General features: G+C 44.1%; 3 protein-coding genes across 11 annotated transcripts; 2 read left to right on the top strand and 1 right to left on the bottom strand.

The window, feature by feature from the left end:
- Window positions 1-722: 722 nt before the first annotated feature.
- LOC110537427 (glucose-6-phosphate exchanger SLC37A4) lies at window positions 723-19350 on the bottom strand. The gene is made up of 10 exons (XM_021623464.3): window positions 19256-19350; window positions 17564-18291; window positions 15453-15685; window positions 8466-8703; window positions 8124-8279; window positions 6677-6762; window positions 6483-6596; window positions 6264-6329; window positions 5131-5269; window positions 723-5007 (listed from the first exon to the last, which is right to left on the bottom strand). The coding sequence occupies exons 2-10, from the start codon at window positions 17709-17711 to the stop codon at window positions 4841-4843; spliced, it is 1347 nt and encodes a 448-aa protein (XP_021479139.2). The 5' UTR covers window positions 17712-18291; window positions 19256-19350; the 3' UTR covers window positions 723-4840.
- Window positions 19351-23757: 4407 nt separating this feature from the next.
- On the top strand, window positions 23758-46760 carry LOC110537426 (nuclear pore complex protein Nup98-Nup96). 8 transcript variants are annotated; one of them, XM_021623459.3, is made up of 33 exons: window positions 23758-24088; window positions 25346-25452; window positions 25622-25720; window positions 26386-26433; window positions 27006-27191; window positions 30021-30163; window positions 30418-30525; window positions 31093-31279; window positions 31366-31544; window positions 31646-31789; window positions 31885-32017; window positions 32113-32205; window positions 32389-32529; window positions 32742-33063; window positions 33304-33423; window positions 33511-33670; window positions 33813-34014; window positions 34106-34244; window positions 34485-34662; window positions 34747-34902; window positions 36745-36972; window positions 37083-37212; window positions 37507-37772; window positions 38056-38237; window positions 38382-38614; window positions 38794-39060; window positions 40984-41141; window positions 42674-42957; window positions 43107-43328; window positions 43700-43941; window positions 44036-44190; window positions 44503-44614; window positions 45270-46760. In XM_021623459.3, the coding sequence occupies exons 2-33, from the start codon at window positions 25374-25376 to the stop codon at window positions 45455-45457; spliced, it is 5484 nt and encodes a 1827-aa protein (XP_021479134.3). In that variant the 5' UTR covers window positions 23758-24088; window positions 25346-25373; the 3' UTR covers window positions 45458-46760. The 8 variants fall into 8 exon arrangements, with proteins under 8 accessions (XP_021479134.3, XP_021479132.3, XP_021479137.3 ...); XM_021623457.3 differs by having other exon boundaries at window positions 31882-32017; XM_090192249.1 differs by lacking the exon at window positions 23758-24088 and adding an exon at window positions 24382-24647.
- A 1078-nt stretch (window positions 46761-47838) lies between these two features.
- LOC110537425 (neuronal acetylcholine receptor subunit alpha-10) lies at window positions 47839-61434 on the top strand. 2 transcript variants are annotated; one of them, XM_021623456.3, is made up of 6 exons: window positions 47839-47984; window positions 56475-56620; window positions 56787-56941; window positions 58451-58697; window positions 59040-59325; window positions 60140-61434. In XM_021623456.3, the coding sequence occupies exons 1-6, from the start codon at window positions 47924-47926 to the stop codon at window positions 60985-60987; spliced, it is 1743 nt and encodes a 580-aa protein (XP_021479131.3). In that variant the 5' UTR covers window positions 47839-47923; the 3' UTR covers window positions 60988-61434. The 2 variants fall into 2 exon arrangements, with proteins under 2 accessions (XP_021479131.3, XP_090048374.1); XM_090192248.1 differs by lacking the exon at window positions 47839-47984 and having other exon boundaries at window positions 56480-56620; window positions 56787-56909; window positions 60140-61138.
- Window positions 61435-71093: the final 9659 nt, after the last annotated feature.

Genomic DNA, 71093 nt, shown 5'->3' with positions numbered 1-71093 from the left:
TTTTTCTTCATATCCAGCCATATCACATTGTAGAGATTTTTTGTTGTTGTATACACTGACCAACATCTACGAAGGTTTTTGTACTATGGGACTAATATATATACTGAAGAAAAATCTAAACGCAACATGTAAAGTGTTGGTCGTATGCTTCATGAGCTGAAATAAAATATCCCAGAAATGTTCCATACCCACAAAAAGCTTATTTCTATCAAATTTGGTGCACAAATGTTCTTGAGCATTTCTCCTTTGCCAATATAATCTATCCACCTGACAGGTGTGGCATATCAAGAAGCTGATTAAATAGCATCATTACACAGGTGCAACAGACGCCTCACAAGTCCTCAACTGGCAGCCTCATTAAATAGTACCCTCAAAACACTAGTCTCAACGTCAACAGTAAAGATGCGACTCCAGAATGCTTGCCTTGCCTTCTATTAGGGCCAAAATTAATTTATTTAAATTGACTGATTTCCTTGTATGAACTGTAACTCAGGAAAAAAAATGAAATTGTTGCATTTATATTTTTGCCCAGTACATATTTTTTTTCATTTAGTCCCATAGTGCAGAACCAACAAATATGTGCAAAATGTGCCCAATTTGGTTACTTCTATTTCTGTGGTAAATGTAACCTACAAGGCACATTGGATTAGAAAACCAGTACGTTTTATGATTAATGGTCTGTCCATAACAGGCTTTAGGGTGAAATAAGAACAGGGTGACAATACATTCATAGCTCTTTATTAGTTTTCCTTAACATTTCAATAATTCCAGTTAGACAAATATGCCTGAGTGGCACAGAATAGTGAGATAAATATTTTTCAGTTAAAAACTGCTTGTGAAAAGGTCCAATGCAGCCATTTTTATCCCAATATCAAAAAATTTCTGGGTACAAGTACCTTTCTGTGATTATTTGTTTACCATTTTAAAACAAACAAAAATAGCTTCTTAGCAATGAGCAATTTCTCAAGTAAGAATTTAGCTAAGACTGTCTGGGAGGGAAAACTGTCAATTTAGCAGTTATTAGCCAAGATGTCTGTAACTCTTTCTTATTGGTCTATTATCTAATTTACCGCCTGGTGATAACACCAGGAAGGCCAAAACTCCATTCCACCAAAACAGGCTGAAATTTCAGGCTGTCTTTTCAAACAGCTCTTACACAAAAAAATGGCATTATTATAATTTCACAGTATTACTATGATTGGCCGAAATACCAATTATTGGTAAAAGATCAGAATAAGGCTGCCTGTGTAAACGCAACCATTGGGCGCAATGCTCAGCCCAGGCGTTGCTGATGCATGCCAGATCTTACAGAGCCTGAATAGGTATTTTAAGTATCAGCTAACCACATCATATGTTATAGCAATCTGTCAGTCAATGACAGTCGATGACGTGGAACGAAACCATTGCTTGATGCATGCAACGTCTGAGCAGGGGAATGTAACCAGTGGATGTGTTGACACAGACAGCCCAATTCTGATTTTTTATTTCACTAATTGGTATTTTGACCAATCAGATCAGCTATTTTGCCAATAATTGGGCAAAAGATCAGAATTAGGCTACCAGTGTATAAACGCAACATTTCATACTTTTGTGAGAATATCAGGATGATGCGAGCCTGGTGTTCCAGTCTGATTAGCCTCTTTGGCTGCATTTCCACAGGCAGCCCATTTCGGATATTTTTCCCCCCCAACTAATTGGTCTTTTGACCAATCAAATCAGCTATAAAACAATATCTGATCTATTTCAGAGACCAATTAGTGAAGAAATAAACATTAGAATTGAGCTGCCGGTGTAAATGCAAACATAGAAGAGTTGGCCACAGCTCATACAGTATGTGACCAGGCTCAGAAATCTAATTCTGATATTTTTTCACAAATCAGATCAGCTCTTCTACCAATAATTGGGGAAAATATCAGAATTGGTATACCTGTGTAAACCCAGGATCTGTGACCACATTGTCTAATAACAAAACATTTAGTGACAAAATAGTATCCTGTGACAAACACTTGGACTGTGTGCATACCTTAATCCTTTCAAGACTTCACATTATTAAAGGGATAGTTCGGGAATCGGGATTTTGGCAATCCGGAAATGTCCCAGGTTAGCCCTCAGAAAGGAAAAAGCTACTCCGAAGTTAAATTGCAGCTGATATTTCAATAAATCAAACGCTCTGGTACAATCAGATTTGCATGTTCAAACGGTGTTTATCCCCGAACCAAACTCGTTTGCTCCCACAGCTTCACCGCAGACCTTTAATGAGAATGTTGTATGTGATACCTAGCCTCTTCCCTCCCGAAGTGGCTAAGTGATATCTGCATTGTAACCACTGCATGAACAACTATGCCCACAGCTAGAAAGTGTTGCATCCGCAACAGCATAGGCTACAGAACTTGGGTGATTCTGAAATTACTATACAGTGGGGCAAAAAAGTATTTAGTCAGCCACCAATTGTGCAAGTATTTGGTCAATAACAAAAGTTTCTCATTACTTTGTTATATACCCTTTGTTGGCAATGACAGAGGTCAAACGTTTTCTGTAAGTCTTCACAAGGTTTTCACACACTGTTGCTGGTATTTTGGCCCATTCCTCCATGCAGATCTCCTTCTAGAGCAGTGATGTTTTGGGGCTGTTGCTGGGCAACACGGACTTTCAACTCCCTCCAAAGATTTTCTATGGGGTTGAGATCTGGAGACTGGCTAGGCCACTCCAGGACCTTGAAATGCTTCTTACGAAGCCACTCCTTCTTTACCCTGGGCGGTGTGTTTGGGATCATTGTCATGCTGAAAGACCCAGCCACATTTAATCTTCAATGCCCTTGCTGATGGAAGGAGGTTTTCACTCAAAATCTCACAACACATGGCCCCATTCATTCTTTCCTTTATACGGATCAGTCGTCCTGGTCCCTTTGCAGAAAAACAGCCCCAAAGCATGATGTTTCCACCCCCATGCTTCACAGTAGGTATGGTGTTCTTTGGATGCAACTCAGCATTCGTTGGTCCTCCAAACACAGTTTTTACCAAAAAGTTATATTTTGTTTTCATCTGACCATATGACATTCTCCCAATCTTCTTCTGGATCATCCAAATGCTCTTTAGCAAACTTCAGACGGGCCTGGACATGTACTGGCTTAAGCAGGGGGACACGTCTGGCACTGCAGGATTTGAGTCCCTGGCGGCGTAGTGTGTTACTGATGGTAGGCTTTGTTACTTTGGTCCCAGCTCTCTGCAGGTCATTCACTAGGTCCCCCCATGTGGTTCTGGGATTTTTGCTCACCGTTCTTGTGATAATTTTGACCCCACGGGGGTCAAAATTGCGTGGAGCCCCAGATTGAGGGAGATTATCAGTGGTCTTGTATGTCTTCCATTTCCTAATAATTGCTCCCACAGTTGATTTCTTCAAACCAAGCTGCTTACCTATTGCAGATTCAGTCTTCCCAGCCTGGTGCAGGTCTACAATTGTGTTTCTGTTGTCCTTTGACAGCTCTTTTGTCTTGGCCATAGTGGAGTTTGGAGTGTGACTATTTCAGGTTGTGGACAGGTGTCTTTTATACTGATAACAAGTTCAAACAGGTGCCATTAATACAGGTAACGAGTGGAGGACAGAGGAGCCTCTTAAAGAAGAAGTTACAGGTCTGTGAGAGCCAGAAATCTTGCTTGTTTGTAGATGACCAAATACTTATTTTCCACCATAATTTGCAAATAAATTCGTAAAAGAATCCTACAATGTGATTTTCTGGATTTTTTTTCTGGATTTTGTCTGTCAAAGTTGAAGTGTTCCTATGATGAAAATTACAGACCTCTCATATTTTTAAGTGGGAGAACTTGCACAATTGGTGGCTGACTAAATACTTTTTTGCCCCACTGTATGTTGAAAAATGTGTAGGGGAAATCAATTTCTGTGTAATAATAACAGTATTTGAAACAACAATAGAGAAAAAAAATTATAGTTAGCCTAAATATATTTCACCCCCATAGATTACACACTTTTTCACACAGCTACATCACCTTAAGTTAGCACTTTCCTTCAAACTGCACATAGATACATTAAAATGTTCATCTGACTCTGGGGATCCTGAACTATCCCTTTTAGGTTGATGCATTTAAATATTTTCATAGACAACTAGCTAAGATCTCTAAACTTTAAAAGTCCATTTAGTAAAGCCAGTATGTCATCAAAAATAGATGTCGTGTTTGTCGTAAAGTATCTATTTTCCTGACTGAACATTATTTTATAAATGAAGAATTAGTGAAAGGGAAATACTACTGTGATCGTCAAACATTACCGTTTTGTGCAAATTTCTATACATATATCTTTTTAATACTGGCTCATCAATGAAGCATTCGGGAACTTCAAGACATTTGGCATCCACTGAAGGCAATCAATGCAATGGACAGCAGATTCACTGTGTATCAACAACATGCTTCAAATAATATTAGTTATTATACCGACTAAATAAGTGGTAAGAGAACAGATTATTTGAAATTTAGGACTTAGGCCTACATGATATACTATACTTTTTGAAGTCATTACTGTGAGTGGATGCCGTAGGTGTAGATGCCATAGGTGCTTAGAACTGTACGGCTGGTGAGGAGTTTGATTCTGACGGTGCATTAAATGGCAAACTAAAGTGTAGCAAAGTATCCTTTTAGAAAACATGGTTGCTAACATCTAAAACGTCTCGAGGTGAGATCACTATGACACAGTGTTGTGTTTCCAAGGATAGGAGGCTAGTACTTTAGGGGCTATGTAATGTGCAGCCAGTCCAACAACCCTTGCTGTAGAATATTCACCCAGTCACACAGCAGGAACCTGTGCATAGCTCAGGAGATGCAGAGATCAATCAATCCATTTTCTGGGGGATGTGGCCCATTTTGGTGCGAATGTTACGGAACAGAAAGAAGATGACTGTCGTCACGGCAATGGTCACTTCAGCTACCCAGAAGGCCATGTCCCAGCTGTAGTACTTAGCGATGGTGCTGAAGGGGAGTCCCGCAAAGAAAGCCCCAACTGCAACCAATAAAAACACAGCTAGCTTACTGATATGAATGTCTCAGAGAATTGCAGAATTCCAGAACCATGCGTTGTGTTTTTGAGAATACAGATAAAAAGGAACCAATATAGGAGACTTACCATTGGCCATGAGAGCTACGATGGCATGGGAGGACCCACAATAGTTTGCTGGAGCACTTTCATTGGCTATCACACCAAACAATGCGATGGGTCCATAAGAGGAGAATCCGAACATAGCACCCAGGGAAAGTATCCAGATCTAGATGAGAGAATATGAAACAGAATATAAAACGTAATGAATGTTTTTTCATATACATCATTTCAAATTGGTCTACAACTCAGATAAATATATACTGAATAAAAATATAAAAAACGCAACATGCAACAATTTCAAAGATTTTACTGAGTTACAGTTCATATAAGGAAGTCAGTCAATTGAAATCAATTCATTAGGCGCTCATCTATGGATTTCACATGACTGGGCTGGGGTGTAGCCATGGGAGCCAGGCCCACCCACTTGGGAGCCAGGGCTAGCCAATCAGTTTATTCCCACAAAAGGGCTTTATCACAGACAGAAATACTCCTCAGTTTCATCAGCTGTCCGTGTTGCTGGTCTAAGACGATCCCGCAGGTAAAGAAGCTGGATGTGGAGGTCCTGGGCTGGCGTGGTTACACGTGGTCTGAAGTTGTGAGGCCGGTTGGATGTACTGCCAAATTCTCTAAAACAACGTTGTAGGTGGCTTATGGTAGAGAAATTAACATTAAATTATCTGGCAACAGTTCTGGTGGAACTGTCAGCATGCCAATTGCACACTCCCTCAAAACTGTGGCATTGTGTTGTGTGACAAAACTGCACATTTTAGAGTGGCCTTTTATTGCCCCCAACACAAGGTTCACCTGTGTAATTATCAAACTATTAGCTTCTTGATATGCCACACCTGTCAGGTGGATGGATTATCTTGGCAAAGGATAAATGTTCAGTAACAGGGATGTAAACAAATTTGTGCATTTTAGAAAAATAAGAGTTTTGTACATATGGAACACTTCTGGGATCTTTTATTTCAGCTCATGAAAAATGGGACCAACACTTTACATTTTTCGTTTATATTTTTGTTCAGTATAAATATTCCTGTTCTTGCAACCAATATACATTTTTCAACAGATAGTGTTGCCGATGACTCAGGACGTTATGTGATAGAGTATAAACAAAGTAAGCTACAAACACATTTGAGTAAATTCGTTATAATGGCTACCTCTTTCTCTGACAGGCCAATAAGGACAGAGAGAGGATGAAGGGCCACTACCCAGACGGGAGCTTCCTGTGGGAACAGTGATGTGACGAGAAAATATAAATGGCACAGATTATAGTTTTACATACATTATTCTTTAAACGAGGAGTAACAACTGAAAACTTGCAAAAACACCACCATGAAATGACTGGGATTTTAATGGGAATGTTGAATTTAATGTACCTTTAGGGCCTCAGCTGTGATAGTGACACGGAACAGGTATAGGGACAAAAACATGCCAGCCATCATGGAGAGGAGGAGGACATGGCGAGGGTTACCATGGGTACCCAAACCTTGCTGTGGGACAATAAGACAATAAAAACAATGCAGAGTGATGTAAACACTTATTTTGATGTGTGATTGGTGTTGTCACTCACCCTTGCAACAGCCCTGTCAGACAGGAAGCCAGCAGCGAGGCTGCCCACCAGACCTCCAACCTCCAAGGCACTCATGTAGGAACTGCCTTTGGATGACATATAGTACCAATCAAAAGTTTGGACACGCCTACTCATTCAAGGGTTTTTCTTTATTTTTACTATTTTCTACATTGTAGAATAATAGTGAAGACATCAAAACTATGAAATAACACATATGGAATCATGTAGTACCCCAAAAAACTGTTAAACAAATCTGAGATTCTTCAAAGTAGTCACCCTTTGTCTTGATGACAGCTTTGCACACTCTTGGCATTATCTCAACCAGATTCATGAGGTGGAATGGAAGTCACCTGGAATGAATTTCAATTAACAGGTGTGCCTTGTTAATATGTGGAATGTCTTTCCTTTTTAATGTGTCTGAGCCAATCAGTTGTGTTGTGACAATGTAGGAGTGGTATACAGAAGATAGCCCTATTTGGTAAAAGACCAAGTCCATATTATGGCAAGAACAGCTCAAATAAACAAAGAGAAACAATAGTCCATCACTACTTTAAGACATGAAGTTCAGTCTGCTACAGAGGATAACTTCATTAGAGTTACAAGCCTCAGAAATTGCAGCCAAAATAAATGCTTCACAAGGACATCAACAATTCAGAGGAGACTGTCTGAATCAGGCCATTGTTGAATTGCTTCAAAGAAAACACTACTAAAGGACACCAATAATAAGAAGAGACTTGCTTGGGCAAATAAACACAAGCAATGGACATTATACTGGTGGAAATCTGTTCTTTGGTCTGATGAGTCCAAATTTGAGACCACCGTGTCTTTGTGAGACGCAGAGTAGCATAGAGGAGGAGGTGTAATGGTGTGTGGGTGCTTCGCTGGTGAAGCGGTCAGTGATTTATTTTGAATTCAAGGCACACTGCAGCGATACGCCATCCCATCTGGTTTGCGCTTAGTGGGATTGTCATTTGTTTTTCAACCGGACAATGACCTAACACACCTCCAGTCTGTATAAGGGCTATTTGACCAAAGATAGTGATGGAGTGCTGCATCAGATGACCTGGCCTCCACAATCACCCGACCTCAACACAAATGAGTTGGACAGCAGAGTGAAGGAAAAGCATCCAACAAGTGCTCAGCATATGTGGGAACTACTTCAAGACTGTTGGAAAAGCATTCCAGGTGAAGCTGGTTGAGGAAAGGGTGGCTACTTTGAAGAGTCTCAAAAATATTTGATATGTTTAACACTTTTTTGGTTACTACATGATTCTATATATATTATTTCATAGTTTTGATGTCTTCACTATTATTCTACAATGTAGAAAATTGTAAAAATAAAGAAAAACCCTTGAATGAGTACGTGTGTCCAAACTTTTGACTGGTACGGTACATGATGTTAGGCAAATACCTAGATATACACTTGTAAATTGTGTGTGTGCGTTACCTATGAGGACAGTCTGGCCCTTATCCTGAATGAGATAGAGCTGGCCCCAGTCAGTGCATGCCGTCTTCACCCCGAACACTACCAGGTAGCCTAGGGACAGCACCCACAGGTATGGAGACAGCAGGAACTCACTCAGAGTACTGTCACAGTTGGCTACTGCAGGATAAAACAAAAAGAAAACATGTTTTTAATGATTATGCTCCAAGTCTGTTGGACAGAGTAACCAGAGCAATACATATGGATATAGCCAATCAAAATGTACACATGGATCTTAAAACACACAAAATCAACAAATGCAAAACAGTCCCTCTGTCCTGCGGTAACAGCTTTTTTTCTCCTCACCTCCTTTCTTGGCTGAGGCCTCAATGCTGGGCAGGCCCACGTCTTTGGGTTCGTTCTTTATGAACACCAGGCAGATGACAGAAAAGGATGCACAGATGATGCCTGACATGGACAGGATAGTCCTCCAGTCGTAGTACTGAAGCAATACCATAGCCAGGAGAGGACCCAATCCACCGGCCAGGTTCATGCTGCAGGACAGCACTGCCCACCATGTCCCAAACTGAGACGGCTCAAACCACTGAGAACAGAGAACAGATATGTTGATGGCATGAATATGTAAACTATAGAATGAGAACACTGAGAACAGTAAAATAGATCTGACATCTAGACATGTAGAAAGGCAAGTCAAAACATTTTCACTTTGATACTAAACTCAGACCACTGTGGATACTTATTTTATGGTTTTATCTGTCAATACTGTAAACAGTGTCATCAGTTAACAACCTCTGAAGCTGTGCCGAGTTGTCTAAAGTGATGTAATGTAGCTCAAGCCATAACGCCACTGAAATGGTGACCGCAGCAATTAACAGTAACATAATCAATTTGCCGGCTGACCACTTAATCCTGCCTGCAGGTTGCTTTAATACCATATTGATCCAGAGTGCTAAGCACAGAACCAGCAGTCCACCACTACCCCCTGCACTGTTCAAACAGTCCGGCTGAGGTGCTATCTGCATTGTTCTTATTCCATTTTTACAAATTCCCCCCACGTCCCTTCTACACTGGAGGGGAGCCTGCCACCTATTGGTCACCACACACCTCATTCAATGTAATTATTCAGATCACCACCACCTAAAAGGGGTGGAACTAGCCCTTTAAATGCCCCACCACGAGCTGTGTGCTCTCGTTCTCTGTGGCCGACGTTAGTAAGTCATTTAAGCGGGTTAACCCTTGCAAGGCTTCCGGCCCAGAAGGCATCCCAATCCACATCCTCAGTGCATGTGCAGACCAACTGGATGTTTACGAACATATTCAATATCTCCATATCCCAGTCTGTTGTACCCACTCGCTTCAGGATGTTCCTGTACCCAAGAAAGCAAAGGTAACAACTAAATATTGGTTGCCCACGTAGCACTCACTTGTGTCATCATGAAGTGCTTTTAGAGGCTAAGTTAAAGATCATATCACCACCTTACCCGACACCCTAGACCCACTACAATTCGCATACCGCCTCAACAGATCAATGGACAACGCAATCGCCATTGCACTGCACACTGCCCTATCAAACTTGCACAAGATAAATGAGAATGCTGTTCCTGTGAAGGGCTTGTAAGTAAGAGTTTCGCTATAAGGTCTACACTTGTTGTATTCGGCGCATGTGACAAATAAACTTCGATTTGATCTACTATAGCTCAGCTTCCAACACCATAGTGGCCTCCAAGCTCATTACTAAGCTTAGAGCCGTGGGTCTGAGACCCTCCCTGTGCAACTGGGTCCTGGACTTCCTGAAGTGGGCCTACCCCAAGTAGGCAACAACTCCACCATGCTGACCCTCAATACCGGACCCTACAGGGGTGCGTGCGCAGTCCTCTGCTGTACTCCCTGTTCACCAACGGTCTCCAACTCAATCATCAAGTTTGCTGACGACAACAGTGGTAGGCTTGATTACCAACAATGACGAGGCAGCCTACAGGGAGGAGGGGAGAGCCCTGGTGGAGCGGTGCCAGAAAAATAACCTCCCTCAATATCAACAAAACGAAGGAGCCGAGTGTGGATTACAGGCGACAGCAGAGAGAACACGCCCCTATCCACAGATGGGGCTGCAGTGGAGAGGGTCAATTCAAAAGCATCAAGTTCCTCGGCTTGCACATCACTGACAACCTGACATGGTCCCTTCACACAAAGTGTTGTGAAGGAGGCTGAAGAAATTTGGCTTGACCCCTAAGACTCTTATGAACTTTTACAGAAACACCATTGAGAGTATCCTGTTGGGCTGTATCACTGCCTGGTACGGCAATTGCGTCGTCCGCAACCGAAGGACTCTCCAGAAGGTGTTGCGGTCAGGCCAACTCATCACTGGGGGTACACTGACAAGTCCAGGACTTCTACAGCACCTGGTGTCACAGGAAGGCCAAGAAGATCATCAAGGACCTCAGCCAACCGAGCCACGGCCTATTCACCATTTACCATTTAGGAGGCGAGGACAGTAAAGGTGCCTCAGAGCTGGGACCGAGAGAATGATAAACAGCTTCAATCTCCAGGGCATCAGAATGTTAAACAGTCACCACTAGCCGGGCTCCGCCCAGTACCCTGCCTTGAACCTTAGTCAATGTTACTAGCAGGCTACCACCTTGTACTCTACCATGCACCTTTGACACTCCTGCCCTATGTACATAGTCATTGATCACTGGTCACCTTATTAATAATGTTTACATACTGTTTTACCCACTTTATATGTATATACTGTATTCTGGTCATGGCTCATTCTATATAACTACTACTGTAAACATTTCTATTTATACACACCATTATTTTTTACATACACTACCAGTCAAAAGTTTTAGAGCACCCACTCATTCAAGGGTTTCTCTCTTTTTACAATAATATTGAAGACATCAAAACTATGAAATAACACATATGTAATCATGTAGGAACCAAAAAAGTTAAACAAATAAAAATATATTTTATATTTGAGATTCTTCAAATAGCCACCCTTTGCGTTGATGACAGCTTTGCACACTCTTGGCATTCTCTCAACCAGCTTCATGAGGTAGTCACTTCGAATGCATTTCAATTAACAGGTGTGCCTTGTTAAAAGTTCATTTGTGGAATTTCTTTCCTTCTTAATGATTTTGAGCCAATCAGTTGTGTTATGACAAGGTAGGGGTGGTATACAGAAGATAGCCCTATTTGGTAAAAGACCAAGTCCATATTATGGCAAGAAGAGCTCAAATAAGCAAAGAGAAATGGCAGTCCATCATTACTTTAAGACATGAAAGTCAGTCAATGTGGAACATTTCAAGAACTTTTAAAGTTTCTTCAAGTGCGTGCAGTCGCAAAAACCATCAAGCGCTATGATGAAACTGGCTCTCATGAGGACCGCCACAGGAAAGGAAGACCCAGAGTTACCTCTGCAGAGGATAAGTTCATTAGAGTTATGAGCCTCAGAAATTGAAGCCCAAATAAATGCTTTACAGAGCTCAAGTAACAGACATCTCTACATCAACTGTTCAGACGAGACTGCGTGAATGGTCAAATTGCTACAAAGAAACCACAACTAAAGGACACCAATAATAAGAAGAGACTTGCTTGGGCCAAGAAACAAGAGCAATGGACATTAGACAGGTGGAAATCTGTCCTTTGGTCTGATGAGTCCAAATGTTAGATTTTTGGTTCTAACCGCCGTGTCTTTGTGAGACGCGGTGTGGGTGAACGGATGATCTCTGCATGTGTATTTCCTACCGTAAAGCATGGAGGAGGTGTTATGGTGGAGGGGTGCTTTGCTGGTGACACTGTCTGTGATTTATTTAAAATTCAAGGCACACTTAATCAGCATGGCTACCACAGCATTCTGCAGCGATATGCCATCCCATCCATCTGGTTTGCGCCTAGTGGGACTATCAGTTGTTTTTCAACAGGACAATGTGTAAGAGCTATTTGACCAAGAAGGAGAGTGATGGTGCTGCATCAGATGACCTGGACTCCACAATCACCCGAACTAAACCCAATTGAGATGGTTTGGGATGAGTTGGACAGCAGTGTGAAGGAAAAGCAGCCAACAAGTGTACAGCATATGTGGGAACTCCTTCAAGACTGTTGGAAAAGCATTCCAGAATGCTGTGGTACCCATGCTGGTAAAGTGTGCCTTTAATTCTAAATAAATCCCAGACAAGTTCACCAGCAAAGCACCCCCACAGCATCACATCTCCTCCTCCATGCTTCACAGTGGGAACCACACATGCAGAGATCATACATTCACCTACTCTGCGTCTCACCAAGACACGCCGGTTGGAACCAAAAATCTAAAATTTGGACTCATCAGACTAAAGGACAGATTTTCACCAGTCTAATGACCATTGTCCATGTTTCTTGGCATAAGCAGGTCTCTTCTTATTAGTGTCCTTTAGTAGTGGTTTCTTTGCATCAGTCTCATCTGAACAGTTGATGTTGAGATGCGTCTGTTACTTGAACTCTGAAATATTTATTTGGGCTGCAATTTCTGAGGCTGGTAACTCTAATGAACTTATCCTCTGCAGCAGAGGTGACTCTGGGTCTTCCTTTCATGAGAGCCAGTCTTTTACCAAATATGTCTATATTCTGTATACCACCCCTACCTCGTCACAACACAACTGATTGGCTCAAATGCAATAATAAGGAAAGAAATTCGAAAAATGTACTTTTAACAAGGCACACCTGTTCATTTAAATGCATTCCAGGTGACTACATCATGAAGCTGGTTGAGAGAATGCCAAGTGTGCAGCCTGTCATCAAGGTAATGGATGGCTACTATGAAGAATCTCAACTATAAAATAACACTTTTTAGGTTACAACATGATTCCATGTGTTATTTCATAGTTTTGATGTATTCACTATTATTCTACAATGTAAAAATAAAGAAAAACCCTTGAATGAGTATGTGTACAAACTTTTGACTGGTACTGTATATAAATCAAATATGTAAGTGCCTTTGAACAGGGTTTGGTAGTAGGTGCCAGGCGCACCAGTTTGAGTGTGTCAAGAATTGCAACACTGCTGGGTTTTTCACATTCATCAGTTTTCTGAGTATCAGAAATGGTCCACCACCCAAAGGACATACAGCCAACTTGACAACTGTGGGAAGCATTGTTGTCAACATGGGCCAGCATCCCTGTGGAACGCTTGAGACACTTTGTAGAGTCCATACCCAGACGAATTGAGGCTGTTCTGAGGGCAAAACGGGGGTGCAACTCAATATTAGGACCGTGCTCTTATTGTTTTGTGCAGACTGTCAGCTTTAATTTGAGGGTATTTTCCTCCATTTGGTATGTTTGGTATTTGGTCCCATATTCTAAAATGACACAATACATTATTTACCATTACTTTCTATTGGGCACAAAATAATCTGAAACAACCAAAACAAACAGCAAATGCATCCAAAAAGTATGTAGAGTCACAATATATAATCAATCATTGCGTGCTAGGAATATAGACCAAATACTAAACTTTGACTACTTTAATACACATAAGTACATTTGTCCCAATACTTTTGGATCCCTCTAAAATGGGTGGACTATGTACAAAAAGTACTGTAATTTCTAAACAGTTCACCCGATTTGGATGGAAATACCCTCAAATTAAAGCTGACGGTCTGCACTTCAACCTCAGTCAATGCGTCATTTAAAATCCAAATTGCTGGAGTACAGAGCCAAAACAAAAAAGTGTCACTGTCCCAATACTTTAGGAGCTCACTGGATTATAAATGTATTTACCTGCCTCATTGGGAGCTAATTTGATTGAGCCTGTGTTTATTTCCCAGAGTGCTAATATTGTATATAGATGCTAATGTATAGCTTTAAGTTCTTTCAGTTTGATGTAAGTATTGTATATGTAATATATTGTATTAACAATATATTCTTTCTGTATCATCCTAGTGTAACCATCTATATCACCATTTGTATCATCTTACTTGAAGCCTACAAAAGCCAACAAACCTGTTTTTGTAAAAAAAAGCTACACTCTCCTTGTGTTCTGATAGACACACCCATTGTTAACTCCCACCCATCCCGTGTCTCCTAGAGATGAACGTTCTTTTATTCCCCAATCATTGACAGCAGCTTCTTAGGACTCCTGTTGTCTGTTGTTTTTACCCCCTTTTTTCTCCCCAATTTCATGGTATCCAATTGTTAGTAGCTACTATCTTGTCTCATCGCTACAAATCCTGTACGGGCTCGGGAGAGACGAAGGTTGAAGGTCATGAGTCTTCCGATACACAACCCAACCAAGCCGCACTGCTTCTTAACACAGCGCGCATCCAACCCAGAAGCCAGCCGCACCAATGTGTCGGAGGAAACACCGTGCACCTGGCAACCTTGGTTAGCGTGCACTGTGCCCGGCCCGCCACAGGAGTCGCTGGTGCGCGATGAGACAAGGATATCCCTACCGGCCAATCCCTCCCTAACCCGGACGACGCTATGCCAATTGTGTGTCGCCCCACAGACCTCCCGGTCGCGGCCAGTTACGACAGAGCCTGGGCGCAAACCCAGTCTCTGGTGGCCCTTAACCACTGCGCCACCCAGGAGGCCCCCTGTTGTCTTAACTCATTGTGAATTTAATTGTATCAGGAAATAAAGGATTGACATGAATGGTTGAGGGTAAGGAATGGGGGAAAACACCAATACATTACATTTATATAAGCGGTATATTATTTTTATTTCTCTCACATGTTGAATTCATATAGCACTCAAATCTACTTCAGATATTGTACAAATAGACAACAGTATAATCTACACTGTAGTTCATTCAAATACATATGACAGAAAACAAGTGTGAAATGTAATAGGAAGGCAGTAGTATATGCTGATTGAGAACAGTATTGCTCAATCTCCATGAAATAGTAATTTCCTTGTGGCCCCTAACTCATGGACATGGCACCATGAGCACTCAGTGTTCCAAGATTACAGTTGGCATAAGCTGTTGTGACTTCATGCCAGAAATCACCATCTCTAGCCCAAAAGGTCACTGCTATGTCATGGCAAGGGTTCGAATTCCTGACCACACTTGGGGGAGGTGAGTGACAGGTACACTCTAAAGGCAAAGGGTGAAGCACATTCTCGTCACTATTCTTTTCGAAGGGATCTGTTTTTTGGGTGGGGTGTAAATATCTTCCCAAAATAATAGTGTGCATATTGTAAAGCCAAGTGTTAAAACACAGATGGCTGACGGCGCAAGCCTTCAGGTGTGAGAGTTTCCTTACTTCAGGGATTTCCTGAATGGTTTTCATTATGTATTGATTGTGAATTCACCTCAGTCTGTTACAGGAGCCTCTCCCTATAGGAGCAACAGTCTTACCTTGCGCAGCACCTTCCCACATGGTGGCCAGCCTAAGCCCTGGCCCAGACCGTTGACAAACCACAGAGCAGAAAACACAGTCACAGTGGAAGACCATGAGAAGATCACGTTGATGCCCCCCACCACCAAGAGGCCAATGGAGAAGAGCCAGCGAGCGCTGATCTGGTCGGACAATACACCACTGATGAACTTACTGATGGCATAGGCCATGGTCTGACTACTGGTGATCAGGCCTAAGAGGACAGGAGAGGAAAACACATTCTTAACAGGACATCAATCACAAGGGATATATATCTTAACATGGTTCTAAACCTTAGATAGAAGGCCCAAACTGATTTTCTTATGTGATTTTCTTATGTGGGTCAGTGAATTGACTAAATATAAATACAATGTCATCTCTATACAGAGTGTGCTTAATAAAAGTTGCTTCCAGTGACTGCTGCACATTCTCTCACATAATATTGAATGAATTGACACAGCATTTCATAGGATGCATGTCACAATAAAGATGAACTACAGTTGAAGTCCGAAGTTTACATACTTAGGTTGGTGTCATTAAAACTTGTTTTTCAACCACTCCACAAATTACTTGTTAACAAACTATAGTTTTGGCAAGTCGGTTAGGACATCTACTTTGTGCATGACACAAGTAATTTTTCCAACAATTGTTGACAGATTATTTCACTTATAACTCACTGTACAATATTTCCAGTGGGTCAGAAGTTTACATACACTAAGTTGACTGTGCCGTTAAACAGCTTGGAAAATTCCAGAAAATCATGTCATGGCTTTAGAAGCTTCTGATAGGCTAATTGACATAATTTGAGTCAATTGGAGGTGTACCTGTGGATGTATTTCAAGGCCTACCTTCAAACTCAGTGCCTCTTTGCTTGACATCATGAGAAAAACAAAATAAATCAGCCAAGACCTCAGAAAAAAAATTGAAGACCACAAGTCTGGTTCATCATTGGGAGCAATTTCCAAACGCCTGAAGGTACCACGTTCATCTGTACAAACAATAGTATGCAAGTATAAACACCATGGGACCACGCAGCCGTCATACCGCTCAGGAAGGAGACGCATTCTGAATCCTAGAGATGAACGTACCTGCGAAAAGTGCAAATCAATCCCAGAACAACAGCAAAGGACCTTGTGAAGATGCTGGAGGAAACAGTAAAAATGAGTCCTATACTGACATAACCTGAAAGGCCGCTCAGCAAGGAAGAAACCACTGCTCCAAAACCACCATAAGAAAGCCAGACTACGGTTTGCAACTACACATGGGGACAAAGATTGCACTTTTTGGAGAAATGTCCTCTGGTCTGATGAAATAAAAATAGAACCGTTTGGCCATAAATGACCATTGATATGTTTGGAGGAAAAAGGGGGAGGCTTGCAAGCCGAAGAACACCCATCCCAACCGTGAAGCACGGGGGTGGCAGCATCATGTTGTGAGGGTCATTGCTGCAGGAGGGACAGGTGCACTTCACAAAATAGATGGCATCATGAGGAAGAAAATGATGTGGCTATATTGAAGCAACATCTCAAGACATCAGTCAGGAAGTTAAAGCTTGGTCGCAAATGGATCTTCCAAATGGACAATGACCTCAAGCATACTTCCAAAGTTGTGGCAAAATGGCTTAAGGACAACAAAGTCAAGGTATTGGTGTGGCCATCACAAAGCCCTGACCTCAATCCTATAGAAAATAAATGGGCAGAACTGAAAAAGTGTGTGCGAGCCAGGAGGCCTACCAGCCTAATTCAGTTACACCAGCTCTGTCAGGTGGAATGGGCCAAAATTCACCCAACTTATTGTTTGGAAGCTTGTGGAAGGCTACCCGAAACATTTGACCCAAGTTAAACAATCTAAAGGCAATGCTACAAAACACTAATTGAGTCTATGTAAACTTCTGACCCACTGGGAATGTGATGAAAGAAATAAAAGCTTAAATAAATCACTAGTATTATTCTGACATTTCACATTCTTAAAATAAAGTGGTGATCCTAACTGACAGGGAATTTTTACTAGGATTAAATGTCAGGAATTGTGAAAAACTGAGGTGGCTGTAAACTTCCGACTTCAACCGTATATAGCATAAGACTGCTCTTACCCAAGTCATCCTTGTCCAGTTTAATCTCCTCCATCACAGAGGGCATGACAAAAGAGAAGGTCTTCCTGTTGAAGTAGTACAGGGAGTAGCCAGTAAACATGGAGAAGAAGATAACCATACGATAGTATCCATAACCAGTGGCCCCCATGATTCCAGAGGTAATCAGTCCAATCTCTTGGAGCAAAAATCTAAAGGTTGTAAACTGTTAATTTCCAAGGTAAAAAAATAAATACAAATAATTTAGATTTGCTCTCTCCAAATGATGCAAACCACCGTTTTAGTGAATGCTGGCTCTGAAATTATTTAGCGTTTGTAACAAAACCAATCACATTGCATGATGCCGTTTCCAGTGTATGGGGTTACTGGCCGACTTTCCTTTGGGTAGAGATACCACGCTCATGTTTACTGAGCAACAATTGAGACGTGGTACTGAGTTGATAACACTGATTCAATCTTGCCCAGGTGGATGGACATTACAGAAAAGCAGCTATCACCCTGTTAATCTCTGACATAGATGGTGTTTCTACTGTACTACACATTCAGGACTGTCCCTTCTCTTCCAGTCCACCTCTATGAACTTCCAGGCTATTATTTCTCCTGTATGTGGACGTTGCTGTCTGTTCTCTGTCCCAGCTGTCGTTCTTTCTGAGGGATGGGAATTCCACAGCAGGCCCGGGCTCTGTGGAGGTCCAGGTAGCATCAGAAGAAGGGACCCTCACACACAATGCCTAGAAACACAAACCAACACTTCAGAATACACATAGATCAATAATCAACAATTGATTAATCAATGAACAATTAACATTTTTGTTTCCACAATACAAAATCAGGCCAGCCAATGCATGATTCATAATGAAATTATGACTAAAGAAACAATGGCAGGAATAAAGCCAGTTTTCAAGACCCTCTCTGGTCAGCTAATCCCCAGTAGGCTACTGTATAATGTTGGGTGATTTAAAGTCTGGGGTGCCTCTTTAATCTCGTATCGGACAAACTCTTGAACTTTGACATTGATCACCACCACACATTGCCAAAGCATTTCATTGAATCACTCCAGCAATACAATCTAACTTAGATTTTGCGGTTGAGACCCAGTGATAGACTATTTAATGCTTTAAAACTCAATAAATTATCAAAGGCAGTGGAGGCTGCTGCAAGGATGCCTCATAATAATGGCTGGAATGGAGTAAATGGAATGGCATCAAACACATGGAAACCATGTGTTTAATGCATTTGATACCATTCCACCCCCTGATCCAACCCTTACCATGAGCCTGTCTGCCCCAATTAAGGTGCAACCAACTTCCTGCGGTCAAAGGAAAAATAATATTTGAAAATATAATTATTCTGGATAGTTTGCATGCAAAGAATAGTCGATTCTAAAATACTGAAGCAAACTCTATTTTCTGTTATTAATACACCAGGGTCAAGTTTGATATATTGTAGTAGCTAGGAAATAAACATAGAAAATAACTGAATACCAAAACAACACATCCTCAATCATAGTCTTGGAAAAGTGACTAGAGAGCACAGAAATTAACGTATCCACTCTCTCTAGCAAACGCCAACTTCAATGTAGGCCTACATGAGTTCTGACGTTATACTTCATTGAAACACTTTTGCATGACCTCCGTGGACAACATCTTGATAGTTACATTTTATCTACATAACAATTAAGGACATGTTTGGTACCTTGTTTCGACAGGATCCCTCTCGCTGCATAGGCAAACATACCCACTGAAACAGGAACTGCTGTCTTGCTCTGTGCTCTCATTGGGCAATTGAGCTGACATTCATGGAAGGAGGCGTTCCTACCGGATAGTTTTCTTCTGTACGTAGGTTCAAGGTTGAAGAAACGAACCGACTGCAAAATATAATCCATTGAGTTTGCACTGTCTGGCAGCACGCAGGGGCTGAGAAAAGGTTTACATTATATCCAAAAGAGCTACTACCAAAAACTCACATTTTATTAAACATTTTTTTCAGTTTATTAAACATGTCATGATGACATTCTGGAAGATGTATATTCTATAGTATTCCATGATATTTTATCGTATTCTGTTTTATTTCAATCATAAAATGAAACAACCATATTTTTAACATTATGCTTTACTCACAAAGGTTGGTGCATTTCAGCCAATCAATATACATTTGAATCATGATCTGAATATGACTGAGGACATCTAGTGGTCAAAGGACAACACATTGAAAGACGCGCTCCTGCTAATGTTGAATTTATCTTGTTGAAAAACAATATCCCACGTATAATAAATACAGTAATGTAGGCTTACACAAACTTAAGGTTAAAAATACATGTTCTTAGCAAAATAGTGTATTTTTAGACATAACTGCAAAGTTCAAGGAGTAGGCCATTCAAGGAGGTGGTATGATGGTGCCCTCTGATGTTATCGGCCTCCACACTCACTTGTGGGAACAAAAGAGAAGCAGGTGTTGCTATGTTATTCAGGAACGTGTCAAGACCTGACCCTCAGAGCCTTCCTTCTATTGACCCTGTTGACTCATCAGTTTATTTTATTTATTTATTTTACCTTTATTTAACCAGGTAGGCAAGTTGCGAACAAGTTCTCATTTACAATTGCGACCTGGCCAAGATAAAGCAAAGCAGTTCGACACATACAACGACACAGAGTTACACATGGAGTAAAACAAACATACAGTCAATAATACAGTATAAACAAGTCTATATACGATGTGAGCAAATGAGGTGAGATAAGGGAGGTAAAGGCAAAAAGGCCATGGTGGCAAAGTAAATACAATATAGCAAGTAAAACACTGGAATGGTAGATTTGCAATGGGAGAATGTGCAAAGTAGAAATAAAAATAATGGGGTGCAAAGGAGCAAAATAAATAAATAAATAAATACAGTAGGGAAAGAGGTAGTTGTTTGGGCTAAATCATAGGTGGGCTATGTACAGGTGCAGTAATCTGTGAGCTGCTCTGACAATTGGTGCTTAAAGCTAGTGAGGGAGATAAGTGTTTCCAGTTTCAGAGATTTTTGTAGTTCGTTCCAGTCATTGGCAGCAGAGAACTGGAAGGAGAGGCGGCCAAAGAAAGAATTGGTTTTGGGGGTGACTAGAGAGATATACCTGCTGGAGCGTGTGCTACAGGTGGGAGATGCAATGGTGACCAGCGAGCTGAGATAAGGGGGGACTTTACCTAGCAGGGTCTTGTAGATGACATGGAGCCAGTGGGTTTGGCGACGAGTATGAAGCGAGGGCCAGCCAACGAGAGCGTACAGATCGCAATGGTGGGTACTATATGGGGCTTTGGTGACAAAACGGATTGCACTGTGATAGACTGCATCCAATTTGTTGAGTAGGGTATTGGAGGCTATTTTGTAAATGACATCGCCAAAGTCGAGGATTGGTAGGATGGTCAGTTTTACAAGGGTATGTTTGGCAGCATGAGTGAAGGATGCTTTGTTGCGAAATAGGAAGCCAATTCTAGATTTAACTTTGGATTGGAGATGTTTGATATGGGTCTGGAAGGAGAGTTTACAGTCTAACCAGACACCTAAGTATTTGTAGTTGTCCACGTATTCTAAGTCAGAGCCGTCCAGAGTAGTAATGTTGGACAGGCGGGTAGGTACAGGTAGCGATCGGTTGAAGAGCATGCATTTAGTTTTACTTGTATCAGTAAGAAAGATTTGTTTCTCTTTTGGTCCATTCAACAACAGAGCGATACAAACCTTGTTTCAGCAGGATGTCGTATCTATTATACCTTATGTCATGCCTTATTGGAATGGATTTATTGATAATATCTGTTGGGGAAAAAGTTTGGATGTTGCTACACACATACCTACTTGTTAACAAAATTAAGGAAGTTTCCGTTAAAATTATTCATAAATATTATCCTGCCAACCACTATATGAAGAAGTTTAAGGAAAACATCAACTCAAATTGCTCCTTTTGTAATGACCACCCAGAAACAGTGTTGCATCTTTTTTGGCAGTGTATGCATGTAAGCAAACTGTGGCAAGACATCAGTAGGTTTATAATTGAACACATTTATGAAGATTTTACACTATTGTGGAGAGATGCACTGTTTGGATTCTTTACATACAATAGAAATAAGCTGAAACATTTTTATGTAATTCATTTCATTATTCTTTTGGCCAAATTTCATATACACAAATGTACATTTACAAACAGAAAACCACATTTTCGTACCCTACAAAAAGAAATTGAACTGTATTTTAAGACGGTTAAATGCTCTACTGACAAAAAAAAAGCTGTTCGAATTGTAAGTATATGTATGTCCCTTAAGGTCCTTGTGTAATTGTAATGTGATATTGTACCCCCTAGCTCGATTGTCCATTGTTTGTAATCTATGTATGCTTGTGTTCCCTCATGTGCTTTATGTATCGATTTGTTGTTAATAAAACATAAAAAAGGAACAAAAGAGAAGCAGTAGAGACGCCATGTCATCATGAGGATACCTGGACCACCTATTGAGATGTGCTTTTTGTAAATCAGGTGATAAATGGTAAACAACAGGTGTAGACTAACAGTGAAATGCTTACTTACAGGCACTTCCCAACAATGCAGAGAGAAAGAAAATAACAATGCAGAGATAAAGAAAATAGAGTAATAATAGAAAAGTAATAACACGTAACAATAAAAGTAATAATAAATAAACTATAATAACTAACAATAACATGGCTACAGGGTACCAGTCCTGAGTCAATGTGCAGGGGTATGAGGTAATTGAGTTAGATATGTACATATAACTAGGAATACAGTGACTAGGCAACAGGATAGATGATAAACAGTAGCAACAGTGTAAGTGATGAGTTAAAACAAAGTTAGTGCAAAAAGGGTCAAGACAGATAGTCCAGGTAGCTATTTGGTTAACTATTTAACTAACTATTTAGCAGTCTTATGGCTTGGGGGTAGAAGCTGTTCAGGGTCCTGTCGGTATTGCTTGCCGTGCAGTGTGCGGTAGCAGAGAGAACAGTCTATGACTTGTGTAGCTGGAAAATGTTTAGGACCTTCCTCTTACACCGCCTGGTATAGAAGTCCTGGATGGCAGGGAGCTCCTCCCCAGTGATGTACTGATCCGCAGGCACTATCCGCTATAGCGCCATGCGGTCGGATGCTTAAGACTCCAGCCATCCAAGTTATAGACGGTTCTCTCTGTTACCGCACGGCCAGCAGTACCGAAATGGGATTCCATGGCCGAGCAGCCACACATAAGCCTAAGATATCACCATGCACAATGCCAAGTGTTGGCTGGAGTGGTGTAAAGCTTGTCACCATTGGACTCTGGAGCAGTGGAAATACGTTCTCTGGAGTGATGAATCACGCTTCACCATCTGGCAGTCCGACGGACAAATCTTAGTTTGGCGGATACCAGGAGAACACTACCTGCCCGAATGGATAGTGCCAACTGTAACGTTTGGTGGAGAAGGAATAATGGGCTGGGGTTGTTTTTAATGGTTAGGGTTAGGGCTCTTAGTTCCAGTGAAGGGAAATCTTAACGCTACACCATACAATGACATACTAGACAAGTCTGCGCTTCCAACTTTGTGGAAACAGTTTGGAGAAGGCCCTTTCCTGTTTCAGCATGACAATGCACCTGTGCACAAAGCGAGGTCCATCCATAAATGTTTTGTTGAGATCGGTGTGAAAAAACTTGACTGGCATGCACAGAGCCCTGACCTAAACCACATCGAACTCCTTTGGAATGAATTGAAATGCTGACTGTGAGCCTAATCGCCCACAGTCTGACCTCACTAATGCCCTTGTGGCTGAATGCAAGCAAATCCCTGCAGCAATGTTCCAACATCTAGTAGAAAGCATTCCCAGAAGAGTTGAGGCTGTTATAGCAGTAAAGGGGGGACAAACTCCATATTAATGCTCATGATTTTGGAATTAAATGTTCGACTGGCAGGTGTCCACATACTCTTGGTCATATAGTGTACATCAAGTGCCTTCGGAAAGTATTCATACCCCTGACTTATTACACATGTTATGTTACAACCTGAATTCAAAATTGATTAAATAGATTTGTTTTCTCAGCCATATACACATAATATCCCATAATGACAAAGTGAAAACATGTGTTTTTAGAAATGTTTGCAAATGTATTGGAAGTGAAGAAATATCAGAAATATCTCATTTACATCAGTATTTACACACGAGCCAATACATGTTAGAATCACCTTTGGCAACGATTACATCTGTGAGTCTTTCTGGGTTAGTCTCTAAGAGCTTTGCACACCTAGATTGTACAATATTTGCCCATTATTATTTTCAAAATTATTCAAGTCTAGGACCGATAAAACGTTGGTGCGCGTCGACATATTCCGAATTTAGCCGCTGTGCGTCGTGACGCATTTTGGCCTCGTTACCGCAGTTTCCCTCCTCGTTGTGCAACGAAAAGCCGCAGTTTCGGAAAAAGAACATTACAATCTATTCCAGTTTAGAGACGTCGACCCAATTTACACCCATATTGTGACTGGATCACAAGACACGTATTGTATTGAACATAATCTTATTTACGGTGAGTTTTAACATTGTCCTTCCTTCCCTTTTTCAACTGGGTTACAAATCAAGCTAGTTAGCACAACATCACAACTAGCTAGCAATGAGTTCTTTAACAGCTAACGTTAGCTAGCAACTTTGGTCGGTTAAAGTTGTCAATATATCTAACTATATTGTTGACTTGAACAACCTAGATACATTTGTTGGATATCAAAGATTGTTATCATGTCAGAGTTGGCTAACAGGAGCTAGCTAATTAGTGAGTTAGCTAACTGTTAGCCACCGTCAACAGATTTGCGGTTCTGACTCACCAGCGACATTTGCGGATGTTTATAACTAACGTTAGCTAGCAGGTTAAACTGGTCATATCTGGTTTTATCTTGTGCGACGTTGGTGTGATCATTTTCTTAATGTTTTGAGGTGGGCAATTAACTGGATAAAGACCGTTTTAATATCAGTCTGTAAGTAGTGCGCTAGCAGCTAGTTAACTAACGACGTCTGCCAGGCCTTGGTTTAGCGTGATGAGAACACATTCTGGCGCCTATCTGGCTTTCTTTACTTAACAAGCCAACGGAGCGGTGAGCACTTTTTGTTAGCGAAATCTAGCTAAAGTAGTTAAACTGTTTCTACATGGACTCTTGGCCTTTGCTCTAAAAAAATATATATCAATGAACTGAGGGACTGGCAGGTAGTGAATGTGCGGACGGTGGTTAATTAACTAACGTTACAGTAGCTGAGTAAGCTAGCTCGCTAACTAGGTTCTCATGACAGGAATTATATTGGAACTAACGTTAGTCCTGTCTTCTGGAACTTCGCACCGCCAGAACTAATTAACTATACACTGCTTCTCTCAACTCCATTTCTCAACTAACTTTAATTCGTTTTTGTGTTACTATGTGTGTTATTATAACTGCCATATAGGCCAGGTTATGCTAAAACACAGCTTAACATCTAACAAAACATTTTACAGGCCAATCGGCTGTCTCATAGAAAACCTTAGCTTCTAATGGAAATCCCTTTGTAACGTCAACGTCATTCACGCACTGATATACATCTGGTACTGTGTTCAGCCAGAGCCATCTACTGCTCTCTCCTTGGCTACGGGAGTACCCATGCCCAAAAATCATACATAGCCAGCTGTATCGAGCTAGATCTGGTAACTTAGAACATTTATGTGATTACTATAATTGTATTCAGTTACTGTCAGGTATGTTTGTCAGTTATTTTTGTCTGCTGATATAAGCTGAAGTTTGTCATTTTGTGAAATTCTGAGCAGACGTATGCAGTCCTGCTAGCAGGAGAAGATGTTCAACAAGTCATTTGGTGCTCCTTTCGGGGGAGGGACCGGAGGATTTGGAACTTCATCCACGTTTGGACAACAAAGTAAGTAACAACAGTGTGCGCAAGTGTAATTTTAATGTATCCCTGACAAGTTGAGTACCTTTATGGTTTCCTGCTTGTCTCATCAATGTCTTCGCCTCAGCATTCACTCTCAAGTAAAGTTAAATTGTTCCGGATCATAAAAGGGGTGGTGTTGACCCTGTGTTTGCAGACACTGGCTTTGGTGCGACGACAGGTGGCTTCGGGGCCTCAGCATTTGGGGCGACCAACAACACTGGAGGACTCTTTGGTGCGACGCAGAATAAACCAGGTTTGCCACATCTCCCTGATCCTGACTATAACACATGTTAATAACTCAGTACCTGCCTAATCCTGTCAAATATCTGTTCTTCTAATTAACGTCCTGTAGTGCAGGGGCCATAGCTGCTTTCCTGAATACTTTTTTCACTATAATCTGCTGAGGCCCTATAGCAGTATGGTTTCTGCAACTATCTTCTGAGTTTAGGACCAGGCCAGTTCACCATTGCAGTGGTTTAGGGGTTAACTCTGCTGACGGTTCAGGACGACCATGTTCTCCATTTGAATGAATAGCCACATAAGAAAGGTGTCTGTGGCATACGGTCTTTTGTATAACTTTTGCATAACCTACAGATTACATTATGAAATTTCCCACTGGCATTTTAACCACAAAGCTTCAGGGGGATTTCCATGTGTCAATATGATAGTACTGATAAAGTATGACGTTGAACATGTTTAAGACTAGCTTTTGTACTGTGACGTATGCCTGAACAGTGAACCTGCATGATCACACTGCCACTCGCAGTAGACAGAGAGCTGACTAGGTGCTCTATACATTTATCTATTATTCAATATACAATGGTGAGTGTTTTTTGTGCCCACCGTGATGCTGCTACTGACATGTGGTGGTTGAATGTGTGTCTAACCCCACCCTGTAATGCTTTACTCTCTCAAAAGTGGTGACAGCCAATCCTCAACAAATCCACACTGGTGCAGGTAGAGGAGGTAAGCATGGGTTGACGCGCGCGCACACACACGGCCCGCTGTTAAACAGGCGGATGTGCACACACAAAAAGGCTGCGCACCCACAGTCCCTGTTATACTCTTGAAAGGGTTTTCCGTACATACAAAGTATATACAATATGTAGTATTTGGTTTAGAGCAAAGCCACAGTCTGCATTCTGCTCTTAAAGGGAGTGTGATCATGTAGACAGGTGGCACTGTGTATGGCCCTATTGTCTGTAATATATGTGAGAGTTCGTGGGTTATTTGTGCTGAGTGAGAGGAAAGAAAAGGTCGGACAAGGGGGATGAAGGCTGCAAGTTATTTGAGACAACCTCTCTTGTGATGAGTGAAATGATTAGGGGCTCCCATAAACTAGTTCAGATGGACCTAAAGGCCCATCTGGCTGGCTTAGTCAGATCATGGATGCACAACTCCAGTTCTAGAGGATCCTCAGTGAACATGAAACCAAACCATTAGCCAGGGTCCTACAAGAATTTGAGTTGAGCATTCCTACAGCTGGCCATAGGGACCTGTGTGTGAGCTGGTTTGAGGTGGTGTGTGTCCCTCCCCAGGTGGCCTGTTTGGTTCCAGTACGTTCAGCCAGCCCGTAACGTCGTCCACCGGTAGCGGCTTTGGGTTTGGCACGGCCAGCGGCACGTCCACTAGCCTGTTCGGCAGCACCAACACGGGCGGCGGTGGAGGACTCTTCTCCCAGCAGAGCAATGCTTTCGGAGCCGCCAAACCAGCCTCCTTTGGCAGTCAGTGTCTATTTTTACTGTCTAGCATTGAGGTTGTTCAAACAGGTTTACCATAGAATTAGTTGTACTATAATGCATTCCCATTCAAAAGAATGTTCCGTGACCAGTGGGACAGTGGTCATATTGGGTGTACTATGTAGTCCCAGTCGGTATTCACGTATTAATAAGGAATTCTCCTCGACCACACCCACAAATTGGGGGAAACCAACTTTCTTTCCTATTGAGCCTCATTGTAAAAAAACATTTGGTTTGTTATACAGAAATATCAAATGAGGAAAAGCTGCTGTCAGTGGTGGAAAAAGTACTCAATTGTCATACTTGAGTAAAAGTAAAGATAAACTTTTTTTAAAGAAAATTACTCAGGTAAAAGTGAGTCACTTAGTAAAATACTACTTGAGTAAAAGTATTGGGTTTTAAATATACTTAAGTATCAAAAGTAAATGGAATTGCTAAAATGTACTTTATCAAAAGTAAAAGTATAAACCATTTAAAAATATTTCCTTATATTTTGCAAACCAGGCTGCACAATTTTCTTATTGCGGATAGCCAGGGGCATATTCCATCACTCAGACATAATTGACAAATGAAGCATTTGTGTTTAGGGAATCTGCCAGATTAGAGGCAGTAGGGATGACCAGGGATGTTCTCTTGATAAGTATGTGAATTGGGCCATTTTCCTGTCAAAATGTAAAGAGTACTTATGGGTGTCAGGGTAAATGTATGGAGTAAAAAGTACATTTTCTTTAGGAATGTAGTGAAGTAAAAGTTGGCAAAAATATAAAGTCAGAACCCCCAAAAATGACTTTAGTACTTTAAAGTATTTTTTACTTAACCTTAACCTGGAACCCTGTTCTGCTAGCGGAACCCCTCGCCAACAGCCAATGACATTGCAGGGCGCCAAATACAAATCAACAGAAATAAACAAATCAAAAAGCGCGATCTGGTCCAGTCGGACGAAACGTTCAAAAAGTTATATTACAGGTCGAAGAAACTTGTCAAACTAAGTATAGAATCAATCTTTAGGATGTTTTTATCATAACATTTCAATAATGTTCCAACCGGAGAATTCCATTGTCTGTAGAAAAGCAATAGAACGAGAGCTACCTCAAGTGAAAGAACGAGGCTGTAGGCAGACCCCTTAGTCAAACAGCTCCCATCCGGCCCCTCACATGAGCAGCCTGAAACAACATTCTGAAGACGGTTGACATCTAGTGGCAGCCTTAGCAAGTACAAAATAACCCATATCCCACTGTGTATCGATAGGGGTGAGTTCAAAAACGACAAACCTCAGATGTCCCACTTCCTGTTTGGATTTCTTCTCAGGGTTTTGCCTGCCATATGAGTTCTGTTATACTCACATACATCATTCAGACAGTTTTAGAAACTTCAGAGTGTTTTCTATCCAATACTGATATTAATATGCATATATTAGCATCTGGGACTAAGTTGGAGGCAGTTCACTCTGGGCACGCTATTCATCCAAAAGTGAAAATGCTGCCCCCTATCCCAAACAAGTTACGCACTTTACACCACTGGCTACTGTGTTGTTCAATGTAGCCAGGCCAAAAATCCAGACCTGTAGTTCGCAATGCTCCCACATAGGGAAATGGAGCCTGCAAGAAGAGCCCTGTGGCTTCAGGCTATAGTGTGGGAGAGTGGAAAATGCGGGGACGCTGTGTTCAAGTAGGCTACACGTATTTCACCTTTATTTAACCAGGTAGTCTAGTTGAGAACAAGTTCTCATTTGCAACTACGACCAGGCCAAGATGAAGCATAGCAATTCGACACATACAACAACAGTTACACATGGAATAAACAAATTACAATCAATAAGACAGTAGAACAAAATAAAAAGTCTATGTGCAGTGATCTGTGAGCTGCTCGGACAGCTGGTGCTTAAAGCTAGTGAGGGAGATGTGTCTCCAGCTTCAGAGATGTTTGCAGTTCGGGGGTGACCAGTGAGATATACCTGCTGGAGCGCGTGCTACGGGTGGATGCCGCTATGGTGACCAGTGAGCTGAGATAAGGCGTAGCTATTTGTGGAAAATATTACATCACATGTAAGATATTTACTTGTTTAGTACAGTTCGATTTAACTCCACTCACTACTTGTAGCTGTATAGGCCGTTTGTGTTGTTGGTTGGGGCAGGCTTCATGTTCCGGTCGGTAGCGAGCTAGCGCTCAATTGGCTGCTAGCATCGTAATGAAAAGGGGCATGAGTGAAGCCTCACTATTGGTTTTTTTAACACTAGGGACCAAGCACTTTTGAAAAGTAATTTACTAAAACAAGCAGACACAATAAAATTGCATTTGAAAAAGGGCACGTTTTTGCTGTGAGTCCATGGGGTAACCGCAGGTTGTTTTCCCCGCTGGTGGGCAGGGTCGCGACGTTCTATCTAATACCGACTGGGTCTATGGAGTGTAAGCTTAGAATTCTGTGCCTTTCTCAGAGTTCCATACATGCAACAATGGCAAATAGAACTGGTTTAGAAAATGTATTATTTTGTGGTGGCACTCCTATGGCCACTCCAGTGCCTTCTATTTAGCCTGTAAAATTGTAGTAGATAGAGGGTTCTGGTCCGTTGTAGTAATTGTGTGACAGCTGGTGTTCAATGAAATACAATGAGATCATGATGTGTAATACCTTACATTTATTTTCTTTGAATATTTGTTTATCTTTTGATTAGATGCATTTGATGTTGTATATTGCTCATATTTCAGACAATTTTTAGATCACTCATGAGGGGCAGGAGTTATCTTGGTCAGGTCACATGGTCCTACATCATTATCGATGTCTGGCTAGATCGTTAAGATGTTTTTTTTGTCTAGCGTTTGGCACGAGCACGGCCAACACCGGGGGGCTGTTTGGGGCGACCAACTCCAACCCCTTCGGAGGGGCGTCTGCCTCCCTGTTCGGAGCTTCAGGGTTCACCCAGCAAGCCGCTCAGCCAGGCACCACTGTCAAGTTCAACGTGAGTTTGGCCTGACCTAGGCTAGCCCATTACACCTCGACCAAACTACTGTACTAGAACTCTGTCTAGTGTCGTGTCGTCATTTTATCTAGAAAGGTCTACTTACTGCTGTATGTCATGCAACTCTTTACTGTAATCCTCAAGAAAATCATAGGTCAGCTTTCTCTGCAATGTGAACGAGTAATCAGTTTATCCTGCTACAATACAGTAAAGGAGTTTGTATTCCAATGAATGTCCTCTTCTGTCCTCCTCAGCCTGCAACAGGAAGTGACACCATGGTGAAAGGGGGTGTGACCACGAGCATTAACACCAAGCACCAGTGCATCACGGCCATGAAGGAGTATGAGAACAAGTCACTGGAGGTGGGTCATTATTATGCAGTTACTTTCAGGTGCCCTCTGTCTTTTAGAATAGTTCAAATGAAAGGGAAAGAGACGAGGAGAGGAATCCACTTTAAAGTATTGAATCAAAATCAAGTTGAATTTGTCACATGCGCAGAATACAACAGGTGTAGATTTTACTATGAAATGCTTGCTTACAAGCCCTTCCCAACAATGCAGTTTTAAAAAATATATATATATATATGTGTATGTATGTGTATGTATGTGTGTAACGAGGAATAAAATAAACAAGAATTAAGCTAAGCTATGTACAGGGAGTACCGGTACCAGATCACTGTGCAGGGGTACGAGGTATTTTGGGTAGATATGAACATTAATGCAGGGTAATCGATGAGTCAAATATAGAACAGAGTAGCCGCAGCATATGAGTGTAAAAGTGTGTTTTTGTTGTCTGTATGCGTATGTGGTAATTTTTGTTTTGTTTTTGTGAGTGTCAGTGTAGGGTGTGTTTGGAGCCAGTGCAAGATGGGATCAGTGCAGCCCAGGCCTCACTCACCCTCTCTCCTGTGTGGTGTTTACTATGTGTAGGAGCTGAGGTTGGAGGACTACCAGGCAGGAAGGAAGGGGCCCACTAACCCCATGGCTGCACCAACGGGGGGTCTCTTTGGGACTGCGGCCGCAGCCACCCCCAGTACGGGGGCTGCAGGGCTGTTTGGCTCCTCGGCCACCAACACAGGCTTCTCCTTCGGCCAGGCCAAAACCAACTTCGGCACCAGTAAGTCACATAGGCCCATAGACAGAGCTCAATAGAAAATATAAATACAAATGTATTATATATTAGTTTTAACTCCCTGTCCCCAGGTACTGGTGGGTTTGGTACAGCCACAGGCAGTCTGTTTGGCCAGCAGCAACAGCCCCAGCAGGCCCAGCAGGCAGCCAGCCTGTTCAAGCCCTTCGGTCAGGCCACAACCACACCCAACACAGGATTCTCCTTCGGCAACACCAGCACCATGGGCCAGCCCCAACAAACCAGCACCATGGTGAGAGCTCACACGTACATGTTAATACACTTACACACCTAACATTAGCTCTGTCTGTGTTGTTGTACCGTTCCACTAGAGTAACTCTCTCTCCATCCCAGGGGGGTCTGTTTGGGAGCACCGCGGCGTCCCAGGCAGGGGGGTTGTTTGGAAACACAGCTCAGACCACACCAGCCACAGGCTTTGGGACAGGCACCGGTCTCTTCGGACAAACCAACACCGCCTTCGGGAACGTCGGCACACAGGTATTAATCGACTCGACTGCGCAGGCTTTTACACAGTTGTTAGGTGCAGGCATGGTGGGATGGGTGTGTATTAATCCGCTCTCTATCCCTAGCAGAGCTTGTTTGGTAATAAGACGGCAGGGTTTGGCGCCACCACCACCAGCGCCTCGTCGTTTGGCACAGGCACCGGCCTCTTTGGTAACAAATCCGCCCTCAACCTCGGAACAGGCACCAACCCATCTAACTTTGGTGAGTTGATCATCTGCTCTTATTGGAGTGCACCTGTGTGATAAAGGCTAGTACTTGCAAATAAATCGTCTATCGATAATCTGTGTTGTGTGAAGGTTTTGGACCCACTGCTGCTGGCGGAAGCCTCTTTGGGAACAAGACGGCAGCAGGAGGACTGGGGACCGGACTGGGAGCCGGCTTTGGAGCAGGTATGAACAGGAAGAGCGCCATAGGTCTGGGATACAATAATAAAGAAAATACATGAAATATCGATCGTGTAAATAAAAGCAAAAACAAACACCTGCCCGTTTGGGTGTTTTACCGGAGTCTGTATTGTCAGTCATTAGTAGTCCCCTGTGGATGTTTCTCTAAGTGTGTTCTGTGTTTGTTAGCGGTGGGCACTGGGCAGATGTCTCTGTTTGGGAATAACAAGACACTGGGTTCCACTCTGGGAACAATAGGAGCGTTCGGACCGCAGGGATTCAGCACAGGAACCAGCACTCTGGGCTTCGGAGCACAACAACAGCCTGTTGGTAAATACCACTTCCATCTACCACCTTTATCTCCTCTGCCCAGTCTCAAGCTGATTGTGAAAGCACGTTGTCTAGCACTTTCCTTTAGTACCTAGTTGTATTACTCTTTCAGTGTACTGAAGAAACTGGCTGGATAACATTACACTGTGGTGGAAACTTCCAGTAGCCCTTGAAGGCTAGGTGAAGCTATAATTGTCTCTCTCTCCTCCCAGCGCTGACGGACCCTAACGCGGCGGCGGCCCAGCAGGCAGTGCTGCAGCAGCAGATCAATGCTCTGGCCTACTCCCCCTTTGGTGACTCCCCCCTCTTCAGAAACCCCCTCTCTGACCCCAAAAAGAAGGAGGAGCGTCTAAAGCCCACCAATCCGGCAGCCCAGAAGGCGTTGACCACGCCCACTCACTACAAGCTGACGCCGCGGCCTGCGACACGTGTGCGGCCCAAAGCTCTGACATCTTCGGGCTCCTCCAAGTCTCAGCTGTTTGACGGGCTGGATGATGATGAGCCTTCTCTCACCAATGGAGCCTTCATGCCCAGGTAGGTGGCTGTCTGTGGAAATTTGCTTGTAGCTAGTTGACATGTTTCTGTTTCAACTGATTTACCGATTTTTGTTTTTTTTATTTTGTTTTTTAAATATTTTTCTGTTGTGTTTTTCTTAGTGAATACTACAACTTGGTTTTCGGTAGCTTTTTTGCTATTTGCTTCTGTCTGTATTCTGACAGTGATGTTGGTGTATGGTGTCTGATCTGTGTGTTTCTCTGTGGTGTTGTAAACCAGGAAGAGCATCAAGAAGCTGGTGCTGAAGAACCTGAATGGCAGCAGCCTGTACAGCAGCCCAATCAACAGAGACACAGATGACCTGGCATCTCCACCGGAGTACCCCCTCAACGGACTCAGGTCAGTCACGCACCCACACACACCGTCAGTGATATTGATCTGTGTGATGTTTGTTGCTGAATCATGTCTCCCCCACTCCCCCTACAGTGCCAGTGTGGACGAGGATGATTATGTGAGGGAGGTGGTGGAGGGAGGGGCCGAGGATGACCTGGAGATCAACAAGTTCTACACCAAGCCCAGCCTGCAGGACACCATCTCAGAGCTCAATGCCCATAGGGTGGGGGCCAGGGGCAGGAATGGCCTGGAGGTGAGCTGATAGAACAGAGTAGACAGATGATGAATATGGTCGTCTCAAGTGACACCCTATTCCCATTAAGGGCTCTTCTTTTGGCCATGCTTCTCATATAGTGCTCTACTTTTGAGGTTTGACATGAGTGTTCTGATTCCAGGTGAGCAGCGAGGACATATCGCTGGGAGAGGACTCCATACAGGAGGAGCGAGAGGAGGAGGTGCAGGAGGTTCCCCCACACCCTGCAGGTATCGTTCTGTGCCGTGTGGGCTACTATACCATCCCTGCCATGGATGAGCTGGCCAAGATGGTGGACGAGAACGGCGTGTGTGTGGTGGAGAACTTCACCGTGGGCAGAAAAGGTCAACTATTTTCTTGATTGGTCGGGTGGAAACAGCTCTGGGGAAATAATTGGTCCGTAGCTCACTGCTCTGCTCTTTGATTGGCTCTCAGGTTACGGCTCAGTGTTTTTCCATGGCGAGGTGAATGCGACTGGGCTGAACCTGGATGAGATTGTTCACTTCAGACGCAAAGAGGTTATCGTCTACCCCGACGACAAGAACAAGCCTGCTGAGGGGGAGGGGCTCAACAGGTCAGTGACAGGGAAACTTACTACCCTTCACACTGGGGAAAATGTCGTTATCAGTTTCCTTGTAATTTCATCACAGAAGTCATAAACTGATTCAACATATTCTGATAGTGATCACAGCTGAGACGTAACTCAAATTGATATTCTCTTTCTCATCCTTTACCTCTCACCTCTTTACTACACTATGTTATTTTATACCTCTTTCTCCCTCCCCACCTTTCCCTCACTCCTCTCCTCTGCCAGGCGAGCGGAGGTGACTCTGGATGGGGTGTGGCCTAATGACAAGACCACTTGTACTCAGATAAAGAACCCTGAGCGTCTGTCTGAGATGAACTACGAGGGCCGTCTGGAGAATGCCTCACGCAAACAGGGCGCCCGCTTCCTTGAGTACCGCCCCGAGACCGGCTCCTGGGTGTTTGAAGTAAGCATGCCTAGACACATATGAAAGGTGTGTCTCCATATCTCCCTTCCAATGTCTGTAACTCATCTCTCTCTGTCTCTGCAGGTGGCCCACTTCTCTAAGTATGGCCTGCAGGACTCTGATGAGGATGAGGAAGTGCCTCTCAAAGTGGACCCCAAGAAGCTGAAGACGGCCACAACACTTCCCCCGGGGCTGCAGCAGCTTCCTCCCTCCCAGCAGCAGGTGGCGCCACAGGCTCAGGTAGACGGAGCAGCACAGCGCGCCCACCCACACTGACAGTCACACCCACTGCTCTCTACATCACCTGGAAGGCCTTAGTCAATATACAACCTAAATATACATGATCTGAATTGAAGCCATTTCCTTTCCACTACCATTACAGCCACATGCAGTGTGTGGGGTTCTCTGCCTAGATCTCAGCTGTTTCACCACTTCTATAATGGGTTGTATTCAATGGGTTTATATGGAAAGGTTTTAAGTTTGGTAGCCCTTGATGCAGATGGTCTTGGTGATCTCTGCACCCCAAATAAGGCTGCTAAACATTGATCTGACATCAGTTGGATGGGCTGTTGAGTATAGTGACTGATCAGATGGGACACCCCACATTATCTGTTTATCAGTGGAGGTGTGGGGAAGGCTGGGTTCTCCTCTCCCAGGTTCAGCTGTACCTGAGGTGGTGGAGGCCACAACCCACCCACAGACAGGTGGGCAGGGTAGTCTGTCAGTCCTGGTTAGTGGTTACGTTCTGCCCCTCACAACTGATTCAGGAACATCAACTTCACCTGTGCTCTAAATATAAACGGTCCTTAGCTAAACATCACCCTGAATCAATAGCTATGGCATGAAGTCATCCGTGGATTGAAAATAAGGTGTTTTAAAGGGATACTTCTGGAATTTTTGTCTGCATGCAAAGACATACAAGTTGTATCCACTAGTTCACCTGAATTTGGAGAAGTAGATTAAGGGCCTCATTGCCAAAATCCTGAAGTATCCCTTTAAAGGCGGTGTTAAATCATTTTTTAAATCAGAGAATCTAACTGGCAATCTGCAGTTCGAACAATAACAAAGCGCTACCCCGCCACTGATTTGGTAAACAGCTAAGGGATGGGGCGGGAAAAATGTAACCACTCCCAAACACATGGGCAGTGCTATGGATACAGGGACTGACCATCCATGATATTGAAATTGTAGTTTTAACCATGTTTTGAGGCTATACAGTTTGTTTAAATTTACATTGTAAAATTTACATTGTTCAAACAAAGGAGTAACACAAGCTTATATTTTGGGTGGTGATGGTGTATGACAACTATGCTCATGAGGCATCTGTTATATTTTTCAAGAATCAATGTTTATATCATTACTTTCCAAGTCTAAAAATGGATGTACCAACTGCAGATTTCCCCTTTTTAAGGAAATGTTTGAAGTGAAGTCTTAACTCAGAAATAGTTTGTAAAGTTTTAAGATTTCTTAAAATAAATCTGTATTTTATTGTAAAATGTTTGTATTATGCCAACTGTTCCTTCCATTGTTATGTTTTAAAATCCAATATAATTTGCCCATGTGTAGTACTGATTATGGTCACTTCAGAAAACCTCACATTATCATGGTTGTATCTCGTAAAAATCTACACAATGTATTTTTGATTATTTGTTATGAATATTAGTTTATCTCTTTGAAACGAGCTTTGAGATGATGACCAAAGATAATGAGTGTGTGATAAGCTGCCAGTCCTGCAGAATATATTCAAGGTTAGGTCTTTTTTCTGGTTGAGGGTTTAAGAAGCTACAACATCTACTCTTGGGGTAATATTGAGTCAAGCTATTAATTATTTTATTATGTAAAACATGCTCCTATATACATCTGTGATATCTTGTATTTGATCTGATAAAGCTAAGAAATAAACGGATTAAAGATCACACTTTGCTGGTCTGTCTGACTTGTGCTGACCATTTTCATTTATTTACACTAAACTGATTTTGTCTGTGTGTGTCTCTCTTCTTGGTGTGTGTCACCTTACTATGTGTGTTTGGTTGCACTTTCCCTGCTGTGTGTGTGTCCTGTGTCCATTCGCTCTGTATCCAGTCCACGGCTGTGCTGGAGCTGCTGAGCCGCATGTCTGAGGTTGACAGTGACATGGCCGACATTACCCAGGATGCCCCAGGGGAGAGCATGTTGGAGGAGGTTGGGGAGAGCGGCATGGGGGAGGATAAGGGCAGTCGGCTGGGTACTGTGACCCCCACAGAACACAACCCTGTCTCTGCATCCAGTCAGATTGCCTCCTCGATGGGAATCAACCCTCACACTCTCCAGGTAAAATACTACTGTACACCCTCACATTCTACCTTTTTGTTGAGGCTAATGGAGCCCTCAATCACATCATGAAGACAATGTGTTTGTGATGTGCGTTTCTCTGCTCTCAGATCATGAAGGCATCTCTGTTTGCTGAGGATGATGATGGTGACATGTTCCTTGAGCAGGGAGGGATGAAGAGCTCTCTAGACAGGGCCTCCCCGCGCATCCTCCTGCCTGGCACTCAGGGCAGGCCCTCCAGTAAGTGTGTCACACACAGCCCTAACATTGATTTCTACCCTCACACACAGTCACCCATCCTTCACTCAGAGACCCTAAATGCTATTATAAACTGGCTGGTTCGAGCCCTGAATGTTGATTGGCTGACAGCCGTGGTATATCAGACCGTATACCACGGGTATGATAAAACATTTAATGCGTCATGCCTAAGACCAGCCCTTAGCCGTGGTATATTAGCCATATACCACAAACCCCCGAGGTACCTTATTGCTATTATAAATGCTCATTGATCTCTCTTGCTCTTTCTCTCTCCAGTCGGTGGTCTCTTGCAGACTCGTTTCAGCGGGGCAGGTCTCTTCCCTCAGCTCCCTGACGTGCCCTTTGGAGGGGGCCTTCCCGGGAGGCTGTCCATGTCTCGGCCGTCCGCGGTGGTTCCTGAGCCCTCGCGGCTCTCCCCCTGGCCCTCGCTGGGGCCCTCTTTCCTGCTGCCGGCCCCAGCGGCAGAGGCCACTGTACGGACGGTGGGGGCTCGACGCCTGGGGGGCCCTGTGGCCCCAGAGAACTCAGTCACACTGGGGAAGGTAATGATAACTATACTACTAGTATTTAATTAGTATTTTTCAGGTGTCTTTCTAGACACTTCATCCTACATCATGATACATTTATGATAGTTAAGAGTTTAAATATGTGACAGTACAGTAGACTGAACACACAGGGATACATGAGGTACATGGAGAGAACATGGACATTTGTTGGATAATTTCAATTAATCCATTGTGGTTTTCGTATGTGTGAACATAGCTGTACAGTACGGGCAGTTTTAAATCATCTAGACAACGTAATCAACACATTCCCTCCACCCAGGGCCGTCTGCTGATGGATGCAGCTCTGTTCACGGGCCGGTCGTTCCGGGTTGGCTGGGGTCCAGGCTGGACTCTGGTCCACTGTGGAGACCGGCTGAGTGGGGCTGGGGACAAGGAGCAGGACCAGGGAGACGCAGGAGCTGGAGGTTTTGGATTTTTGCCTAAACATGCCAAGAGCAAACTGTGAGTAACAAACAAACACCAGACCACTCATTTACACAATTCTGTAGGAGTGTCAGAATGGGATCCAGACTTACTGTATCAGAGCAGTGGTTATGGGTGGTAGAAACTGAACCCTAAACTCCCCTCTTTCCCCTCCACATACAGACTCTCAGACAGTCCGTTCAAGGTGGTGATCGAGCAGGTGGTTGGTCTGGAGCCGCGGGACAGTGAGGAGAGCCAGGCGGTGTACCAGCGGCCCCTGGAGATTGGGCTGAAGCACAGCACCATCAGTACAGAGGGTGCCTGCCCCTTCATCCAGCCCCAGAGTGGGGTGGCCGCCTTGCACGAGTACGTGGAGTGGATCACTGACCTCAACCAGGAGGCTGGTGCCGGAGACGGTAAGCGATGCAACACTCTCATACACACACACACAATGGTAGATGGCTCGCACTTTATTGGTCCAATTCCAAAACTTTCCTATGATTCTAACATCACCCCTGCTACCTGTTGTAATTATCTTGCTGTCTCAATGAGTTCAGATATAACTTTATGCTATCCTATCTCTCTCTCCCTGTAGGGGTCCTGGCTCACTGGACTCTGGTGTGGACTCTGTGTGAGGCCCTGTGGGGTCGGCTGGGTACGACAGAGCCAGAGCCTGGTACCAGCGGCTACCTGCAGCAGCTGGAGAGGAGGAGGAGCTTCTCAGCCTGGCTGTCCCACAGCGCCACCCAGAGGATCGAGCAGGAGGTGGGCCTGAGCCATGGGGGAGGACACGTGGAGGCCATCTTCAGCTACCTCACTGGACACCGCATCAGTGACGCCTGCAGGCTGGCTCAGAAGAGTGGTGAGGAGAGGGGGGATTGGAGGGGTGAGAGGTGGGGGAGATCGGAGTTTGAGGGGATTGGTAAGAGAGGAAGGGGAACAGAGATCAGGAAGAAAGGGGATGGATGGATGAGGGGTGGGAAGGTAAAGCCTGCTGCAGACCTGGGGCCTCATTTAGAAATGTTGGAAATTATAGGCAATTAGCAAGACACTTCCAATAAAGGAGTGGTTCTGCAGGTGGTGACCACAGACCACTTCTCAGTTCCTATGCTTCCTGGCTGATGTTTTGGTCACTTTTGAATGCTGGCGGTGCTTTCACTCTAGTGGTAGCATGAGACGGAGTCTACAACCCACACAAGTGGCTCAGGTAGTGCAGCTCATCCAGAATGGCACATCAATGCGATCTGTGGCAAGAAGGTTTGTTGTGTCTGTCAGAGTAGTGTCCAGAGCATGGAGGCGCTACCAGGAGACAGGCCAGTACATCAGGAGACGTGGAGGAGGCCGTAGGAGGGCAACAACCCAGCAGCAGGACCGCTACCTCCGCCTTTGTGCAAGGAGGAGCACTGCCAGAGCCCTGCAAAATGACCTCCAGCAGGCCACAAATGTGCATGTGTCTGCTCAAACGGTCAGAAACAGACTCCATGAGGGTGGTATGAGTGCCCGACGTCCACAGGTGGGGGTTGTGCTTACAGCCCAACACCGTGCAGGACGTTTGGCATTTGCTAGAGAACACCAAGATTGGCAAATTCGCCACTGGCGCCCTGTGCTCTTCACAGATGAAAGCAGTTTCACACTGAGCACATGTGACAGTCTGGAGATGCCGTGGAGAACGTTCTGCTGCCTGCAACATCCTCCAGCATGACCGGTTTGGCGGTGGGTCAGTCATGGTGTGGGGTGGCATTTCTTTGGGGGGCCACCATGTGCTCGCCAGAGGTAGCCTGACTGCCATTAGGTACCGAGATGAGATCCTCAGACCCCTTGTGAGACCATATGCTGGTGCGGTTGGCCCTGGGTTCCTCCTAATGCAAGACAATGCTAGACCTCATGTGGCTGGAGTGTGTCAGCAGTTCCTGCAAGAGGAAGGCATTGATGCTATGGACTGACCCGCCCGTTCCCCAGACCTGAATCCAATTGAGCACATCTGGGACATCATGTCTCGCTCCACCCACCAACGCCACGTTGCACCACAGACTGTCCAGGAGTTGGCGGATGCTTTAGCCGAGGTCTGGGAGGAGATCCCTCAGGAGACCATCCGCCACCTCATCAGGAGCATGCCCAGGCGTTGTAGGGAGGTCATACAGGCACGTGGAGGCCACACACACTACTGAGCCTCATTTTGACTTGTTTTAAGGACATTACATCAAAGTTGGATCTGCCTGTAGTGTGGTTTTCCACTATAATTTTGAGTGTGACTCCAAATCTAGACCTCCATGGGTTGATACATTTGATTTCATTGATAATTTTGGTGATTTTTGTTGTCGGCACATTCAACTATCTAAAGAAAAAAGTATTTAATAAGAATATTTCATTCATTCAGATCTAGGATGTGTTATTTTAGTGTTTATTTTTTTGAGCAGTGTATATTTACTGTTTTTGACCTAATTCCAGTACTTCCAAAGTATACAGCAAAATATGGGTGTTGTCTTTACCATAAAAGGTGAATGATGGGCAATATTCAAGCGCAGTTATAATGCTCGTTCAAACATGCACCGTTTTAAAACTGATCTGATTTATAACTGGAAACATGCGTATGGATGACGTGCTCTGACTTCAGAAATCAATTATTTTTTGTGAGTGTGCATTCTCTTTTCAGAAATGGCACACGCAGATATTTAGTGTGAAATTTACGCAGCGGCTATAATAAATAAGGCCCCAGGGGCATCTCACAAGTGAGTTGGGCCAGGCTGTAGGATCTCATTAAGATGTCTTTAACCTGTGTGTGTAGGGGACCACCGCCTCTCCCTGCTGCTGTCCCAGGCGGTGGGCTCTCAGTACGGCCGGGAGCTGCTGGCGCTGCAGCTTGGCGATTGGAACAGAATGCAGACAGACTCATTTCTGCAGGAGGAGAGGCTACGCATCTTCGCCCTGCTTGCCGGGAAACCTGTAAGTAACCGCGTGTGCGCATGCAGCTGTTGCCGTTGTGTTCAGACCACCATTAACTGGGTTATCCTTTGCTATGTTTATGTGTGTAGGTTTTGCAATCCACATATTTGTTGTAATATACAGTACCAGTCAAAGGTTTGGACACACCTACTCATTCAAGGGTTTTTCTTTATTTCTACTATTTTCTACATTGTATAATAATAGTGAAGAAATCACAACTATGAAAAAACACATATGGAATCATGTAGTAACCAAAAAAGTGTTAAATAAATAAAAATATATTTGAGATTCTTAGCCACCCTTTTCCTTGATGACAGCTTTGCACACTCTTGGCATTTTCTCTACCATCTTCACCTGGAATTATTTTCTAACAGTCTTGAAGGAGTTCCCACATATGTTGAGCACTTGCTGGCTGCTTTTCCTTCACTCTGCGGTCTAACTCATCCCACACCATCTCAATTTGGTTGAGGTCGGGTGATTGTGGAGGCCAGGTCATCTGATGCAGCACTCCATCACTCTCCTTCTTGGTCAAATAGCCCTTACACAGCCTGGAGGTGTGTTGGGTCATTGTCCTGTTGAAAAACAAATGACAAACCCACTAAGCGCAAACCAGATGGGATGGTGTATCGCTGCAGAATGCTCTGGTAGCCATGCTGGTTAAGTGTGCCTTGAATTTTAAATAAATCAGTGTCACCAGCGATGCATCCCCCTCACCATCACACCACCTCCATGCTTCACGGTGGGAACCACACATGCAGAGATCCTCCGTTCACCTACTCTGCGTCTCAAAGACACGGCGGTTGGAGCCAAAGATCTCAAATTTGAACTCATCAGACCAAATGACAGCTTTCCACCAGTCTAATGTCCATTGCTCGTGTTTCTTGGCCAGAGCACGTCTCTTCTTCTTATTGGTGTCCTTTAGTAGTGGTTTCTTTGCAGCAATTCGACCATGAAGGCCTGATTCACACGTCTCCTCAGAACACTGAAGCATTTATTTGGGCTGCAATCTGAGGTGCAGTTAACTAATGAATTTATCCTCTGTAGCAGAGTTAACTCTGGGACTTCCTTTCCTGTGACATTCCTCATGAGAGCCAGTTTCATCTTAGTGCTGGATGGTTTTTGAGACTGCACTTGAAGAAACTTCTTGAAGTTCTTGAAATGTTCTGGATTGATGTCTTAGTAATGATGGACTGTCGTTTCTCTTTGGTTATTTGAGCAATTCTGCAAATATATTTTTAACAAGGCACACCTGTTAATTGAAATGCATTCCAGGTGACTACCTCATGAAGCTGGTTGAGAGAATGGCAGGAGTGTGCAAAGGGTGGCTACTTAGAATCTCAAATATAAAATATATATTTGGTTACTACATGATTCCATATGTATTATTTCATAGTTTTGATATCTTCGCTATTAATTTACAATGTAGATAATAGTAAAATAAAAACCCTTGAGTGATTAGGTGTCTAAACGTTTGACTAGTACTGTACATTAGAACTAAATGTTTTCTGAGCTGTATGTACTTGTCTCTCTAGGTGTGGCAGTCTACAGACTGTGTGGTGAATGTGTGTTCAGAGCTGGACTGGAAGCGTTGCGTGGCGGTTCACCTGTGGTACATGCTTCCTCCCACCGCCTCCATCGCTGACGCCCTGGCCAAGTACGAAGCCGCCTTCCAAGGCTCTGCAGAGGGTCAGAAGTACGCCTGCGCCCCCCTGCCCCCCTACCTTGACCAATCAGTCCCGCTGGACATGGAGGAAGAAGAGTCTAAACGGCCACTCTACGACATCTGTTTCCACCTGCTCAAACTATACAGCGACAGGTACTACATTTCCCACAACACACTGCATAGGTTTCTCAAAATAGATTAGAATTAATCCTACATTTCCATTCTCAAGGAGATTTAACAGAATAAAAGTGAAGTACCGCTAGAGTGGGGTTTAAATGATAAGTGACGCCTCTCCCTCCCAGACACTACAGCCTGCAGGAGTTGTTGGACCCGCTGACGGTGACGTGGGAGCGTCTGGACTACCGTCTGAGCTGGCACCTGTGGTCGGTCCTGCAGGCGCTGCACTACACACACCTGAGCCCCGCCCGACAGGGCCTCATACACACCAGCTACGCTGCCCAGCTGGAGAGCGCTGGCCTCTGGGACATGGCCATCTATGTACTGCTGCACATATCTGAGGACATGTACGTACTGCAACACACACCTTACAACATACACACAGGAAGAGACTTCACACTCAACTTTAACATGAATCATGACGAAGTTTAAATTGATTAGTCACAGGAGGATTTTAGGGTCAGTGCCCTCAGCAGATGCCCAGGATGGACCGATAGGCTGAACACGGTTTATCATAATCTCACACAAGTGCTACTGTGACCAGCTGGGTTCCAATTCCAACTGTGAATTGTCTGTAATGTGTTATCTCTCTGTGCTCGGTGAGCTAACGGATGTAATAATCTCAGGCAAGCTTACACATTACGTGAGCAAGCCCTGTTGGGATACTTATAACATGGAAAGTTGTATTAAGTTAAACCTGCTAACATGTCCTCTCCAGGCTCCGTGAGCGTGCGGTGAGGGAGATGCTCCAGCTGCACTGCCCTTTGCTGGAGACGGAGGAGTCTGCCCAGAAAGAGCGCTTCCTCACAGAAAGACTGCTGATCCCAGAACAGTGGCTCCACCTGGCCAAAGCTACTAGAGCCAGAAGAGAGACAGACAGACACAGAGAGGCCCTGCACCTGTACAGAGCAGGCCACTGGAACCTCTGCCACAGGCTGGTCATACAACACCTAGCCTCAGGTGTGTATACGCATGCACACACACACACACATGCACGCACACACACACACACACACCTCTAACCCTATTCAACCTGTATGTGTTTCCCCTGTAGATTGTATCATCAATGATAACCATGAGTACCTGTTGGAGTTCTTAGAGGGGCTGGCTGTTCCAGAGCGCTGTGCTGTGATCCAGGACTGGGACACGGCAGGCAGAGTCTACCTGGACTACATCAGAGTCATACAGACCTTACACGCCATACAACAGGTACATCTGTCTGGCGTTATGTTGACTCCATTACAGTTGATTATGTTAGCCAATTAGCTATGCTGCTGATCTGCTGATCTTCTGATTATCTATCTGTCAGTCTTAGCCACCATTGTCCATCGGTATATGACTATGATCTGGAACACATTGAGGCTGTATGGGTTTTTTAAATGGAAGGATGTGTGTTTGTGGGTGGGAGGGTGCGTGTGTTGGTGCTGCATGGATAGAAAGTGCTGGAATGCTTCATATTGATGTTTGTATGTAATGGGTCTCTGTCGTTCTCGGTCTCACTCTCTCTCCGTGTGTGTTCAGATGGACAGTGCTGGTTATAAGCTGGAACGTCTACACACCGAGGTGACATCACTCTGCAGCAGGATAGAGCTCCTCCCCTGCTCCACCGCCAAGGACCGCCTCGCCCAATCAGGTGAGATGGAGCCGTCTGCTCCAATCAGAGGGTAGCTGATCTTTCCTAGGACAGATCTATAAACGTAACGTTAATTGTAATGTTCTGCGTTGTCCTGTCTGCCCTAGCCCAGTTTCTAGACCTGAATGGAACTCTGATTTTATAACATATACCTTACGAGTTATTTGTCGGCCTGCACCTGTTTGTTGTCACTTTTCCCACGTCCAAGCCTATAACTGCTATCAGTAGACAGTTCTGATTAGGAAGTAATTGTTTGCGGTTCCCAAGAATGAATTAAATACAAATCAAAACCAAACATGGATTCCATGTTGTGTTCTAGCTTTGTGTACACACCTGTCTGTTTTACACCTGTTTGTCCTAGCTAATCAGCTTTGTAATATGGGCACCATGCTGCCACAGACAGGAAGTAAAATGGAGCGTGTGGGCGCAGACATTGACATCGACATTCTTTACAGGGCACCGCTCAGCGGCGCAAACAACACATTATTTAACCGAGCAGTCCACCAATCACGGATATACCCTCTAATGGGAAAAGTGTCGGTAATTAAGTTGTATGTGGGCTACTGCTAGACTGAGATACAATCTCGGTCTAGAGAAGCTGGACTATAGGTGTGTTCCGAGACCTACCTAAACTTCTCCTCTCTCCTGTCTCCAGAGATGGCCAAGCGTGTGGCTAACATCCTGCGTGTGGTGTTGAGTCTGCAGCAGGGTGGTGAGGGTGGCGAGATCCCCTTGTCCCAGCTAGCGCCCCACATCGGCCGTCTGCCCATGCCTGAGGACTATGCCCTCGAGGAGCTCCGCAGCCTCACCCAATCATACCTGAGACAGCTCATTGTCAGCTAATGATCTTCCCCCGAACCTTCAGCCCCCCGCCCAATAGGAACTGAGGTAGTTTGTTGGGAGCCAATGAGAACAGTGGGGGTAGGAGGGGACTATCTGGCACTGTTTAGTGGGACTGCTGGGGTTGATTGAGATGGGAGGGGAAGTTTGGTTGAGAAGGCAGCGATGGACTTGCGGTGTATCCCATGCTCCTTTGGGGCTTTGGTTTCTCCTGAAGAAAATGGCACAAGATAATTGGATGAAGCATTCCTCCGTGTGTGTGTGTGTTTGGAAATGAATGACTTGCAAGTTGTTTTCTTTCATTATGTTTTTGTATAGCTTTTTGTACTTAGGAGGCCTGAGATGTGTGTTTGTGTATGATGTGCATTTAAATATTAAACTGCTGAACCATCCTGATAAGAGCTCTCTTCTCCCAACCTTTGACCCTGTTTAAAGGGGCACTCACTCACTGGCTGGTGTTAACGCTGTCATCCTGCAATTGATATTTCCAGTATAAATACTATATGCAAACTACGTGTTTGACTCCTACATCCCCATGGAAACGGAAAGTTTAATTTAGTAAAGATTGTTTACCAGGATTTTGTTAGTGAGCGGAATCGCACTCGCCTGATGAACTCTCAATATGTGTATACATAGGGAAGATCTATCTCGCTTAAAATGGAGACTCATTTTAGTGATGTAATCTTGTACATACAGCCTGCTTGAAGTGAACAACTTGTTTTTGCGTACCAAAAGAGAATGTAAAATGAGATTGGATAAACTTCTATTTTTGTATTTTATTTTTTGGGGCTGAAAACCAGAGTGTGAGTCTATTGGAATGGAGATGGTTAGATTCCATTCTCTATCTCAAATATATGGTTTCATATTTCGATTGTATGGGGGACTACCAGAGCTATGTTTGTTCCTTGGTGTTGCAAGGTTTTTTATTTTTCTTGTAATCAGCCAGTTGGGACAGTTTCTCTGTGGTCCTTGCAAGGAGTTTGATTAAAAATATCATATTTCAAATATAATTTACAATTCCTTGGGGTCCTTGGTCTCACCTTCACTCACACACCCTCCATTTTCTCAACCTCCATTCCCCCTTACCCCCGGTTTTTCTGTTTTTTGATGTTTAAAGTGAAACTGATGTATGTAGTTATTGTTTGGTGTGTGCTGCCGCAGTATGTTTGGCGGGAGACCGCTCCCCGCGCGCACAGTGCCTTTCACGAGGAGGGTCTCCGGACTTCTGTTACCGCCGTTACTGTGCATGATTGTGATGACGGTGATAACGTTTTTATTAAAGTCTGAATAAAATGTTTGTCCTGAATTAATGCATCTGTTCTCCTTTAGGCTATAGTACAGGATGTCATGTCTTATTCTGCATACGGCAGCATCAGCGTTTTACTTTTGTTTTAAAGAGGTTTAATGCATTTTTCTAATGCTTGATTTAATAAATGTTCCTTGCATACGTTATAACAATGAGCCAGGTTTCTGAGTGGAACCATGCGTGTTAATAGACTGAATCGGGTGTGTTAATTTGGCTACTTGCTGCGTGTCCACAGTACAAGCAGCTTTTGGCTACCATTACTTTGAAATCTGACAAGTGGCCCATCTTCAGTTCAATTATTCACATCACCTGCCCTTCATCACTGATGCATTTAAATTAAAAAAAATGTGTTAACATTTGCCAACTCCTCAGGGTAGGCTAAGCACCATCACCTTGCTCTTCAGAGTTGCTTCAAATGAATGGAGGTCAATTGGGCAATGGCCACTTTCCTTGATGGCACTCTTATGTTACAGGAGTCACGGAGTCAGTGCCATTCAGATATGATGAATCAATTAAATGTATTTATTAAGCACTTTTTTACATCAGCTGATGTCACAAAGTGCTTATACAGAAACCCAGTCTAAAGCCCCTAAGAGCAAGCAATGCAGATGTAGAAGCACGGTGGCTAGGGAAAACTCCCTAGAAAGGCAGGAACCTAGATAGGAACCAGGCTCTCAGGGGTGGCCAGTCCTCTTCCGACTGTCAGTGGAGATATAAGAGTAGCCTGCATGGCCATTAAGGCTAGATCGTTCTCCCAAGATGTTGAAACGTCCATAGATAACCAGCAGGGTCATGTAATAATCAGTGATTATAAAGGGTTAACAGTCAGCACCTCAAGAGGTTTCAAACCTATTTAAAGTATCGCATGTACCTTTAAGTGTGCACATTATATACAAGCACGTGTTATGTTGCAAAATGTTTGTCGCTCACCACAGCGCGGGAGGGAAAAAAACGATGCTACTGGACACAGCAGCAGTCCATAATCAGTTATGTGTGCGCAGCTGTCTCTTCGCGGCGCGTTTCAGTAGTGCGCTAAAATCGATAGATACGGCAAATAATCTTTCAATCGCTTTAGAACGGTATCTCAGACGTCGGTGACTATTTTGCTCCTCTTCTGCCTGCTGGATCAAGCAAAAAGCGGCACATTGTGCCAGTTCAAAGCCATGCATCTATGGAGCTTATTTCCTATGTTGCTGTTCTTCATCGGTGTAAGTTTTCTTCCAGGTACGTGCTCTTTGTTGCTTAACAAACTGACAACATGAATTGCATTACAGAGATGGTTCTGATTGCTTATCCATGGCTTAAATCAGTTTCAAATATGGAATAGACTTTGAGGGCAAATTTCCTCACTTTAGTCAGTCAGTAGACTAATTTACAGTAAGTAGGCTATTTCATGTTTTCCCAGTGTTATAAAATGCCACCTACAGTATAGTGACCTAACTGACCTCAAGTTGAAAATGTGGCAGACGAGCTATGGTCACATTGGATGATGAATTCATGTATAAACTATCCCTCACAGATTTATTTACAGGCAAAGGTGGACAGGATATAATGGCATGCATGGACTACACACTCTGGGTTGGTGATTTCAGGATGAGAATTTAGTGTTTTATCCCACTGGAATGGAAATATGGAGTTAACCTGATATTACTTGATGGGCTACCATGTCATAGTGCCTGACTCTTTTGGTGTTATTGCAGGTTTCACTCTTCACAAAGCTGTGGAGATTATGGTGTGTTTCTTAATTAATACCTGATTGCTGTACTTGTGGCAAGCTGTTCCTCATCATTTATTTATCTAACACTCTCTCTTTTCCATATCACCCCCTGTTAATCTTAACCATCTGGTGCTTAAACCTGCAGTGAGAGTGTGTTCTGACGTGACCACTGGGCTGAAAGAGAAGACACACACACACACACACACACACACACACACACACACACACAAAGAGATCGGATCAGATGAGAGAATTACACTGTTGTCCGGACACGTGATATCTGCCACTATCAACAGGTTAATGCTATCATCCCAGTGACCTCTGACCCAGACTCATGCCTGGTCATGCACATACTGACAGGAGACAAGAGACGATATGAATGAAGGGGAAAAAAGAGAGGAAGAGGAGAACCGAGAAGATGACAGGGTCTGGACTCTATGGTCAAAGACTTCCGTATCAATACATTGCCCATAAGAAATTTTAAAAAATAGTCTCAAGGACTTTGATAGTTGCTCTTCCTGTTTTTTAAAATGTTTTTTTGTTTGTTTAATTGGTAGCCTCAATTTGTAAGAATCAATATCACTAATGTTTCTTTCCAGGAAAGAAGAGGGAGTGGACATAGGGAGGTAAAGCGAAAGGAGAGGAGAGATTGAGGGGACAAGGAGTGGTAAAGGGAGAGGAGAGATTGAGGGGACAAGGAGTGGTAAAGGGAGAGGAGAGATTGAGGGGACAAGGAGTGGTAAAGGGAGAGCAGAGATTGAGGGGACAAGGAGTGGTAAAGGGAGAGGAGGGAGAGGGAGGGAGGGAGAGAGGGAGGGGACAAGGAGTGGTAAAAGGAGAGTAGAGATTGAGGGGACAAGGAGTGGTAAAGGGAGAGAAGAGGGAGGGAGAGGGGACAAGGAGTGGGAGAGGAGTGGGAGAGAGGAAGGGGACAAGGAGTGGGAGAGGGAGAGAGGAAGGGGACAAGGAGTGGTAAAGGGAAAGGAGAGGGAGGGAGAGAGGGGACAAGGAGTGGGGGAGGAGAGGGAGAGAGGAAGGGTACAAGGAGTGGTAAAGGGAGAGGAGAGGGAGAGAGAGAGGGGACAAGGAGTGGGAGAGGAGAGGGAGAGAGGAAGGGGACAAGGAGAGGGAGAGAGGAAGGGGACAAGGAGTGGTAAAGGGAAAGGAGAGGGAGGGAGAGAGGGGACAAGGAGTGGGAGAGGAGAGGGAGAGAGGAAGAGGACAAGGAGTGGGAGAGGGAGAGAGGAAGGGGACAAGGAGTGGTAAAGGGAAAGGAGAGGGAGCGAGTCGATGATGTAGAGGGGGAGAGGAGAGGGAGAGAAAAATAGTGTTGTGTTTACGTGAGAGACCTTTCCTCTGACCTTCTTGTGTGTAAATAATGAGTGTTTACTATTCCCTACAGCGTACACCCAGAGAGAGGCTACAGGGACACCCTTGTTCATTAATAATGAATCATCAGGATGTCCTTGGGCTCACGCGCGCACTGACACACCCACAGTATGGATCCTAAATAGTTGGCATCTTGTTCTGATTATGTTGTGCATTTTCAATCACTTCACACAGTCAGAGGATAGAATAGAGATATTAGGGTCGGGGTCAAATTCAGTAAAAAGTTTAAAAAAATAAAATGTAAAAATTGGCAGTATCACTTTAATGATAAGATGTATGTGACCTAGGGTTAATGTTAGGTTTAAAATTAGGGTTAGTGATTTAAAAAATGATTTGTGGTTAGAAATCCTTTAAATTCCATGACCAGATGGTGATGACCCAGAGTTAGTGTAGATGAGGTCCGGGCTTCTGAAACTACCGTTAGAGTTGATGTCAGAGTGCTCCCTGCCTTCAAGGAGTGGCTGGTGTGTGTGTGTATCCAGATGCTAGAGGAGAGAGGGTACAGTGAAGGACATGAGTGGGATTATAGCAAATAATCCCACAATGCCTCTGGCAGGGTAGGAGTACAGGCTTTGATGCTTCACTGCCTCATGGCATGATGGGACAGATAATACAACCCGGCCCTGTCAGTCTGACAATACACATTCAGACAGTTCTTCTTATTCCAGGACTAGTCTTAATCTATATCTGGGAAACCAGCCAATACAGTGTAATGTCTACTCTTATGTATGTTTTGTTAGGCTCTACAGTAGGCCTACATGTGTTTGTGCATGTGTGTGCTAGTTAGTACATGCATCTGGGTTTCTCCATGTGTACAGTGCCTTGCGAAAGTATTCGGCCCCCTTGAACTTTGCGACCTTTTGCCACATTTCAGGCTTCAAACATAAAGATATAAAACTGTATTTTTTTGTGAAGAATCAACAACAAGTGGGACACAATCATGAAGTGGAATGACATTTATTGGATATTTCATACTTTTTTAACAAATCAAAAACTGAAAAATTGGACGTGCAAAATTATTCAGCCCCCTTAAGTTAATACTTTGTAGCGCCACCTTTTGCTGCAATTACAGCTGTAAGTCGCTTGGGTTATGTCTCTATCAGTTTTGCACATCGAGAGACTGAATTTTTTTTCCCATTCCTCCTTGCAAAACAGCTCGAGCTCAGTGAGGTTGGATGGAGAGCATTTGTGAACAGCAGTTTTCAGTTCTTTCCACAGATTCTCGATTGGATTCAGGTCTGGACTTTGACTTGGCCATTCTAACACCTGGATATGTTTATTTTTGAACCATTCCATTGTAGATTTTGCTTTATGTTTTGGATCATTGTCTTGTTGGAAGACTAATCTCCGTCCCAGTCTCAGGTCTTTTGCAGACTCCATCGGCTTTTCTTCCAGAATGGTCCTGTATTTGGCTCCATCCATCTTCCCATCAATTTTAACCATCTTCCCTGTCCCTGCTAAAGAAAAGCAGGCCCAAACCATGATGCTGCCACCACCATGTTTGACAGTGGGGATGGTGTGTTCAGTGTGATGAGCTGTGTTGCTTTTACGCCAAACATAACGTTTTGCATTGTTGCCAAAAAGTTCAATTTTGGTTTCATCTGACCAGAGCACCTTCTTCCACATGTTTGGTGTGTCTCCCAGGTGGCTTGTGGCAAACTTTAAACAACACTTTTTATGGATATCTTTAAGAAATGGCTTTCTTCTTGCCACTCTTCCATAACGGCCAGATTTGTGCAATATACGACTGATTGTTGTCCTATGGACAGAGTCTCCCACCTCAGCTGTAGATCTCTGCAGTTCATCCAGAGTGATCATGGCTTGGCTGCAACTCTGATCAGTCTTCTCCTTGTATGAGCTGAAAGTTTAGAGGGACGGCTAGGTCTTGGTAGATTTGCAGTGGTCTGATACTCCTTCCATTTCAATATTATCGCTTGCACAGTGCTCCTTGGGATGTTTAAAGCTTGGGAAATCTTTTTGTATCCAAATCCGGCTTTAAACTTCTTCTTTAAACAGTATCTCGGACCTGCCTGGTGTGTTCCTTGTTCTTCATGATGCTCTCTGCGCTTTTAACGGACCTCTGAGACTATCACAGTGCAGGTGCATTTATACAGAGACTTGATTACATACAGGTGGATTGTATTTATCATCATTAGTCATTTAGGTCAACATTGGATCATTCAGAGATCCCCACTGAACTTCTGGAGAGAGTTTGCTGCACTGAAAGTAAAGGGGCTGAATAATTTTGCACGCCCAATTTTTCCTTTTTTTTGTAAAAAAAGTTTGAAATATCCAATAAATGTCTTTCCACTTCATGATTGTGTCCCACTTGTTGTTGATTCTTCACAAAAAAATACAGTTTTATATCTTTATGTTTGAAGCCTGAAATGTGGCAAAAGGTCGCAAAGTTCAAGGGGGCCGAATACTTTCGCAAGGCACTGTATGTTCCCTCTCATGTCCGTGTGTTGTGTGCACTTTGGGCAATACAGTAGGTAGTTAGACAAGTGTCTGCCAGCTGGCATGTGATGGTCCGTTAGCACCAGGGCCCTTAGATTAATGCTGGAGAAAAACGCTGACTAAACTCACACCTCATGAACCCACCAAACAACTGAACCTGCTTTTCTAGAGATAGGGAGGGAGAGAGAGAGAGAGGAGGGAGAAATAGAGAAAGGTGGAGAGAGAGAGAGAGAGGAGGGAGAAATAGAGAAAGGTGGAGAGAGAGAGAGAGGAGGGAGAAATAGAGAGAGAGAGAGGAGGGAGAAATAGAGAGAGAGAGAGAGGAGGGAGAAATAGAGAGAGAGAGAGGAGGGAGAATTAGAGAGAGAGAGAGAGAGAGAGGAGGGAGAAATAGAGAGAGAGCGAGAGAGAGAGGAGGGAGAAATAGAGGTGGAGAGAGAGAGAGAGAGAGGAGGGAGAAATAGAGAGAGAGAGGAGGGAGAAATAGAGAGAGAGAGAGGAGGGAGAAATAGAGAGAGGTGGAGAGTGCGTAACTGAGAGAAAGAGCGAAGGAGAGAATGAGAAGGAAAGGTGATTACAGTGGCAGAGAGAGAGAACACATGAGAGGGATAGAAACAATGAGGAGAATGAGGAACTAAAGAACAGATGAGTAAACCTGCTGTTCCATTAGGAGCTGAGAGAGAGAACACATAAGAGGGATAGAAACAATGAGGAGAACGAGGAACTAAAGAACAGATGAGTAAACCTGCTGTTCCATTAGGAGTTGAGAGCGAGAGAGAGCTGTGGCCCAGTGAATGTAGTAGTGGGACAGCAGCCCTCTGCAGTGTGGCTGCAGCACTTTATACTGGCACAGAGATGGATGCTGAGCTGGACTGAGAGAGAATGGGGCTATGACAGCCAGTGAGCTGCTGATGGGGTGCTGACTGATCTCAGAAGCAGATAAACATGTTAATGGACCACTCTGTGTGCCATACACATTATTACACAGAACAAAAATAGGACAGGACTTATTTGTATTGTCGCCAAACATTTAGGGTATAAGACCTTCTTCAGTGTACATAGGAGGCAATGGCAATCAATGTCACGGCAACAATACAGGCCACACACAGGTGGACATAATTATAGAATCTCAAAGTAAGTTTTACTAGTACATTATTACACACACACACACACACACAGTATTAGAGCAGCAAGCCATTTTGCACAATGTGTGAGATGAAGAGCATCCAACCATTAAGCACGAACACGTGCACTCACAGTCACACTGAGACAGATACAGAGTTTTCTGTATGAGAGGCTAGAACAATTTTTCACTTTTATAGGTGACACAGTCAAGGTAACTTTCACATTCTTATGCTGAGTATACAGGCTCCCAAGGCAGGACAAGTAAATACTATCTATGAATATAAATAAAATGCCATGAATCAGCAGACTGAAGAAGCTACTCACAGATGTATGATGCCTTATGACTTGTGGCAACACACACCACACTATATGGATTAGAAAATGATGGAGTAGCTAGCTACTCAAGTCCTTAAGAGCACTGCGAAGGAGCCATAATGCCCCTCCTGTACTGTTTTAGACTAGATGTACAGGCACCCCATGGTACCAAAAAAAATAATTCCCCCTCTGTGTCACTGATGATGCATCAGTTGGGGTAACGTTCAGGAACTTGATCAAGGACAGCAAGTTCCCTGTATAACGCTGCACCAACTGTACAGACAAAAGGTTGTAGTTCAACCCCAATAACGCTGCAATTAGATTGGTCTCATCGTTCCCATTCATTTGGATTTCAGGTATAGAGATTTTTCTGAATGTGTGATTTACACAGAAGATGGTATGGAATAATGAGTGGACTTTAGATCACTTTTGAAGTATGACAACACCTGACAAACATTGATTTAGTGGTGAACTGTCTCTTTAACTTAAGGCAAACAGACGCATCTGGTCAGCTTTACATGCAACGTAGCTCTACCCAGAGCCAACCTCCAATCCTTAACACTGCTGCTTATTTACTGTGTGACGTGACCAGGGAAAACTGTGGAACCTAGTCATTATGGGCTCGGGGATAGGGGTTGAGGTTATGGGATGAATGCTATGTGATGAGGAGGTAGGTTTACAGTGATGGCCTGGTTCACAGATGTGATTGGTGCTGTAACCAAGTCCTCTTGTTGTTTGACATGCAATCCATGGTGTATGTACAGGATATTACAGAGGCTCTATGACATTCACACATGTATAGTACTGCAGATGGGTAATCAGGCCAACAAGTCTTATTCTAACTACATTCTCTTTCTCTATTCTCTTTCTCTATTCTCTCTCCCTCTCTCTCTCTCTCCCTCCCTCCATCCTATTCAAAGGGCTTTATTGGCATGGGAAACATATGTTTACATTGCCAGAGCAAATGAAATAGATAATAAACAAAAGTGAAATGAACAATAAAAATGAACAGTAAACATTACACTCACAAAAGTTCCAAAGGGATAGAGACATGTAAAATGTCATTATGGCTATATACAGTGTAGTAACAATCTGCAAATAGTTGAAATACAAAAGGGAAAATAAACATATGTTCTTCACTGTTTGCCCTTTTCTTGTGGCAACAGGTCACAAATACTGCTGCTGTGCTGGCACACTGTGGTATTTCACCCAATTCTAGTTTGCTCTGTATTTTTGTTAAGTCTTTCCAATGTGTCAAGTAATCATATCTTTGTTTTCTCATGATTTGGTTGAGTCTAATTGTGTTACTGTCCTGGGACTTGTGAACAGAGCCCCAGGACCAGCTTGCTTAGTTAATTCTTCTCCAGGTTCATCTCTCTGTAGGGGATGGCTTTGTTATGGAAGGTTTGGGAATCACTTCCTTTTAGGTGGTTGTTGAATTTAGCGGATTTAAATGGATTTTTATCATTAGCGGGTATCGGCCTAATTCTGCTCTGCATGCATTATTTGGTGTTTTATGTTCTACATGGAGGATTTTCTTGCAGAATTCTGCTTGCAGAGTCTCAATTTGGTGTTTGTCCCATCTCTCTCTCTCTCACTATCACACACACACATACACACACACACACACACACACACACATACACTGATTTGTTACATGTACAGACACACACACACATGCATTGTTTGAGATTGAGTGACAATAATGTTTGGCAGTAGTAAGTGTAGAGGCACTGATTGTGTCTAACTTTAGTGGCACACAGGGCGTGCCTGTGCTGCGCTGTGCTGTCTACAGTAGGAAATTAATGGACAGGGATTTAGCCGTTCTAGATGGACACACTATCTCATTTACTGTTTGTAATTAACTTTCCGCTTATCTGCCTCTGTCCCCCTCTCCTTCCCCGTTCCCCCTCTCTTTCCTTCTCTCTCATATATCCAGAGTAATTAACTCCTTCCCTCCATTCCTCCAACCCTTTCTCTCTTTCCTCCCCTCACGCTAAAGTCACCCCTAATCTTTTTGTCCTTTTCACCTGTTTACTTCTCCCTGTTAATCTCTCTAACATTTCCCCTTTCTCTGTCTCCATCTCCCTTGTCACTTTCTCTCTCACCCTCGGTCTGTCTCTGTCAAATTGAATTTCTAAATAATAAAAAATTAACATAAGGTTTAGAAACATGAGTGTTGCCATTGTTTGTGTGTTTCTTGCCAAACCAAAATCCAAATATTAAGGGACCTCAAGAAGCTGGCCCAAACCCCTACAGGAACTCTTTCAAGAAAGGCTTGAGAGACTGCAGGACTTCCCACCAGTTCCATCAATGCAGCGATTAAGGGAGAACATCTGGAGCAGGGCTTCTGCCAGTGACCCTGCAGTTAAAGGGCAACCGCACAAAAGGGCAATACCTTAAATGTGCCTACATATAGGAAGAAGCCTAACCAAAAGATGCTGTAACATTATCAAATGTAATGACTGTCGTGAGTCATGCATGGGGGACCAGGCAGACATGTAGAGCTAGCTTTGTGATCAGCTTATCAAATGACTGGACATCATTAAGTGGATTCCAAGGTCGTTCTAAGGTTAATTGAGCTAGGATACTGCAGAGCCAATTTTTCCCATTCCTTTGAGAAACTGAGACTTGGATTTAAATATTGAATAATATAACCCCCCCCCCCCCCCCCCCCCTCCTCCCTGTCTTTCTCTCTCTCTGTGTGGCAGTGAGTCTTGGTGCTCATGGGAGGTATGCTCAAAAGTTGCTGACTGATTTGTTCGCTAACTACACCAACGCTCTGAGACCAGTGGAGGACACGGACCACATCATCAATGTCACACTGCAGATCACCCTCTCACAGATAATCGACATGGTAAACACACAAACACATGCACAAGGTCACCATGATGACCCCACATCACATGCACACCTCAGCCTCCTCTGATACTACCATTTCTGTATGTTTTCAGTACCTGTAGTCATTGGACCTGTGTGTTTCAGTACATGTTGTCTCTTTACCTGTGTGTGTTTGTCTGCAGGATGAGCGTAACCAGATCCTGACCACGTACCTGTGGATCCGGCAGGTGTGGACGGACGCCTACCTCACTTGGAAGAAGGAGGACTACGATGGTCTTGATACCATCCGTATACCTAGTAGTTATGTATGGAGGCCTGATATTGTCCTATATAACAAGTAGGTCTGGCTGGTATTGAGACATATCGGTTCTCCCTGCACGGGTTTGTTGTCCTCTTCCTCATACTCCTCTTCTTCACCCTCATCGTCACATTTCTGTTGTGTTGCCATGGACACAAGCTGGACACCCTAAAAGCCGTTACTCACGGGGTGTCCAGGCAGCCAGTCTACTTCTGATGCTCATCACAGTGTATTGGAGCAGGACTTTCTTGTTGTTGCACCATGACTAGTGCCAGGGTTTGTCTTGGTTAGGCCACCTGGTCAGGAAAATCTCTTGGCACTTGTTATGATTTATGGCCACCTACAGCCTTTCAAGTTTTTCGTTGCTGCAATGTGCCAATTCAACTTTGACAGTGTTTCTAGCCAGAATCAAGTCTTAATCAATAACGCAGTAGGCACCAGCCCTGTCCCACCAATGGACCCTGGCCCACAGTTGGGAAACTCTCCAAAAACAACTGTAAAACTGCACACTAGAAAATACAGACAACTGACCTTGACTTCTGTTTATTTTTCATTTTTTAACCTTAAATGGAAAATACATATAACTAAAGACAAGGTTGGTTGCCTGTCTTTTCTAGTATGCGGTTTTTAAACTTGTTTTTGGACACTAGTTGTTCCTACCTAAACCAGCACCCGGACCTAGATGCACAGGGTTTTCTCATATATATACCGGGAAACACTGTATTAGCGGAATAATCCAGCTTTTCATTCTTTCACAGTCTTGTTATGTTTTAATCTCCCTTTGTTGTTATTACAACTGAATCAGTAATCCTTTTACAACAGGCTATACTTTCTACATCATTTGTCCTGGAAATATCTGGACAAGTTTGAATGTTGTGTGTTACATGAGACTCACAATAATCCCATACCTAAACTAACACTTTACATGTTTAATTACCAAACCCCTGTTGGAGGACGATTGATAGTAGGGAGATGCCACGCAATGCAGATTCAGTTCCTAAGCTTTGATTTCTGAGAAGAATCAAACTTTTAGGGTAATGACTATTAAAGTTCTAAGTTCAGTCCAGTCCCTGCGATGAAGGTCAGAAGTGTAGTGATATTTCTGAGTGTAGAAGTGGGCTCTGAGGGGTGGGCTCCACCCCTGCTCTCCCCACTCTCCTTGCGCCCCGGCAATCATCCTGCCTGACCGTCATCACATCCTTTGTCTCTCTGTGAGACACTCCATGCCCATCTTCCTTCCCTCCATTTCTGCTCTCTGTCCTTTCCCAGTCACTCCTCTAAAGAGTCTTTAGTGACTTGACGGTATCTATTGTAGATAAGAACACATTTTCTATGCTTTTAATTGCCTTCTTTGTTCACCAATGAATTCCTCACACACTCTGCCTCTTCTCCCTCTCTTCCTTCCTCCCTCTGTCTCTCCTTCTCCCACCATCCCTGTCCTCCTTCTCCCCCTCTATCCTCCCTCCATACTCCTAATTTTCCCTTCAATCTCCCCTCTCTCTCACTCACACACTTTCCCTTCCTCTCGCCTTGCTCTCCTCCTCTCAGTGCTGATGACCAGTTCGCCAGCTCCATGGAGACCAATGTGGTGATCCGTAACGATGGACAGATCATGTGGGACCAGCCGGCCATCACTAAGAGCTCGTGCTCAGTGGATGTGTCCTTCTTCCCGTTCGATGCCCAGCAGTGTCGCCTAACCTTCGGCTCCTGGACACATAACGGCAACCAGATGGACCTGGTCAACGCCCTGGACAGTGCTGACCTGGCCGACTTCGTGGCCAATGTAGAGTGGGAGGTCAGATTTATTAGTTCATTTAGACATTTTTTTTATCCTTTATTTATAGCAGTGCTTTTGCTGATATTTGTATGGGCAAAGCACTTTATTGATTGAAAACACTTTTGCATTTATAAGACTGTCTTATCTAGTTGTTTCCATAGTTTCTATTCAACAATGCACAATACATGTATTTAATTTGTTTATTGGATAAGATAGAGAGAGATAGGCGGAGTGTGCTGAAAGAGCATTGGATTGGATTTGAACCCATGCTGGCAGAGGTTCAAAGTATCAGTGTTCTTAAACCGCTAGATCACCGCAGGCCATTCATTTATATTCTATTCCATGCTATCCTAACTATAGGTTCTGGGCATGCCAGCCAAGAAGAACGTGATCCTGTACGGCTGCTGCTCGGACCCCTACCCAGACATCACCTACACCCTGCACCTGAAACGCAGGGCCTCCTTCTACATCTTTAACCTGCTCATCCCCTGTATGATGATCTCCTTCCTGGCCCCGTTGGGCTTCTACCTGCCAGCTGACTCTGGGGAGAAAGTGTCCCTGGGGGTCACCGTGCTGCTGGCACTGACCGTGTTCCAGCTGCTAGTGGCAGAGAGCATGCCACCCTCGGAGAACGTACCACTCATAGGTGAGAGAAGGGGCGAGAGATGGGCAGAGAGAGAGAGTGCCATGAGTATAGCAATCAGATAATATATACTCTCCTCTGGGCTTTTGAGGCCATTTTAGCTCCTTCTCCAACACTAACTGAGACTGACTAGCTCTCCTCAGAGACTTTTGTAGGTCTTCTCCCATAAACTCACAGGCAGAGATGCTTAGTAAATATTTAATGGGTCTTACTCAGCACAACATCCTCATACAGCCTCTCTCTGCTGCTAAATTGAATTGCCTGGCTAGTGTATAGAGGAGATGTGATACAGAGCAGGGAGACCTTATGAATACAGAAGAAGCATATTGTGTATGTTTATTCAGTATATTATTCCATATCTTATTGTGAAATAGTATAGTGACAAGCAAAAAGTGCTTATGCATTTTGAATCAACATTGAGATGCAGGCAGAGTAAAACAAAAGTGAAGTAGGACCTTTTGCAATAGGATTTCAATACATTTGTTTTTTACATTTTCAATAAAGAAGGTATCAGCAAAGTGATAAATTGTGTTGGTGTTTGTGGGACAATGTCAATGTAATGGTACAGAGGCCAGTCGATGGTGGCTGTCCAGCGAATTTAATGTGCCGCAATCACAACTCGATAACCTATACTCTGTCTTTCCTCTGTGGAGCAATTATGCTTGTCTGTCTATTTAACACTGTCTAGAATCCTGAAGGCAGTGATATTATGTAAGTCAATGTACACCATTACATTGAATAATGATGATTATGTTTGAATGTGTGAGAGTTGTTATACATGGAATTGACTGTATTGCTGATCACTACTTCCCCACAGGCAAGTACTACATTGCTACCATGACGATGATCACTGCGTCGACCGCCCTGACCATCTTCATCATGAACATCCATCACTGTGGTCCGGAGGCGCGTCCCGTCCCTGAGTGGGCCCGCCGCTTCATCCTGCACTACCTGGCACGGATCTGCTTTGTCTATGAGGTGGGAGAGAACTGCTTCACCGGCATCCCCAAGAAACGGGCCCCGCCCGAGCTCCCACCTGACCACAATATCAACCCCCAAACCAGAAGTACCAACTGGGATGTGAATGGGGAGTCCTTGGGAGGGAGGGGTGGAGAGGAAGGGGTTGGGGTGGGCGTAAAAACACAGAAAGAGGAGGGGGATAGACTGGATGTGAAAAGAGGCTCATACCAAACGTTTGAGCCCAGTTGGTGGAAAGACGACCTGTTTGTGAGTATAGATGCTGGAGAGGAGGAGGAGGGAGCAGCAGGAGGTGAGAAAGAAGGAGGAGGAGAGGCAGAAAGAGAGAAGGGTTTCAGAGGAGAAAGTGGGTGCATGGGCGGAGCAGTGGCGGCAGAAAGAGGCAAAGGCGGGGGAGGAGAGAGAGGCTGTGTGGGAGGAGGTGGAGAAAGAAGGAAAGGATCATTAGGAGGCGCAGAGGCTAGGGTTAGGAGAGAGGTGGTGGTGAGGGCCCAGTGTGTGTGTCAGCACCAAGCGCTATGCAGGAACATCGAGTACATTGCCAGCTGCTACCACGACCAGCGCTCTACCCAGAGACGTACGGGTGAGTGGAGGAAAGTGGCCAAGGTTATGGACCGACTCTTCATGTGGCTCTTCTTTATCATGGTCTTCCTCATGAGCCTCCTCATCATGGGCAAGGCTGTCTGAGCACGTGCAGAGAGAAAAGGGAGAAGGCTCCGGGTACAAGTTACCCTTAGGCACAGATCTTGGATCAGATCATACCCTTCCCAAATACTGACCTTAACCATTAAGGGGGATCCCAAACAGACCTTAGCTCAGTTTCTAATGGCAACATTATCCTACTCCGAGGGGCAGTAGCGGCCAACTAAACCATTCACAAGTTTACCACAGGAGATACTGTATGTGGAAATGTGTTTTTGTACCTAGTATACTAGCTGTTTATGTTCCAAGGCTGTGACGAAGAGGATTAATTGGAGGATAATCTCTTGATACAGTGGTGGGGAACTTGGCAGTTTCTCTGTATCGCCACCATACATATGTTTTCTACGTGGATCTAAAGTATTTGTAGAGGAGACAGGAACACACATAATCTGTGGAATGGAGCCAAAGCAAATCTTCTGCCACCCTGAGACTGTTATCAACACACACACATGCAAACAGTCAATCAATTAAATGCATATACAGTGCCTTGCGAAAGTATTCGGCCCCCTTGAACTTTGCGACCTTTTGCCACATTTCAGGCTTCAAACATAAATATATAAAACTGTATTTTTTTGTGAAGAATCAACAACAAGTGGGACACAATCATGAAGTGGAACGACATTTATTGGATATTTCAAACTTTTTTAACAAAGCAAAAACTGAAAAATTGGGCGTGCAAAATTATTCAGCCCCCTTAAGTTAATACTTTGTAGCGCCACCTTTTGCTGCGATTACAGTTGTAAGTCGCTTGGGGTATGTCTCTATCAGTTTTGCAAATCGAGAGACTGAAATGTTTTCCCATTCCTCCTTGCAAAACAGCTCGAGCTCAGTGAGGTTGGATGGAGAGCATTTGTGAACAGCAGTTTTCAGTTCTTTCCACAGATTCTCGATTGGATTCAGGTCTGGACTTTGACTTGGCCATTCTAACACCTGGATATGTTTATTTTTGAACCATTCCATTGTAGATTTTGCTTTATGTTTTGGATCATTGTCTTGTTGGAAGACAAATCTTCGTCCCAGTCTCAGGTCTTTTGCAGACTCCATCAGGTTTTGTTCCAGAATGGTCCTGTATTTGGCTCCATCCATCTTCCCATCAATTTTAACCATCTTCCCTGTCCCTGCTGAAGAAAAGCAGGCCCAAACCATGATGCTGCCACCACCATGTTTGACAGTGGGGATGGTGTGTTCAGAGGGATGAGCTGTGTTGCTTTCACGCCAAACATAACGTTTTACATTGTTGTCAAAAAGTTAAATTTTGGTTTCATCTGACCAGAGCACCTTCTTCCACATGTTTGGTGTGTCTCCCAGGTGGCTTGTGGCAAACTTTAAACAACACTTTTTATGGATATCTTTAAGAAATGGCTTTCTTCTTGCCACTCTTCCATAAAGGCCAGATTTGTGCAATATACGACTGATTGTTGTCCTATGGAGTCTCCCACCCCATGAGTGATCATGGGCCTCTTGGCTGCATCTCTGATCAGTCTTCTCCTTGTATGAGCTGAAAGTTTAGAGGGACGGCCAGGTCTTGGTAGATTTGCAGTGGTCTGATACTCCTTCCATTTCAATATTATCGCTTGCACAGTGCTCCTTGGGATGTTTAAAGCTTGGGAAATCTTTTTGTATCCAAATCCGGCTTTAAACTTTTTCACAACAGTATCTCGGACCTGCCTGGTGTGTTCCTTGTTCTTCATGATGCTCTCTGCGCTTTTAACGGACCTCTGAGACTATCACAGTGCAGGTGCATTTATACGGAGACTTGATTACACACAGGTGGATTGTATTTATCATCATTAGTCATTTAGGTCAACATTGGATCATTCAGAGATCCTCACTGAACTTCTGGAGAGAGTTTGCTGCACTGAAAGTAAAGGGGCTGAATAATTTTGCACGCCCAATTTTTCAGTTTTTGATTTGTTAAAAAAGTTTGAAATATCCAATAAATGTCGTTCCACTTCATGATTGTGTCCCACTTGTTGTTGATGCTTCACAAACAAATACAGTTTTATATCTTTATGTTTGAAGCCTGAAATGTGGCAAAAGGTCGCAAAGTTCAAGGGGGCCGAATACTTTCGCAAGGCACTGTATAAAGCCCTGTTTACATCAGCATTTGTCACAAAGTGGTCATACAGAAACCCAGCCTGAGACTCCAAAGGGCAAGCAATGCAGTGGTAGAAGCACGGTGTCTAGGTAAAACTACCTAGAAAGGCAAGAACCTAGGAAGAAACCGAGAGAGGTACAGTCCTCTTCTTCACACACACACACACACACACACAGTCTTGTACAGCTAACCTTGTAGCGACAATTCAGTCCCATTCTAAATCCTATTTTCCCTAAACCTTAACCTAACCCAAAATCCTAACCTTTACACTAACCCTAAAACTAACCCTAGCTCCTAACCTTAACACTAATTCTAACCTTAACCCTAAACCCCCTAGAAATAGCATTTGACCTCGTGGGGACTAACAAAATGTCCCTAATTGGTCAAATTTTGGTTAGTTTACTATTCTTCTTTAACAAGAATAGTTAAACACATTCACACACACACACACACTCTTCTTTTTGTATTAATATAATATAACCGCTCTCTGTCCTTTTACTGTATGTGAAAAATCCAGTACACTCCATATGGACTGTGTCATTGGACAATTGTGTGTTAAGTGTACTTCTCAGGCCTGCCAGTCACTGCATGGGAATCACAGCACTTTACAAGTGCACACTTTCTCTGAGTGCTCACTTGACACTTTTGAAGACTTGATGTGTAAATACAGTATAGTATGACAATGCTAAAATAATAGGTATGGGCCATGTTTAAGAATAATGTATCTGATGTTTATCACTTGTCTTGTACCATATAGAAGTATCCAAAATGCATAGCAGCATATGTGCAACCACGCCATTAAATGTATTGAATATTTCATACTTTTCAAAGCCCTCTGACTTTTTCCACTTTGTAAGCCCAGATAAACATTTCAGTGAGCCATGAATGGGAAAGGAATACTGTTATACACTCATACATTCCAGTTGTGAGGAATAGGACAGGATACATGAAAGAGAACCAGCGTGAAGCTAAATTAGGACATAAAGTAGTGTAATCCAATAACCCTTTAACATCATTAGAGCTTTGTGAATTAATTGGAAAAATAAATGTAATCTCAACTTTAAAACCATTCAGAGAGTCCTGGGTAATCTCCTTTAGACACTAATCCTGTTTACGATGACAACCGTTCACATACACTCCCAAACTACACACACGGTTGAAAACAGGGTTTTCATAGGCTGAATTCAGATGGCGACTCTTTGAACCGGACCGCTTAAAATACTAGTCTATTGATGCACCTGTGCATCAATCTAATGAAAATAATACAAAAATCCCCATCAGATCTGTCAATTTAAAATAGGGATATCAGTTTTTTGAATGGGCTGCTTCTCAATCCACCACATCTGCCTTGGCAGCAAAATGGCGCCGGGGGAGATGGCCGCCGTTTTACGGTCTCCTAACCAATTGTGCTATTATGTGTTTTTTTTCTCGATATTTGTAAATTGTTTTGTACATAATGTTTCTGCAACCGTATTTTACAGAAGAAAAGAGCTTCTGGATATCAGGACAGCGATCACTCACCTCGGATTAGACAAAGATTTCTTCAACAACAACAACAACAACAGCAGCAAACAGGACTCACATGATATTCTCCAATAACCCCACAGGGCAGACATCCCAATTATTCGCAAAAGGGAGTGACACAGAGGACAAAGAGCCGGATGCCTCATCCGGACCCGCAGAAGACAACTAGGAAAGCTGCCGTTACCGTCAATATTACTCACCAATATGCAATCATTGGACAATAAACTAGACGAGGTAAGATCACGAATATCCTACCAACGGGACATCAAAAACTGTAATATCCTATGCTTCACGGAATCGTGGCTGAATGACGACATGGATATTCAGCTAGCGGGATACACGCTGCACCGGCAGGATAGAACAGCACACCGTAAGACGAGGGGGGGGGGGGGGGGGTCTATGCATATTTGTAAACATTTGTGTTAATTCACCTAGTCACTAAAAAGATACAGGCATCCTTCCTAACTTACTTGCTGGAGAGGAAGGAACCCGCTCAACATTGTAGTCACTCCAAAATACTAACCTAATTGACAGAGTGAAAAGAAGGAAGCCTGTAATGAATACAAACAATTCCAAAACATGCATCCTGTTTGCAACAAGGCACTAAAGTAATTCTGCAAAAGAATTTGGCAAAGCAATTAACTTTTTGTCCTGAATACAAAGTGTGTTCGGTGCAAATCCAATACAACGCATTACTGAGTACCATTCTCCATATTTTTAAGCATAGTGATGGCTGCTTCATGTTATGGATATGCTTGTAATCATTAAGGACTGGGGAGTTTTGTTTCATTAAGGACTGATATGTTTCACCTGTCTTAGTGCGTGTCTCCACCCCCTCCAGGTGTTGCCCATCTTTCCCATTATCCCCTGTGTATTTATACCTGTGTCTCTGTCTGTTGCCAGTTTGTCAAGTCAACCAGCGTTTTTCTCAGCACCTGCTTTTCCCAGTCTCTCTTTTTCTCACCCTCCTGGTTTTGACCCTGCCTGTCCTGACTCTGAGCCCACTTGCCTGACCTCTCTGCCTGCCCCTGACCCTGAGCCTGCCTGCCGGCCTGTACCGTTGCCCCACCTCTGGATTATTGACCTCTGCCTACCCTGAACCTGCCTGCCGTCTGGTACAGTTGCTCCACATCTGGTTTACTGACCCCTGTCTGCCTTGACCTGTCTATTGCCTGCCCCTGAAGGATTATTAAATCATTGTTAATTTGACGTTGTCTGCATCTGGGTCTTACCTTCAAACGTGATAGTACAAACTGGCCATGATGCAACGCCATCTTTTCCAAAGGAGCCTCCATTTGTAGGCACGACGAATTGCTTCGTGGTCTTATGGAGGGGGTCAGAATGTTGGCTGAGCGCCATGAACAGGCGTTGGACATGCTCCTGGAGCAATTCCGTGGGTTGTCTGGGGGGCAGCCTACCATGGTGGTAACCCCACCGCCCCTCAGTAACTTGGCGGTTAGCAGCGCCGCCTCACAGGCCACTCCACCTTCCCGGGGGCCCCGTTTACCTCCCCTGGAACGCTTTAATGGAGAGCCGAGCACCCGTCAGGCATTTTTAGCTCAGTGTGCACTAATTTTCGAACTTCAGCCCTCCTCCTTCCCCTCGGATCACTCCAAGATAGCCTACCTCATCACGCTGATGTCTGGGAGGACTCTCACCTGGGCTACCACCGTATGGGAACTACAGCCGGCCATGTGTGTGAGTCTGGAGGTGTTTGTTGGGAGAGGTGAGGAAGGTTTTTGATGCCTCATTCTCCGGGAATGAAGCTGCCTGGAAGCTAATCCAGTTCCGGCAGGATACCCACAGAATGGTTGACTATGCGTTGGATTTCCGCATGTTTGGCAGCGGCGAGTGCGTGGAACCAGGAAGCACTGTTTGACATGTTCCTGCACAGCGCCTCGGAGGTGGTTAAGGATGAGCGTGCTGCTCGGGAGTTACCCACGGATCTTGACTCCCTCATCGCTTTGACCATCTGCGGGGATGACGGCTGGAGAGGAAATTCGATTTCGCTCTGTCACTTTCCCCAGTTTCTGTGTTGTTGTGGGTTTGTATGTGTGTCTATTTCAGGAAATGGCTTCCTGGATTCCTAAAGCAGCTGATTGGTCAGCCCCATCACTGATTGGAGCTCTGACCACTCCCTCTCATCAGGGGATACTGTTGTTTCTTCAATTACCAACTCCTTCTCCAGCTTGATAAAAGCTAGTGTTCCTTCGTCAGAGAGGAGAGCTTCATTTTATGTCCTATGTGGATTGTTGTGGTGGTCAGTGAAAGTTTTTTAAATATTATTTTGTAGCCGCTCCTTCAGAGGACTTCATAGGACTTTCATACTGAAATTTCATACTTAGAGTATTGGTAAATTATTCTGTGTTTCATTTGTTCCCAGTGTGGGAAGGGGAACGCACCTTGGGAGTGTTTAGGCAAGAGGCCTGAGGGCATATAAAAACCGTAGTATTTAATCTGTCTATGCACACTATGTAAGACCTGGGCGGACCACCCCCTGTATTTTGGTTAGCGCACCAGGTGGTGCTAAAGGTTAGGTTAGAAGTGGGAAGGCAGGTAAGGTATGAAAGGGTGGGATCTTTTACTTTTCCCCTTTTCCTCAAATTACTGTGTGAAGGATGAATAAATTCCCTGTAAACGTTAATATTCTCTGCCTTTGTCATCCTTACCCGCACCTGTAATCACATACCTCTTTCACTCCATGGGGAGTTAAGTGTAGCAGGGTGTCGCATTCCCCCCTCCAAGAGGCGTGCGTAACACAAGCCTATGAAACTTGCCCAGTAAAAGATCAGGCTCGCTGGTAGGAGAGAGTACTCTGGTGGGCCATATAGAGAACTTTTCTCCTTTCCTTACCCGCACCCCTTTTCATGTGATTATGTTGTGGGAAAACCAGTCCAAATCTCTCCGGGTCCTCATTGACTCTTGGGCCGATGAGAGCTTTTTGGACGCCACACTGGCTTCCGAGCTGAACATCGCTACTCAGCCCCTCTCCATTCCCATGGATGTTTGTTAGAGTGCTGGACGGGTGCTCTATAAATCGTGTCTCCCATAACACCACTCCCATCAACCTACATGTTTCAGGGAATCACAGAGAGACTATTCAATTCGTGCTCATCAAGTCCCCCCAGATTTCTGTGGTGTTGGGATTCTCCAGCGACACAATTCCCTCATCAACTGGTCTATGGGTGCTATCATGGGCTGCAGTCCGTTCTGCCACACCCATTGTCTGAAGTCGGCACAACCTGCCCCAAGACGTCTTCCTGGGGGCTCGGAAGTTGTTCTGGACCTCCCCGCCATTCCCTCTGAGTACCAGGACCTCCGGGAGGTGTTCAGCAGGTCCCGGCCACTTCCCTTACGCCGCACTGCCCCTATTACTACAGGATTGATCTTCTCCCGAGCACCACGCCGCCCCGGGGACGTCTGTACTCTCTGTTGGGACCAGAGACCAAGGCTATGGAGACCTACATTGGGGACTCCCTAGCTACAGGATTTATCTGTCCCTCTTCCTCTTCTGCTTGCGCAGGTCTCTTCTTCATGGAGAAAAAGGACAAGACCCTGCGCCCATGCATTGACTACTGGGGACTCAATGACAATACTGTGAAGAGCCGTTATCCGCTACCAGTCATTTCCTCGACCTTCAAGCCACTTCAGGGTGCCACTGTTTTCTCCAAGCTGGATCTACGAAACGCCTACCACCTGGTGCGGATACGAGAGGGGGACGAGTGGAAGACCGCCTCCAACATGGCCAGCGGCCACTACGAATATCTGGTCATGCCCTTTGGCCTCACCAATGCTCCTGCCGTGTTCCATGCTCTGGTGAATGATGTTCTCTGCGCCATGCTGAACTGGTTCCTCTTCGTCTACATTGATGACATCCTCGTCTTCTCCTGCTCCCACAAGAACACGTGCTTCATGTCCGACAGGTTCTCCAGTGCCTTCTGGAGAAACAGTTGTTTGTTAAGGTGGCAAAGTGCGAGTTCCATCGCTCCACCATTCCCTTTCTGGGGTACATCATCTCTGCTGAGAGTGTCCAGGGATCCCAATAAGGTGAGAGCGGTGGTGAATTGGCCTTAGCCTACGTCCAGGGTGCAGCTGCAATGCTTCCTGGGGTTCGCCAACTTTAATCACTGCTTTATCTGGAGTTACAGCACCCTGGCCTCCCTGGTCTGCACTCAACTCTACCAAAGTTCCGTTCACGTGGTCATCTGCCGCTGACCGACCATTCCAGGGCCTTAAATACCGCTTCACCAAATCAAATCAAAATGTATTTGTCACATACACATGGTTAGCAGATATTAATGCGAGTGTAGCAAAATGCTTGTGCTTCTAGTTCGACAATGCAGTAATAACCAATGAGTAATCTAACCTAACAATTTCACAACAGCTACCTTATACACACAAGTGTAAAGGGATGAAGAATATGTACATAAAGATATATGAATGAGCGATGGTACAGAACGGCATAGGCAAGATGCAGTAGATGGTATCGAGTACAGTATATACATATGAGATGAGTAATGAAGGGTATGTAAACATTATATTAAGTGGCATTGTTTAAAGTGGCTAGTGATACATTTTTTACATGTATGGCAGCAGCCACTCAATGTTAGTGGTGGCTGTTTAACAATCTGATGGCCTTGAGATAGAAGCTGTTTTTCAGTCTCTCGGTCCCTGCTTTGATGCACCTGTACTGACCTCGCCTTCTGGATGATAGCGGGGTGAACAGGCAGTGGCTCAGGTGGTTGTTGTCCTTGATGATCTTTATGGTCTTCCTGTGACATCGGGTGGTGTAGGTGTCCTGGAGGGCAGGTATTTTGCCCCCAGTGATGCGTTGTGCAGACCTCACTACCCTCTGGAGAACCTTACGGTTGTGGGTGGAGCAGTTGCTGTACCAGGAGGCGATACAGCCTGACAGTTGATACCACTGGTCCTATCCTGCTTCATCCTGACCCCTCCCATCAGTTCCTGGTGGAGGACTATGCTTCAGATGTCGGAGTGGGGGCTGTCCTGTCCCAACGTTATGCCCTGGACCCTAACCTCTCTGGCACCAGTGGGACGGTAGCGTCCCACCTCGGCAACAGCAAGTGAAATTGCAGGGCGCCAAATTCAAAACAACAGAAATCCCATAATTTAAAATTCCTCAAACATACAAGTATTATACACCATTTTAAAGAAAGCGTATTGTAATTTCAACCACATTGTCCGATTTCAAAAAGGCTTTACGGCGAATGCACACCACACGATTATGTTAGGTCAGCGCCTAGTCACAGAAAACCACTCTCAACATCTTGACGAAAAGTTTTAAAAAGTACAATAAAAGTTTGTAGAAACATGTCAAATGATGTTTAAAATCAATCCTCAGGTTGTTTTTGTTATAAATAATCAATAATATTTAAACCGGACAAAAGCTTCGTCAATAGAAAAGGAGAAACAAGAAATGTGCGCTCCCGATCACACGCTAGACTCATGTCTGGAAATTTCCACTGTCCACTCATTGAAAGTGCTGTATCTCCCTCATTTTTCAGAGTAAAAGCCTGAAACAATGACTAAAGACTGGCCACATGTAGAGGAATCCATAGAGATCGTGTACTGGATCCTAAGTCTTTGTATGGTGGATAGGCTTTCAATGGAAAAACAGCCTGTCAAAATAATAGTACTTCCTGGATGGATTTTCCTCAGGTTTTCACCTGCCATATCAGTTATGTTATACTCACAGACATTATGTTAACAGCTTTGGAAACCTTAGAGTGTTTTCTATCCAATATATGCATATCCTAGGTTCTGGGCCTGAGTAGCAGGCAGTTTAATTTGGGCACGCTTTTCATCCAAAATTCCGAATGCTGCCCCCTACCCTAGTGAAGTTAAGCTGCATCCCTGCGCCTTCTTCTCCCACCGCCTCAATGCCATGGAGAGGAACTACAATGTGGGGAATCGGGAGCTTCTCATGGTGAAGATGGAGTTGGAGGAATGGAGGCACTGGCTAGAAGGGGTGGAACATCCATTCATTGTGTGGTCTGACCACCTCCAGGCTTGCCTGTCACTCGGGCTCTCGTCGGACTCTGGCCTTCGTGCGACAACGCTTTGGTGGCCTACTATGGTTCCAGAAGTTGCCGTGTTTGTTGCCGCCTGCATGGTCTGTGCACAGAACAAGACTCCTCGGTAAGCTCCGGATGGTGTTTTCCAACCGCTGCCTGTCCCTTACCGTCCCTGGTCCCATATATCCCTGTATTTTGTCACGGGTCTCCCCCGTCTGAGAGCAACACTACCATCCTGACTGCAGTGGACCAGTTTTCCAAAGCCGCCCACCTCATCCCTCTCCCCAAACTACCCTCGGCCAAGGAGACGGCCCAGCTTATGGTGCAGCACGTCTTCCGGATCCACTGACTCCCAGTGGACATGGTCTCTGAACCAGGGTCCGCAGTTCTCGTCCCGGTTATGGAAGGCGTTCTGCACGCTCATCGTGTCGTCG

The sequence above is a fragment of the Oncorhynchus mykiss genome, chromosome 12 (assembly GCF_057628025.1).
Source record: "Oncorhynchus mykiss isolate SJ-2025 chromosome 12, ASM5762802v1, whole genome shotgun sequence".
Lineage (NCBI taxonomy): Eukaryota > Metazoa > Chordata > Actinopteri > Salmoniformes > Salmonidae > Oncorhynchus > Oncorhynchus mykiss.
This window is presented reverse-complemented; position numbering and strand designations above follow the sequence as displayed.

Excerpts from the sequence above, each read along its gene's own strand:
- LOC110537427 (XM_021623464.3), bottom strand. The coding sequence starts at position 17,711 with ATGGGGGCCACTGGTTATGGATACTATCGTATGGTTATCTTCTTCTCC. Across the intron at positions 15,686-17,563 it reads ACTGGACAAGGATGACTTGG|GCCTGATCACCAGTAGTCAG; the intron begins GTAAGAGCAGTC and ends CTGTCCTCTTAG. Across the intron at positions 8,280-8,465 it reads GGCCTCAGCCAAGAAAGGAG|TAGCCAACTGTGACAGTACT; the intron begins GTGAGGAGAAAA and ends TTTATCCTGCAG.
- LOC110537426 (XM_021623457.3), top strand. The coding sequence starts at position 25,374 with ATGTTCAACAAGTCATTTGGTGCTCCTTTCGGGGGAGGGACCGGAGGA. Across the intron at positions 32,206-32,388 it reads GGGAGCCGGCTTTGGAGCAG|CGGTGGGCACTGGGCAGATG; the intron begins GTATGAACAGGA and ends TGTGTTTGTTAG. Across the intron at positions 33,064-33,303 it reads AATGGAGCCTTCATGCCCAG|GAAGAGCATCAAGAAGCTGG; the intron begins GTAGGTGGCTGT and ends GTTGTAAACCAG.
- LOC110537425 (XM_021623456.3), top strand. The coding sequence starts at position 47,924 with ATGCATCTATGGAGCTTATTTCCTATGTTGCTGTTCTTCATCGGTGTA. Across the intron at positions 56,942-58,450 it reads GATATTGTCCTATATAACAA|TGCTGATGACCAGTTCGCCA; the intron begins GTAGGTCTGGCT and ends TCCTCCTCTCAG. Across the intron at positions 58,698-59,039 it reads TGGCCAATGTAGAGTGGGAG|GTTCTGGGCATGCCAGCCAA; the intron begins GTCAGATTTATT and ends TCCTAACTATAG.